This window comes from Bufo gargarizans, chromosome 2, assembly GCF_014858855.1.
Source record: "Bufo gargarizans isolate SCDJY-AF-19 chromosome 2, ASM1485885v1, whole genome shotgun sequence".
NCBI lineage: Eukaryota > Metazoa > Chordata > Amphibia > Anura > Bufonidae > Bufo > Bufo gargarizans.
The window spans coordinates 162,879,762-162,951,850 of NC_058081.1; the positions used below are offsets into that span (position 1 = coordinate 162,879,762).

The 72,089-nt window shown below is 46.3% G+C and overlaps 1 protein-coding gene across 1 annotated transcript; it reads left to right on the plus strand.

The window, feature by feature from the left end:
• Window positions 1–2,785: 2,785 nt before the first annotated feature.
• LEO1 (LEO1 homolog, Paf1/RNA polymerase II complex component) lies at window positions 2,786–20,205 on the plus strand. Its single transcript, XM_044283276.1, is given in 13 exon segments — window positions 2,786–2,864; window positions 5,523–5,560; window positions 5,563–6,535; window positions 6,674–6,787; window positions 8,060–8,157; window positions 9,265–9,410; window positions 11,146–11,230; window positions 14,482–14,576; window positions 16,248–16,382; window positions 18,040–18,175; window positions 19,018–19,201; window positions 19,493–19,596; window positions 20,027–20,205. Coding segments are annotated over 13 exon segments (2,280 nt in total). The 5' UTR covers window positions 2,786–2,800; the 3' UTR covers window positions 20,135–20,205.
• Window positions 20,206–72,089: the final 51,884 nt, after the last annotated feature.

The following is a 72,089-nucleotide window of genomic DNA, read 5'->3' on the forward strand; positions in this document are numbered from 1 at the left end:
CTTTCCTGCTTGTTCTAATGTTTCACACTGCCAGATCAGCTTCTCCCCCTGTCCCTGTGCCCTACCGATACTGCAATGTTCTCTGTCATGAGCACAGAATCGGTTGGACGCACTGGCGCAGCACTCAGTCAGCTCGCCTTTCTTCTAAACTTGTGTGCACTTACATCAGTAGGGTCAGCGTTCCTTCTTGCCGGGTGCACGTCCATTTTAGATCCCTCTCCACCTCAGGACCACTATTTTGTAGAGACACAATTTAGACGGCACTCCAGGATATGCAATGTTTACACAAATATCAGCCGAATGGCAAGGTGCACAGCGTACAGTAATGTTTCGGGCCCAACATGCAGTCATCAGATTGCAATCTGTATAGAAATCACTATATTACAATTTAGTGCTGCCACCTGCCAGCCTGAACTGTAATATACAAGTAACGAGCCTGGAAGCCTAGTACATGCTCAGGCTCATTACTAACATGGAACGCCTTCCCCAATCTTCCTGTAGTTATGTTTGACCATGGCATCTGAGGGGTTAAATGTCCTGTGGTCGGCATTACCACCGATTGCGGATATTATCTGTGGGTGTCTGCTGTATGAAATAGCAGGCACCCGGTAGATATGGTGCATGCTCTGCACTGGAGCTGGCGCCATCTTTATAGGCCCGACATCCACCATACATGTGCAGCAGATGTTGCGAAGGGGTTAAGGGGACTCTCTGGACCACATCAGTGTCAGTCGCTACCTAATTATTGCTTTCCTAGTAAAGACTGATACTAAAAGCAGCAAATAGTTATACACAAGGGGATGGGGTTATTATGAGGTTAGACTGTCTAGGCTCTTCCAAGGAGTGTCCCTGTGGTGCTCCTAAGAGGCACTGGCAAGACAGAGGAATAGTATATGGACTCCAACTCCAAGTCGTGTTGGTGGTTCCAGTGGCAAGAATGAATAGTCCCCCAGAGGGTTTAACTTGGGGAACACATGGGGGCACAGGCACCTTATATGTTTGTATATATATATATATGTGGTGTTTGCTTCTCCCCCCTTTTTCCCGCTCTTTTTAGTTTTCAGAATTACCTGAGATTGCGGCTGTCAATGCTGGGCTCTGGAGATCCAATTCTGATTGGTTGCTGGGAGAGAAATCCAGCCCTGGGATTTGTTGACATGTTTGTGGCGGGAAGCTTGTCCCCGTTATATTGCAGGTGCTTCAGAGGTTCTGGGCCAGTTTTAAGAAAAAGAGGAGCATCACCCCCCCCATCCCCCCTTTGCTTTATTAGTGGGGCAGAATCACTAAGTGTCAGTGGAGCTGGGTGGATTTGGTTCTCATTAATTACGGTAAATATGGTTATGGGTTTAGTTATTTAATTATTTGTGGTGGAATTTATCATATTTAATTACTTATTTATGAAAATTTAATTGTGGTGTCTAATTTATTTAAGGTAACCCATAATAAAGCATTGTGGCCATTTTTCATCCAATTTAGGTGGTAGTGTCTTTATTTATTCTAGTATAAGTTTAAAAAGTGATGGAAAGGTAAAATGTGCCTCCATGTGAACCTGACTGCAGTTCTATATAAAAGTAAGCCATCAAGGTGGTCCCGTAGATGCTCAATAGGGTTCAGGTCTGGGGAATTAGGGGCCAGAGTAGGACTTGGAAGTCTTCCAACCAATGTAGGACATTTCCAGCCGTGTGACATGTCACATTGTCCGATACTGCTGCAAAAATGAAAGCCTTTTTTTTTGGGCAACTCAACTTTATTAGCAGAGGAGCAGAGACCGTCTGATTCAGAGCCCCAGACATTGGATTAAATCATTTTCTTCTTAAACATGTTTATATTTCTCTTATTAAGGCAGTTTCACATTTTACATTGAATTTATGTGTACTTTGGGGATGGGGGGCACGAATTGCCCCTTCTTCTTAGGGCACCAAAATACCTTGTCCTGCCCTGGAAACATCCATCACACAACCAAAGATCACTGTATAGCGGTGCAGCCATTGAACTGACTAGGGTCAGAGATGCACGACTCGCAAGTTCCCACGTCACGACCGCCACCCCAGAATCTAAAGAAAATCAAACACTGCTGATTTTTTTTATTCTGGGCTCATGGCAACTTGCGAGTCGTGCTGTGACCCTATTCAGTTCAATGCCTGTACCACTGCAGTCCTCTCTGGTCCTTCCATGGGTCTTGGTAGCCAAGATGGCGGTGTTTTTGTGGTCCTACATCAGAACAAAATGGAAAATGTGCTGCAGATGTGAACCTAGCCATATTTCATTCTGTCCTTGTGACACTCCAGCTGCATTATAACTATATATATATATATATATAATTATGTCACACCTCAGCTGCATTATATATATATATATATATATATATATATATATATGTTTATGTATAATTATGTGACACTCTAGCTGTGATCACAGCAGACTTGAAACTACCGCTCCTAAAATAAAGGGGAAAAAAACAACAAAAACAGTATGCTGGGACATATAGTATACAACGTGCAGTACTGAAGACAATTTGGGGCATGAACTACATTTCCCAGCTTTCCTCGCACAGCTCTTGAACAAATGCGCATGCGCAGTTTCGGCAGTAAATTTCCCGGTATGCTTCACATATGTCGTTATGAAAATTAGTGTTAGAAGAGGAACCGCACACGGTTTACTGTCAATGTGGACTTCACAGTGACCGGCTGCGAATATTTCTGCACCGGGCAGGCCGGGGTTAATCCCTCCCTCCCTCCTCTTAGTAGTCTAGCCACTTCCGCTCCTGCGCACTTCCTGAGGTTCTCCAGCGAGGCCGGACATGGACATGTTGGAGGGTCTGTTCGGCAGCGATGCAGAGTCCGAAAATGAGCCGAAAGGAGACGGTGAGTATGGCTGACCGGGCTGTAGAGGATGGTGTACCTCGCCGGCACCCGTACAGGGGCTCAGTCTGCTGTGTAGATGGACTTTTATCAGGACAGGCTCTCCAGGATGAATGTGGCTGTAGAGCTGATCTGTTGTCAGGGGGCAGCACATCATTGGCAGGAACCAGTCCCCTGGCACATGTTGGGCAATGACAAGTCTATATGAAAGCCAGGTCTGGCCCTGAAGTTAGTTGGGTGGGCTCAGAAGCTGAGCTCTGCGGATACTTTATTACTAGAGGTGTCACCATGGGGACAATACTACTATTCAGCAGTAAGGACACCCCAGCGCGGTGCCGCTCTGTCACATGACTAGCGGTGCCCGGGGGACCCCCACTGACTTCTGATGGGGTCTGTCATAAGTGACAGAAGGATGGATACCTGTAGAACAGACCTCATTAGAAGTCAGTGAGGTCCATCAGGCAACGAATCCGACCACGCATCATTGGTTCCGTTAGCACCAGAGGCCACAATACAGTTATCAGACCAGCCTTAGGGTCGTGAGAATGGGGGTCTCATGACCCCATCATAGTCCTGCAACTGCCGCTTCATTCATCTCTTTGGGAGTTGGTACAAAATAATAGCTCTTGGCACCCCAGAGTTAGGTTAATATATACCGTGGTTTGCAGGGGCACGGTTGTACTGTAGCAGATCCTACATTGTGACCCATATGTTTGACAAAGACCCCTTTGAGGCTTAAAACGTCACTGTATGTGTTGGTGACCGCAATGAAGATGTCAGCTGCTCTTATATTAGGCTAAGGCCACACTGTACAATGCTGGATGTGGCCAAAACATGCCCCTGCTGCGGTGGTCCATGGCCCATGATGTGCTGCGGGTTAGTATCGCTCTGCCATGTGACTGTGTATGGCTGATGTTCCTCTCCTGGGACGTCTTCCAATCAGACATGGATGGCCTATCCTTTGTTGTATGCACTTGTCTTTCCATGTCCAGTATCAGAATTGATGAAATAAGAAAAGAGCACATACGCACCACCTAATGCCCCATCATTTTGAGCACTGCTGCGGTCCTCAGCCCCAGGCTGCGCTTTCAGTCCCCAGCGGTGACAGTCGTAAACAGTGCTAACCAGCTGTATACAGCTGTGCTATCACTAGAGCCCTGGACCCATCAGGCATCTATATGGTGAGTATCCGATCTTTTATTTTTATCATACTTAGGGCTCACGCACACGATGCGGTATGCAAAAAATACGGATGATGTCCGTGTGCATTATGTATTTTGCGGAACAGAACAGCTGGTCCCTTATAGGACAGTCCTATCCTTGTCCATAATGCGGACAATGTTCTATTCTTTTTGCAGAATGGACATACGAAAACGGAATGCACACGGAGTAACTTCCGTTTTTTTTTGTTTGTTTTTTTGCGGACCCATTGAAATGAATGGGACCGCAAAAAAATAATGAAACGGACACTGAAAGAATATACGTTTGTGTGCATGAGCCCGTAGGAGGTCTGGGGAGATTCTCTAATAAATTGTTCAACCCCCTTAAAGGGGTTCTACGAGCTCTCCTATATTGATGATCTATACTCAGGATAGGTCATCAATATCAGATCGGCAGGAGTCTGACAACCGGCACCCTCGCCGATCAGCTGTATGAGGAGACGGCGTGCACAGTGCCCATGTGACCTCTCCCTTCTTTATTCCTGCTCTCCGCTGTATGTCTATAGGAGAGCAGCAGCGACGAGCAGGAAAAGAGAAGGGTGCCTATCTGATATTGATGCTAACCAGAGGATAGGTCGTCAATATTAAAAGGCCAGAGAACCCTTTTAAGGGACAGTTAAACCTTTGCAACCATTTTTAATTGTTCCAATGAAAAATAGTAAAAACTTTAAGAATTTAAAGGGATATTCCCATCTGGGACATTTATGACCTATCGATAGGATATACTATATGAATGTCTGATAGGTGCAGGCTCTACCTTGTGGATCCACTCCAATCTCGAGAATTGAGCCTGAAGTGAATGGAGAGGACACTGCGCATGTGCAGCATGCTCTCCACTGTTAAGGGTTCTTCCAAAAATACCCAAAGAAGCACACACGACTATTTTTGGAAGTCTCATAGCAGTGAATGGAAAGCACATTGCTCCACATGTGGTCACCCCTTTATTCACCACTATGGTAATAGTAAAGTCAGCGCTTGCCTACTTCTGGAAGTCCCTTAGCGATGAATGGAGAGTGGGCATGTATGAGCAGCTTGACTTCTGTTCAGTTCGGGGACCCATTCTGGACTTAGGAGTGGGCCCACATCTATCAGACATTTATGGTATATCCTGTGTCAATATGCCATAAGTGTCCCAGATTGGGAAAAAAACCTTAAAAAATGAAGGAAATTAGCATATTTATACCGTATGTATTTAGAAAAATCAAGTTATAGTTTGGTCCAGTGTAGGTGGTACTGATCCTACTTTTGTAGGAGTTAAGGGGATAATCAGGTCTACTTGTGTGATACAAACTTCTGATTGTTGTGTCAGTACAAAATTTTGGAACCGGTATGTCTACAATATTGGAAAGGGCACCGGTACAATAACAGATATTTCCATGTATCATAATCCCGATGGTGAGCTAATCATATATGTTGTTGTTTCCAATTTTAGAAGACTCAGACTCTGGATCTGGCTCTGACTCCGAACCAAAAAACGCCTGCCTCATGTTAGTAATGCTTCTGCGAGTGACAGTGAACGGGATGATGATGACGAGGGACATTCTGCTTTAAAACCCAGCAACAGGGAACTTTTTGGAGATGACAGTGAGGATGAAGCTGGGTCCCAACACAGTGGTAGTTACAACCATTCAGAAAGGTCTGATAATCAGTCTGAAGGTAATGCCCACTCTGATCAAGAAGAACACGATCAATCAGATGCTGAACAGCACAGTGGGTCTGAAAACTTTCAGGATGAAGATGATGATAGAGGCCACCGATCTGACCGCAGCAGCCATCACTCTGATGCCGAAGGGTCAGAAAAAGATGTCCATTCTGAAGATGAAAAATGGGGCAGTAAGGGTAGAAGTGACCAGTCTGATGATGATGAGGAGAAGATTCAGAACTCAGATGATGAGGAGAAGATTCAGAACTCAGATGATGAAGCACAGCATTCAGATGATGACAGAAATATGAGATCAGATGAAGAGATGCACAAACAATCTGATGGAGAAGACCATGAAAACCAACAGTCTGATGAGGAGGATCGCAGACATCATTCTGATGACGATGACCAGAGACATTCCGATGATGAGAGACTGCATTCAGATGGTGAAGATCAGGATTACCATCAGCGGTCAGATGATGATGATGATGAACCAAAGATTCAGAATTCAGATGATGAACAGGAACAACAGCAGTCAGATGAAGAGCAGCAGCATTCTGACGATGAAGACCACAAGCAGAGGCGACATTCAGATGACGAGCAGAGGCGACATTCAGATGACGAGCAGAGGCGACATTCAGATGACGAGCAGAGGCGACATTCAGATGACGAGCAGAGGCGACATTCAGATGACGAGCAGAGGCGACATTCAGATGACGAGCAGAGGCGACATTCAGATGACGAACTTGACGGCCATCGCTCCGATGATGAGCAACAGCATTCAGATGGTGAAGAGCAGGAGCAAAAATCAGGTCAGTTTTATTTATAGATTTCCACTGCACCAACATATTGTGTGGAGAACTTTACAATCAACAATGTTTTTTGTTCTTTCAAAGTACATATTCTGCACAGTTGTTCTTGTTCAGCATGTTTTCTGGTGTCTTTTATAGTATCAGGAAAAGGAAGCGATAGTGAAGAAGAGATTGTGCGGCAGAGGCCTAAGAAGAAGAAGAAGAGGAGACAGTCAGACTCTGAGTTGGATAGTGATGGAGAAACGCCAAAAGGTATGGAGTCCTTCTATATGCTTCAGGTTTTCTGCATGTACATTTATATTGCTTTTAAGTCATGTCCTAGTGAGTGAAGAGTCTGAAGCTTTGATCAGTGGTAATCCAGGTGCTGAGACTTCTTCCAAACACTGAAACAAAGGGGCAGAAGCTCTCACTTGAGCGATATGCCCATTTGACCGTCATTTGCTGTGCTTTGGTAGATGGCAGTGTATGGCCACATAGACGTTTTTAAGTCTGTACACAGGGAGCCATAACTCTGAGGAGTGGTAGTCAGTCAAAGGGGCACAACGCTCAGCTTAGAGCTTCTGGCCCATCAGTGATCAGTGGGGGTCTGACATGTTGCTATGATGTGTAAAAACTGTAGGAGACATCAGTTCCACTTTAATATGTTGTGTCTTCTTAGCAGATTTTCAATTCCAAATATCTTTCTTGTCAAGTCATCACCAGACTATAGACTATTTCTTAATGGCTTGCAATTTTTTCAGCTCCTGCCATAAACCGCAGTCTGGATCTCGGGGCAGATGGCAAACTTACATTTCTCCATCTGCCCTATGTTGAGATCACTCCACTTCTGACCGCTAGTGAGACGTGAATGCACATATTAGCGCATGCGCACTGTGCTTAGGCAGTTCCCAGTGAAGAGGAAGGGGAAACTGGAGACTGTGTTTGAGATCCGTTTGGATTCCGTTACTATGGACCATAACGCAATTCTATGACGGAATGCCTAATGAGTCCTCTCCTGCATAACGGAAACGGGACGGATCAGTTTTGCAGCCCATAGACTTCTATTATGACAGAATGAATAACTGAATGCCTCTAAAGGCAAATTTGCCGCTTCAGAGCCCTCCCAGGTGCCTGAGACGGATCGCAAACACAGTTTTTTCCCTTCCTCTTCACTGGGAACTGCCTAAGCACAGTGCGCATGCACTAATATGTGCATTCAGGAAGTAGCTGTTACCTCAGGCTGAACAGTGTCTCGAGCTGCTGGTGCTGACGCAGCCCGTCCTGGTGAGTGCACTGGGCATTCTAGGACGGGTTTCTGACACAATGACTTGATGGCAGCCATTTTAGGGTCTTACAATGATAACTCCCTAGGGAAAACGAGCTTCTTTTGATAAATAAAGGTACTTATGAATGTTTTTTTACTATATTTAGTTTAGTTTCCCGGAGAACCCCTTTAAATTAACTTTGAGGCTTTACTAAAATGAATAGAAGGTCCCAATAATGTTAAATAATATCTAATTAATTCCATGTTTTATAACTTAACAGAGGGGAAAAAAGGTGCCTCTGATTTGTTTGGAGATGCAGATGATATTTCTTCAGATAGTGATGCTGAAATGAAGCCTCCAACTCCAGGCCAACCAATGGTATGTACCTATAGACACTGACTGTCAGGCCACCTTATCCATAGATCTTCTGTTTCTTGCTTACACACATTCTGGATTCTAAGCAAATTATGGGACATGTCTTTGGGATCCACCCATGTTTGACATGAATGCACATATTCTTCTAATGAGTACCTATTTCTATGTGTAGGTCGGCCCATAACTACTTCCCACTCTGTGTAGTAATAGTACATTGCTGCAGTTTTGGCGCAATAATGGTGCACGATCAGGAGTCGTGCTTGCACCGTCACTTATGGGTGCCAACTTCATATGCAGCCGGAACCCTGCTTCCATTGCCAGGATCGGAAATAACTTGATACTTGCAGTTGATCCCCCTCATCTGAACAGTTACAGAGTGAGGAGCAGGGTCAGACTGGCCACCAAATTACCAGAGAGTCCTCCAGTGGGCCAAGTCTCTGAAGCTATAGTGACCCCCAAAGATCCAGGAGATTTAGAGCTGCCTTTAGAGTTAATCACTTGCCACTAGGGTCTTGTTCTTTGATTCAAAGCCATATAGCCTTTGATTAATGATATAGCATTTGGCCTTGAAAATAATTTCCTCTGGTGGGACCCAAGTAACCATAGCCCTGACTCTTGAGACAGGGCTCCCTCTATCCTCCCAGGCCCCCCATAAAGTCATGTCATGGCAGCTGGAGACCTTTTGATGTTCTTTTGTGTTACTGCTACCGTTCCACCCTACCTCTAGCAAGATGTAAAAGTTCCTACAGAAGTATTTGTACAAGGCAAGTCCCTTAGGGGGCTAAAAATTTAAAGAACAGTTAAATAAAGTTTTTAAAAACAAAAATGAAATGATAAAAGACCTTTCCATTGCACCCGTTTTGATGCATCCAGTCCAGTGTGTTTTGCTCACTTCTGTTGCAGCTGATATATAGACATAAAAGAAGTATGTGAATTGTTGTCTACATGGAGATTTCATTCACATGTTAGTCACGGAACTAAACAAAAGGGCAAATAGCCAGGAGACAGACGCTGGGGGTGGACATAGTATTAAATATACCGTTATGCACGTACATATAATATCTAGCATCAGGCTGACTGATTTTCTGACCTTTTTTCATGATACTGCAGGATGACTATGGAATCGACCAAGATCATCCTGAAGAGGAGCCCGCACCGGAGACCAGGATAGAAGTAGAGATCCCCAAAGTGAACACAGACCTTGGAAATGACTTATATTTTGTGAAGCTTCCTAACTTTCTCAGTGTTGAGCCCAGGTAAAGTACATTCAGGGCAAACATGAAAGGTAACTCCTGTGATAATTCAGTAGTACTGTATTCATTGCACCCACCAATCCCTGTATAAGGTGAAGGTCCCAGTTTACTCTGTTCACATTTATGCTAAAAAAAATTGCAGTTTTTCTGCTCCTCTGATGGACAACACCAATGGACCCCATTGATATAATTAGTCCATCTGGTTGTCTGTCGCAGCAGCTGTGCTATTTGACAGGGGCTCCTAACAGAACCTCAGATGGAAATGTGGGCAGAGCAAAACATTTAGTTTGACACGTACATACACACATTCTGTGTAGAGCCAGTTGACTTTTAGTGCTTGTCTCAGAACAGCCGTACCTGTATATGATTTAGATAAGTGCTTTTCTCATAAAACATGTCCACAGTGTAGCTGTCAGATATGTGATCACTGGGAGCTCCACTGATGAGTAGATCACATGCAGCGCTCAGCAGTTTCCGTCAGTCCTATACAGTCCTTAAATGGAGCAGTTGCACACAAATGACCACTGCTCTATTCAAATTGCTCCTGTCCACAAACTTTAGTAATTATTTGGGGGTCAAAGCAGTTGGATGCCATCCATTTTATATTAAAGGGGTTGTCTCGCTTCAGCAAATGGCATTTATTATGTAGATAAAGTTAATACAAGGCACTTACTATTGTATTGTGATTGTCCATATTCGCTACTTTGCTGGCTGGATTCATTTTTCCATCACATTATACACTGCTCGTTTTCCTTGGTGATGACCACCCTGCAGTCCAGCAGCAGTGACCGTGCTGGCACACTATAGGAAAAAGAACTGGCTTACGCCCACTCCCATGGGCCCAACCACCAGAGAGACTGGTACTTTTTCCTATAGTGTGCAAGCACGACCACCACTGCTAGATTGAATGGTGGTCGTAACCTTGGAAACTAGCAGGTATATAATCTGATGGAAAAAGAAATCCAGCCAGCAAAAAGGATGCAATATTAATGGTAATATATTAGTAAGTGGTTTGTATTAAAGGGGTTCTGCAGTTTGTTTAAACTTATGATCTATCCTCTGGATAGATCATCAGCATCTGATCGGCGGGGGTCCGACACCCGAGACCCCCGCCGATCAGCTGTTTAAGAATGCAGCTGCGCTCCAGCAGCGCAGCGGCCTTCTCACTGTTTACCGCTGGCCCAGTGACGTCACGACTAGTATCAACTGGCCTGGGCGCGGCTAAGCTCCATTCAAGTGAACAGAGTATAGCCGCGCCCAGGCCAGTTTATACTAGTCGTGACGTCACTGGGCCTGCGGTAAACAATGAGAAGGCCGCGGTGCTGCTGGAGCGCCGCTGCCTTCTCAAACAGCTGATCAGGTGTCAGACCCCTGCCGATCAGATGGGTAGATCATCAGTTTAAACAAACTGCAGAACCCCTTTAACTTTCTCTACATGATAAATGCTATTTGCTGAAGTGAGACAACCCCTTTAATCACCTATCCTTTGGGTAAGTGCTATTGCCTCTCTGGTAATGCCTTGATGTGTTTACATCACAGGAACTATACATTTCCTGAAAATTAATGTAACGGTATGTAAGGAGCTGTGCCTGTGCTATTACGTTTAGGTGCCAGCTCTTGCATAGCTGTCACCGTGATCTGATGGCCGGGATTGGAGAAAACTCAGAACTCCTTATGATATTAATATGAGTACGTTTAGATCTATAATACTTTGCTTAATGTACTTGTTTGTCTTTAGACCCTTTGATCCTCAATATTACGAGGATGAGTTTGAAGATGAAGAAATGTTGGATGAAGAAGGAAGAACCAGGTTGAAACTAAAGGTATTTTTTCCATTCATTTGATTTTTCTATTCATTCTTTTTTATTTTTATTTAATCTCGGTTCCATCATTAACGACAGCCCATTGTCTTTTGGCGGCAGTTGGTGCACTGCCATTTTTTTTAAATGGCTGCCGGAGCACTCCAGCGCTAAAAACCTGCTGTTCCTCACAGCCTGTTATCTTAGCGCTGGCTCCTGCTTAACAGTCAAGGTCGGACAAAGCGCTGACCCTAACTGTTAACACCTTGATCTCGCTGCGATCCGTACGGCGTCACGTTTCCCATGATGACCCGATTGTAGCTGGGGCAGCAATACTCCAATCCCTGGGGACCTATGAAGGACCCCAGAGCTGTCTGCATTGTAAGCTTGCTGTTAGGTGCCACATTCTCTTGCAGGGGTACATTTGTGTTATGGAGAGTATTATAGTATTTCAAATTCATGAGACAAGAAATCCTTGAACACAACTCCTTGCATACAAGCAAACTCAAAACCCCAAAAATTCAGCTATGCTCCCAATTTGTGTCTGTCTTTACAGCTCACCTGTGTGTAGATGTAGTATACAAGCATTGTATATACTGTATATTTTCCTGTTTTGACATTACATGATTAAATTACTGATAATCCATGTTCCTCAGATCTGGTGCAGTTCAACATTCCAGACTATTGAATGTTTTTCTGCACATGACTGAGATACTCTGTGGTCATCAGAGCCCTACATCCATATACCTAGGCCCTATGCTCGCCCTATAAGACTCACCTAGGTTTTTGAGGAGGAAAATAAGAAAAAATATTTTGAACCAAAAGGTGTGCTTTTGGTGGGCTTTGACCTAATGGTAGCCTGTGAATGACACTATTATGGGGGATCTGTGGATGACGCACTGTTATGGGGGATCTGTGGATGACGCACTGTTATGGGGGATCTGTGGATGCACGCACTGTTATGGGGATCTGTGGATGACGCACTGTTATGGGGGATCTGTGGATGCCGCACTGTTATGGGGGATCTGTGGATGACGCACTGTTATGGGGATCTGTGGATGACGCACTGTTATGGGGGGGATCTGTGGATGACGCACTGTTATGGGGGGGGCATCTGTGGATGACGCACTGTTATGGGGGGGGGCATCTGTGGATGCCGCACTGTTATGGGGGGGGGGGATCTGTGGATGCCGCACTGTTATGGGGGGGGGGATCTGTGGATGCCGCACTGTTATGGGGGGGGGATCTGTGGATGACGCACTGTTATGGGGGGGGATCTGTGGATGACGCACTGTTATGGGGGGGGATCTGTGGATGACGCACTGTTATGGGGGGGGTCTGTGATGACTCACTGTTATGGGGGGGGGATCTGTGGATGACGCACTGTTATGGGGGGGGATCTGTGGATGACGCACTGTTATGGGGGGGGGGGATCTGTGGATGACGCACTGTTATGGGGGGGATCTGTGGATGACGCACTGTTATGGGGGGGTCTGTGGATGACGCACTGTTATGGGGGGGGTCTGTGGATGCGCACTGTTATGGGGGGGTCTGTGGCTTGCACTGTTATGGGGGGGTCTGTGGCTTGCACTGTTATGGGGGGGGGTCTGTGGCTTGCACTGTTTGGGGGGGTCTGTGGCTTGCACTGTTATGGGGGGGGGTCTGTGGCTTGCACTGTTATGGGGGGGGTCTGTGGCTTGCACTGTTATGGGGGGGGTCTGTGGCTTGCACTTTTATGGGGGGGGGGTCTGTGGCTTGCACTGTTATGGGGGGGGATCTGTGGCTTGCACTGTTATGGGGGGGATCTGTGGATGACGCACTGTTATGGGGGTCTGTGGATGACGCACTGTTATGGGGGGGTCTGTGGCTTGCACTGTTATGGGGGGGTCTGTGGCTTGCACTGTTATGGGGGGGTCTGTGGCTTGCACTGTTATGGGGGGGGTCTGTGGCTTGCACTGTTATGGGGGGGGGTCTGTGGCTGGCATAAATAGCATCTTATGCATATTCCCCCCCCCCCCCATAAGTGTCTCTGTGTATTGTGAATGACCCCCAATTACAGGGCGTGGGCGCTGGCATCTACAGTAGTTTTGTAATGTCAGCGGGGCCCAGTGCAGTCATTGTATTCTATTGCAGGCAATGTTTAACTATAGAATATCTTCAATCCAGCAGCCTGTAATTATGTCCATAGCAGGCAGGAGGCTGGGCGGGCTGGGGGGCACTGGCAGCGTAACTCACTACGTCACATGCCCATGCCGCCTGTTTCATTCATAAAGTGGGCGGAGCAGTAGCGTGACGTAGTGAGTTACACTGCCAGTGCCCGCCCAGCCTCCTGCCTGCTACGGACGTAAGTACAGGAAGATATTGAAGATATTCTATAGTTAAACATTGCCTGCAGTTATATACGATTAGTACAGTGAGCGGGGCCTGGTGCAATAGAATACAGTGACTGAACCGGGCCCCGCTGCCATTACAAAACAAGACGCTGGCTCCAGCCCCTCCTCGCTGATACACCTCCGACCGCGCTGTGCAGCACGCGGTCGGCGGTGTATCAGTGTAAACGGCAGCATTCGCCCCATAAGACGCATTGCCATTTTCCTCCCACTTTTGGCAGGGAAAAAGTGCGTCTTATAGGGCGAAAAATACGGTACTTCATTGGATTTTATTACTCTCTCCATTAGCAGGTCATTTGTTAGGCTACACTATCACTTTGCACGAGACACACCTCACAAACCAGAGACTGCAGTGTAGCGCCATCACGAGTAATCACAACTAATATAAGTAAACAAGGTTATAAGTTACTACGACACAACATTTGCATAAAATCCAACAGAACTACACAGCAATATTTGCTCAGGAGATGTGGCATGTAGACCGAGCCTTAAAGGAGTTGTCCAGGACATATCTATTGATGTCCTGTACTCATGATAGGCCATCAATATCTGGCAGGGGTCACTCATCCGCACCCCTGACGCAATTCAGGAGCAGGTCCGGAACTACACAAGTCTGTCTAATGTGTAGTGAATGGAAGCGGTGCCGAATTTACCAGCTGTGTCCACTCCATGATGGATGGAGCATTGTAACTCTGGCATCGACTTCTGGCACTGGAGCTACCCCGAAACAGCTGATCGGCAGAGGTGCGCGGTGTCAAACCCCCATCAGTCAGATATTGAGGTCCTATCCTTAGCATAGGCCATCAATTGTAAAATCCTGGACAACCCTTTTAAGGTAGCTTGCATGTTATAATAACTAGTGTGTTTTCTTTTTTCCACTAATAGGTTGAAAATACCATCAGGTGGAGAACACGCAAGGACGAGGAAGGAAATGATATTAGGGAGAGTAATGCACGGATTGTTAAATGGTCAGATGGCAGGTAAGTGTCGTCTGGCTGTGCTCAGCCCCTTGCTCTTTGTACAAACCGGATTCCCAAAAAGTGGGGACACTATACAAATCGTGAATAAAAACTGAATGCAATGATGTAGAGGTGCCAACTTCTAATATTTTATTCAGAATAGAACATAAATCGCAGAACAAAAGTTTAAACTGAGAAAATGTACCATTTTAAGGGAAAAATATGTTGAATCAGAATTTCATGGTGTCAACAAATCCCCCAAAAAATGGGACAAGGCCATTTTCACCACTGTGTGGCATCTCCCCTTCTTCTTACAGCACTCAACAGACGTCTGGGGACCGAGGAGACCAGTTTCTCAAGTTTAGAAATAGGAATGCTCTCCCATTCTTGTCTAATGCAGGCCTCTAACTGTTCAATCGTCTTGGGCCTTCTTTGTTGCACCTTCCTCTTTATGATGCGCCAAATATTCTCTATAGGTGAAAGATCTGGACTGCAGACTGACCATTTCAGTACCCGGATCCTTCTCCTACGCAGCCATGATGTTGTGATTGATGCAGAATGTGGTCTGGCATTATCTTGTTGAAAAATGCAGGGTCTTCCCTGAAAGAGATGACGTCTGGATGGGAGCATATGTTGTTCTAGAACCTGAATCTATTTTTCTGCATTGATGGTGCCTTTCCAGACATGCAAGCTGCCCATGCCACACGCACTCATGCAACCCCATACCATCAGAGATGCAGGCTTCTGAACTGAGCGTTGATAACAACTTGGGTTGTCCTTGTCCTCTTTGGTCCGGATGACATGGCGTCCCAGATTTCCAAAAAGAACTTCGAATCGTGAGTCTGACCACAGAACAGTCTTCCATTTTGCCACACTCCATTTTAAATAATCCCTGGCCCAGTGAAAACGCCTGAGCTTGTGGATCTTGCTTAGAAATGGCTTCTTCTTTGCACTGTAGAGTTTCCGCTGGCAACGGCGGATGGCACGGTGGATTGTGTTCACTGACAATGGTTTCTGGAAGTATTCCTGAGCCCATTCTGTGATTTCCTTTACAGTAGCATTCCTGTTTGTGGTGCAGTGTTGTTTAAGGGCCCGGAGATCACGGGCATCCAGTATGGTTTTACGGCCTTGACCCTTACGCACAGAGATTGTTCCAGATTCTCTGAATCTTCGGATGATGTTATGCACAGTTGATGATGATAGATGCAAAGTCTTTGCAATGTTTCGCTGGGTAACACCTTTCTGATATTGCTCCACTATCTTTCTGCGCAACATTGTGGGAATTGGTGATCCTCTACCCATCTTGGCTTCTGAGAGACACTGCCACTCTGAGAAGCTCTTTTTATACCCAATCATGTTGCCAATTGACCTAATTGGTGTTAATTGGTCTTCCAGCTCTTCGTTATGCTCAAATTTACATTTTCCAGCCTCTTATTGTTACTTGTCCCAACTTTTTAGGGATTTGTTGACACCGTGAAAATTTTAATCAACGTATTTTTCCTTTAAAATGATACATTTACTCAGATTAAACGTTTGATCTGTCATCTACGTTCTATTACAAATAAAATATTGACATTTGCCATCTCCACCTCCTTGCATTTAGTTTTTATTCACAATTTGTTTAGTTTCCCAACTTTTTTGAATCCGGTTTGTAACTTGTCTTTGACGTCATATTTGTCTTTTTTCTTGCAGTATGTCCTTGCACTTGGGTAATGAAGTATTTGATGTGTATAAAGCTCCATTACAAGGAGACCACAACCATCTTTTTATCAGACAAGGAACAGGTTTACAAGGTCAGGCTGTATTCAAGACCAAGCTGACGTTCAGGTAAGGTGCTGTTCTCCACATTTTCTGTCTTATTGGATTTTCTTTTTTTAACCTTCTTTAATTCAGTTTTGGCAGGTTTGACTGCACTGACAGCAGCATTACATGCTTCTTTTTGAGGCATGGCAGTATTAGTGCAGTTTTGACACCCTTTGTTCTGGCATTATATAAGTATATCATCGTGTAAATTCTAAGTTATAAAGAATACAAATAGCCATGCAAATAGGACATGACATGCGTCATGTCTGACCTAAATCTGGACTTTATATCCAGGGCCTCATGGATGCCGTCTGTGTTCTACAGATCCTTTCGCCGCCCCATTACGGCGCGGCGCGTTTGGATACGGATTGTCGTCTAATGGCAGTGCGGCGAAGTAGACTGCGGTATACCGCGCAGCCGTAACCGCGCTCCTGCCGCCCTTACTGCCATAGCTACTTACGCGTCCCTAATCGATTCGCTTCATCCAGGGCAGGGCGGAGAGGGCCATGTAAACCCTAGGCCGCTGCCACCAGGACTTCAACCGACTTGAAACACTGGGCATCACTGAATATAACATCGTTCTGACTGAGCATACTTCGCAAAACTAACAACAGTCACAGAAACGACTATACAGCACTATAAGTACTGTAAACACTTAATAGGCGATTTTTGGGTGACAGGTTCCCTTTAAGATGACACCCATAGTAGTGCAGAAGGCATTTGCTTTATCTCTGTTTCAGTATGGCGGTGTATATATATGTTTTCTTTGGTTTACATATCTGTCAGGCAGAAAAAATCATGACTTATTCCATTGCATGTTTTATATATATATACAGAGCTTTTCTCCCCTAGGAGCATTGCTCATAGATCATAATAGCTCCATTGTAAGGCTGTAGTATGAAGACTGTGATGCTGTACAGTCTCCATGCTTGTGTATGAGGCCCAAGGTAGGGCTGTGCAGATTTCAAAAGCCAGGTAGCCAGTGCACCTAGAAATTTGCTGCTGGTGAATAGGGCTGCAGCTATCGATTATTTTAGTAATCAAGTATTATATCGATTAATCCAATGATTAATCCTGTACTCTAATAAAATAAAACTAATTAAGAGAACGTTTTCTATAAAAACTCATCAGCCCCACTGCCATCAGTACCCCCACCCCCCAGTTTCCCCTCCAATGCCACCATGTCCTCCCCCAATGCCGTCAGCTCCTCCCAGTGCCACCAGCAGCCCCCACTGCCATCAGTTCCCCCACTCCCTCTCCTTACGTGCACTGTGTCCTGACGATGTGTGTGCAGCACTGTGCGGACAGGCGGGTGACCAAGGAGCGTGAGTAATAGCAAGCTCTTCACTCACACTCCGTGGTCACATGGCACAAATGAATCATCGATGCAAGAAAGTTGCATTGAGGATTTTTTTGTGTCGGGTTAATCGATTAATTTGAGAAATCGTTTCAGCCCTACTGGTGAAATACACGTTGTTTTCTATGGGTATGTATGGGAATTCCTATAATGTGTCTCCAGGTGTGCTCTAAATGCTACGGCAAATAGCCCACTCTTGATATAAGATGTATTTTTAGACTGCAAAGTCAAATAAGCCTCCCTTTATTATTGCTATATGTTTTTATTGGATATGACTAGCCTGTCACAAACTGCTCCTTTACATATATTTGTATTTGCCCTCAGGCCTCATTCCACCGACAGCGCCACTCACAGGAAGATGACCCTGTCCCTTGCAGACAGATGTTCTAAGACTCAAAAGATCAGGATTCTTCCGATGGCAGGACGTGATCCAGAGTCTCAAAGAACAGAAATGATTAAGGTAAAACATTTGACCTCCTATGCATTTTGGATGATAAGTAAATTTATTTTGCGAGATAACAAGTAAATAGAAGAACAGACAGGCTGGTTTGGAGTATTCCTTAAACCACATTGTTTGTATAGTAAACTACCAATGAGCCAGCTTAGTACATATTACTTTTCTAGAGTGACGACTATGATGCTGTCACTACAAGACTTTGAAAGCGGGCCATAGGGTTTTTTATTTGGGTTCAAGCATTCAGACAGTGCTTTGTCATAAAAAATACTGGGACCATTAATGGAAACCACATAGCAGAAATGTGAACAGAACCTCAATGCTGTCTATATAATTAAAGGGGTTGTTCGGGTTCAGAGCTGAACCCGGACATACCCTTATGTTCACCCAGGCAGCCCCCCTGAGGCTAGCATCTCATGCTCCGATGCCCTCCCTGTGCCCTGTGCTAAATCGCGCAGGCACAGGCTTTTTTGTTTTCAATAACACTGCTGGGTGGTAACTTCCACCCGGCAGTGTGTTTGGTGACGTCACCGGCTCTTTGGTGACGTCACTAGCCCTTTTACTGGCTAGGGCAGAGCTAAATCCCGCCCATGAGAGCCGGTGACGTCACCGGGGTTCCTGTCAGCCCCATGGAGAGCCCCAGTACGGCGCCGGAACTCCTAAAAATGCCTTTAGCTCAGGGCAAAGGAGAGCATGAACTGCTCCGATGCTCATGTCAGGGGGGCTGTCGGGGTGAAAATGGAGGGATGTCCGGGTTCAGCTCTGAACCAGGACAACCCCTTTAAATCGGTTTTTGTAAACTACAGCTCAAAATAGTGATATTTCATTATCTTCTTGTTTCCATGCAGAAAGAAGAAGAGAGACTGAAAGCATCAATCCGCAGAGAGTCACAGCAGCGCAGAATCAAAGAAAAGCAGCACCAGCGTGGTCTAAGCGCTAATTACCTGGAGCCTGACCGCTATGATGATGAAGACGAAGGAGAAGAGTCGATAAGCCTGGCGGCCATCAAGAACAGATATAAAGGAGGGAGAGGTAAAGAAACATTATGAAGTCCCATCAGTGTTCATGAAGTTTTAAATTGGTCTGTTTTTTACTCCACATGTCCACCAGGGGGCACACTGAAGAATGTCTTGCTTCTAAAAGACATTCTTTATTACGCTGTATGCTTGCACTCTAGCTTTCATTTAAAAAGTGTGGTGTGGTGTAGTGTTTCTCAGTGCAGTTTTACGTTCTCGATTTGCTTCTGTCACATTTGATCAATTACTTCTGTACGTTCTGCTTGAGAATGACATGAATTATATGGACCGTTGCCATGTTTTACAGAGGAAAGAGCCCGTATCTACTCATCCGACAGTGATGAAGGTTCAGAGGATGACAAAGCTCAGAGATTACTCAAAGCAAAGAAACTGAACAGTGATGACGAGGAGGTGAGTCTAGTACTGTTTTCACAGACAAGCTGGCTTATGTACCTTCTGATGGCCAGGCAAACTTACCTATTTATAACCTATGTGGTTTCTACACGTTTTATACATTTAATCTTATTTAGTCCTTCCAAATATTGCAGCACTATACAGAAAATATAACCACTTCCATGCACTCTAGCCTTATTCGAGCCTATAAATGAGTGTTCAACACTCACTTATACCCCTCGTAACTGCTGACTACTGAGTTGTATATGTATTATCAAGAGCAAGTTAATTGTGGATTTATTGTTGAGCTTCACGTTGCTCCTGTGCTCCAACCATGGCTTGCCTAAAATGAGCAGTACCAATCAAACCGCCCCGTGGACTCCAAGTCTGCTGAATATGTCCTATATTAATGAGCATTGGAATTTTTACTTCTCATTCCCCTGTCTAGGAGGGAGAGCCGTCAAAGAAGAGGAAGGCAGATGATGAAGACAAAGCCAACAAAAAGCACAAGAAATATGTCATTAGTGATGAGGAGGATGAAGAGGAGGATTTGTAACATGCGTATATATGTATTTTATGTTGTACATAGATGGGATTCTGTTAATTAAATACATTTTCAAAATTCAACGGTTCTTAAATGATTTTTGCTACATAAATAAAACTGAATCTATTTACACACCACTCTATTGAAGAGAATTATGAGCTGTTGGAACTAATTGTAGGGCTTTTGTGTGACTTCAGAATTGCATGTGACATCAAAATTTGATTACATACTGAAGCAGAGAGATAGAAATGAATATAATATGATGTCTAGCACTGCTGGTCACTGTAGTTCAGGCCTCAGAGGTCACATCTGTTTGAATGTCATAGACAGCATGTCATAGAAGCATTTCTAGACAAAAGCGTTTAAAGGTTTATAAGTGTTGAGCAAACTGTGTGTGACTTGCAAAAAAGATAACATGGTTATAAGGGAAAATAATAGCATTCTTTATACAGAATGTATAATGCTGGAGGGGTTAAAAAAATAAAAAATTATTTAACTCTCCTTAATCCACTTGTTCGCGCAGCCCGGCTTCTCTTCTGTCTTCATCATCATGACATTTGATACATTTGGTGCAAAGTCCTTCAAATTTCTCTGGCCTCAATTAAAACACACTTGTATCAGCATGACAACAAAGCACAGCCTATGAACACATGGGGGGAATTTATCAGGTTACATTGGCCATACTTTGCACCAAACATCGCATGTTGAACTTTTTGCATCTTGGGCTTCGTTCACATCACCTTTCTGTTCTCTTTTCAGCCTAACTGAGCCGAACGGCGCCTACGGACCCCATAGACTATAATGGGGTCCGTTATGTTTCCGCTCAGAAGATGATTTTGAAGTGGAGACAAAAGTCCTGCATGCACAACTTTTGTCCGCTCCAAAATCATCTGAGCGGAAACATAATGGACCCCATTATAGTCTATGGCAGGGCTGGCCAACCTGAGGCTCTCCAGCTGTTGTAAAACTACAACTCCCACCATGCTTTGCTGTAGGCTGATAACTGTAGGTAGTCTGGGCATGCTGGGAGTTGTAGTTTTGCAACAGCTGGAGAGCCTCAGGTTGGCCAGCCCTGGTCTATGGGGTCCGTAGGCGCTGTTTGGCTCAGTTATGTGCCTTCCCAGTTCCTTCCATTCTCCTGCTCCTAAACGGAGCTGTGATGTGAACGAAGCCTTAGAGTGTATTCATATCACCATTTAGCTTTCTGTTCTTCTGATCCGTCTAAAAAAGAAAAAAAGGCTCCTGTTGCATCAGTTATGCATAGGATTTTTTTTTTATTTTTTTTACAGGATTCAGTAAAAAAAAATGTTTTTAAAAATGATCTGGTTATGTCAGTTGTCATCCGTTTGAGCCATTTCCATCTCAGATCCGTCTTTTTTTAGATGGGGAAAAAAAAAAGTCATGCATGCTGGATTTTTTTTTTCCCATCTGAAAAAAGATCTTAGATGGAAATGGCTCAAATTGATGACTACTGATGCAACAGGATCCATTTGTTGTTTTACCTTTTTTCCTCTTTAGGTAAGGGAAACAGAGATGGAAGGCCGGTGTTGGTTCCCCTAACCACCCCCCCATCCTGCCAGCCATGGGGGTCACCTGCAGTTCCCCTACCTCCACTCCAGCCTCACTACTACCTCTGTGCTAGTGGCTGAAGAGGTGACCCTGCTGGTACCCTGAGGGGGAATGAACAGAAGAGGATAAAGATGGGGTAAGTATTGTGAACACAGCGTGAGTATAACCCCCTCCATCCACCACCTCCCCCAATCTCTCACCACCACAGCCAGTCGCATTACCATCTTCCGTAGTATATCCTGCATTACCTACTACAACAAGTTCAGTATTCACATGAACAGGTGAAGTAATTGTTCCGCCATTGGATACTATGTTTACTACGCCACAGCACCAGATACTATATTTCCTATCCTATTCTTCCTTTTCTACGGGGGTATATGCCAACAGACATTACCTACTATTACCCGCTCATCCCCCACAAGCGGAATACGGGCCCAACCACTGGATACTGCAGCTACTACTGCATTATCCCCTTAATTTTCTGGTTGTTGGTTTTGAGTGCCGGCATGGAAGTCTCTGTCCTCCCAGGGTGTATCCCCAGATTCCCCACAAAACCGCTTTAAGTCCCGGTGGGACGCCACACTAAATGGTTGGTCATGATACTCGACACCTTCAATAGGTGGTGTGTCTGCCCTAGAAGAGAATTCAGTGATTACTACCAAGCAAATTCAGTATTACACTGCCTCTGAATTCTGTTTCCACATCTAGCTCTCCTCCTTTTCAAGTGGCGTATTTAGTCTAGCACTTCATTCCATGGCTACTACTGTATGTCCTCTTTCGCTGGTGGAGTATTTACGCTAGCACTAGAGATCGTAGCTACTACTGTAGGGCCTCCTTCCCAGGTGGCGTGTCTACCCTGACTTTGGCTTTTGTGGCTACTATGGTATAACCTCCTTCTCAGGTGGAGTCTTTACGCTAGCGCTAGATATCATGGCTACTGTGTGGTTCCCTTCTCACTCCTTCCATTTGCACAGGATATGGTTCTGTGGTTTCTACCACATTGCCTTCTGTTCTGTTCCATGTTTCGGCACTGGCTCTGTATGCTGTAGCTTCTACCGCTTCTCTCCTTCTATAGGTGGAACCCTCACACTGGTCCTAGGTGTGGCGATTGTGTCTAAACTCCCTCTCAGATGGATCTCCGGCTCATTTTACGCAACCTATGTATGCCGTTGCACCAGTAGGTAAGGTCTTTATGCTGGTGCTTGCAGTTTGAGCTGATTCGTCCACTCGTTCCTGATGACATGGTCATCTGCAGTACTTCCATTCTCTGACCAGGTATGTGCATTAGTATGCCTGCTATAGCTGATGAGCCATTCACTTCTGGTGCGCACTATTGCGGCGTTATCCCTGGTTGGCATAACCTCCTTGTTTCTATGACATTGGTCTACCACAAGGTTCTCATTTCAAGTTTGAGATTAGCGCTAACTGTTGACACTGTGACACCATCAACACTGCCTCTTTTAAGAGATGAGTAATAGCTTTGACATGTACTTATGTAGGGGACACACCTATTCATCAACTGCTTTGCCCCCCCTCACCGGACAGAGCTATGGTGCTGCCGCATGTTGTCAATGCTAATAAATGTTTCATTGCTGGAACGCATCACCCTTTCAACGTTATGCCCCTCCGCAAGAGGAGTAATTGCCCTCCCCCTCAGATACTGTTTGTCTCCCTGGCCAGTATCAATACTCCTGAGGTTGGATTCTTGCTGTTCTGGAACGCCTGCACTATTTTTTCTTATGTCCAGATTTTCTCTGGTGTTTTTGTGACGTCGGACATAGTCATCACATTCTCTCCTGCAGAAGTATTTCTCCTATCTCGTACCAATCTGTGCATTCCGCTGATGACCGCACTCTCCCCTTCAGTAATTAGTACATACAGGTTACACAAAATTAGATAAAAATAACAGCCCAAAAATAGTATTGCAATATCACAAACCCTCAACAAGCCCACTCAACATGGAACAGATATACCAACACACAAAAAAGGCTGAGTTTGAAAAGGCTCCAAATATATAATACATTTTATTCATAAACATGTACAAAGCATTGTTAAAATAGAGACAAAAGACATCAAGAATGAAGTGCGGTATACCCCCAAGATGAAGGTGTTGCTGAAACGCGTGTCAGGATGTGCGGTTCTCCTGAGGTGATTCCCCCATTTTCATGGGTATGTTATACGTGTTACAATTCGTATGAGGGGTGTCTTCTGTTGTCTGGTATGAGTACTATGATATGCTCATGTCTACTTGGCACACTATGACCATATGCTGACCTTTGGTGTGGGGAAGTTAATTATTGATTATTTTATGATGTATTAGCATCCTTCCACATTGCCATGTACTAGTCTCAACTTGATATATTGTGACCATAAGTCCACGTTGGGTTGAGATTGTGCGCAAGCACTGTATACATTACACGGTATTAGCATTTACCCGACACATCTGACTACATGTCAATTTGTGGGTAAGGGATGTAAATATACTATATCCAATTTCCTCATATGATATCTATACTCCTGTTCAGTCACCTCAGATGTATAGCGGACTTCATTCTTGATGTCTTTTGTCTCTATTTTAACAACGCTTTGTACATGTTTTTGAATAAATCTTATACAGCGTATATTTGGAGCCTTTTCAAACTCTGCCTTTTTTTTGTGTTGGTATCCCTGACGCCTTCAGACAGAGTAGCTACACGGTGACAGTAGATGGTCTCAGTAGATGGTCACCACCGATATTTTTTGCGTCTGCTTTGCTTCTACCTATGACTACAGTATTTTTGTTCTTCAGCCTACAGTTGGGTCTGCCTGATCCAGGCAGTTTGTGGAGTATCAAGCAGCTCGTTTTGTTAGAAGTCTCACGACAAGCCTCTACATCTCTGGGGGCATCTGTCTACCACAGTACCTTCTCCTTAGGGAGCGTTTCCTTTTTAAGCAGAGATGTATGCTGCGATCCTTACCTTTTGGATCAGCTTCCATGAGTGTATTCCAGCGAGTGTTTGTGCTCTCTCTCATATATTGTAGCCTGCTCTCTTTTTAAGAGTGCGGTTGCTCAGTTTCCTCAGGCTGTCTAATGCCAGTCATGATATGGTCCTGGACCCAGCATCACTCGCATTCTTCCTTTTGTCTAGTGGGGGAGGTTGCTTTGGCTGCACTCTTCTGCCGCATTGCTCTCAGCTGCATGGCTGGGATGCTATTGATCCCCGAGGAGACAGTCTTTACTCTCAGACTACTCCCCATTTGCCTATAGATTTTCATTTGTGGCTTTTTCTCCTCCTTGGCCATCCTTTATCTCTGTCTTGATAAATGATCATATTCCATACTTTTTAGTCTCTTCTCATGCTGGATTCTTTACAAGGGAGTGGCTACTCGCTGTTTTCTTTTACTAATTGGCCCACAGGGGTCTCTTCACGTACCTGGGAGATCCTTACAGGACTAGTCCTCTGCCAGTTGCCCAGTAATTCCTTCCAGTTTTTCCTGGGTTGAAACATCCCATCCCGATACTTACACATTTGGTAAGGTCGTGTCTGGGTCTTCCTGTTCGCCAGGTCTCGTGCATACCCAGATTCTACAGGCTCATTTCTGTTGAGTAAACACCCCTCAGTTTTCCATGGGGCCTATTGTCATGCAGGACATCCTGGGTTTCCAGTCCAGGTCCCTATATAAATTTTGTGGACCTCGTTATCCGGAAGTACATTCCGCACATCATCTTCAGTCGTCAGACATAATTATCCTTTTTGTGGATATTATGTGCTGCTATCCACATCTTCTGAAGACCCTCGAGCCTTTGGGCTTTATTCAACTGGCTTATCCTCTTTTATGCCCAGCCTAAGACGCGGTGCGTTCTACGATCTCTGGCTGGCCTTCCTGGTTCATGCTCTTCCTGTGCTATTCAGGGTTCCTGTGCATCCTTTCCCTATATTTCTGTGCGGGATCCCATGGCCAGCCTTAGATTTGTTCTAGTCTTTTGTTCCTTCCCCATGGTACTGCTTTGGAACGTCCTGTTGTCTCCTGTGTCTCCCAATGATACGACCGAGAAAATTGGATTTTTTGTGCTTACCTGTAAAATCCTTTTCTCGCTCATATCATTGGGGGACACAGGACCATGGGTATAGCTTGCTGCTGCCACTAGGAGGCGACACTAGGCTGAAAGCTGTTTGCTCCTCCCCTGCAGGCTATACCCCCTCCAGCCTGGAGAGAGCATATCAGTTTTTAGCTTAGTGTCGTAGGAGGCAGACCTCCCTGCTTTGCAGGGTGGCGCTTTGATTATTTTTTTTTTTTTTTTTTTATTTCATTTTTTTTTTTTTCCAGTATCCGGATGGGGGGTCCAGGGTCGCTTGCGTCCCTGCATCCCCGGGAGGCGGGCCGGTGTACCTTGGTCACCGCCTTGCCGCCCCAAGAAGAAAAAGCGGACCAGGGCAGCCTCGCTCCCCTGCTTCCCCCCAGCTACAGGACTACCCTCTCTTCAGCCCTCCTCTGCCCGGACCCCTGTTGCCTGGTGCCAGCGGTCGTTGGGTGGTCCTGCTGGTGTTACAACTGAGGGTGAAGTCTACAGATGAAGATGGGTAAGTGACTCGCCTCCCAGGCCCCCACTCTCGGATAACAGCGTGCCGTACTGCACGGCACCAGTGCCCCTGAGCGCCCCCCTCCACCCGCGCCCCCGCACCCGTGTGCGTTCCGCCGGCACCTGTCTCGGACCTATCCGCCGTCCGCTCCGTCTCCCTCCGTTCTTCGCCGCTGCATCGCATACAGCAGTATCTTTCTGTGCGATCGCAGCCGGCACTGCGGAGGGCAGATGCGCTACCTGCTGAAGAACTTCGCGGCGCGCCGGGACCTTCGTTACCGCACGGCGGTGTCGGGCTCTCCCCCTCTTCTGACCTCGGGGCCAGTCACAGCGCGGTCGCCCTTTCTGGGCAGCCATATTATCGGGGTCTTTAGGCACGCCGGCCGCGGCTGCGGTCACGTGCACAGGGGTGGGCGGCGCTTGCGGCCTTCTTCATTATCCTGCCGCTCCCGGGCTGTCAGGGGGCGTGGCTTATTCTCCCGCCCTGCTGAAACTTCCTCTTCCTCCCGGCGCAGCGTGGTGGACACAGGACCTGGGCTCTCGCTCCACTCTGGTAGGAGATAGATACCCCGTTCAGCAGGATATCAAACCATGTCTGACCCGGCCACTGACCCCCCTCAGGCAACCTGTGTGACCACTCACTATGCCTGTTCAGTGTGTTCAGCCAAATTCCCTCGGGGCCAGTCACTCTCACTGTGCTCGGCTTGTCAGAAGCCTGCGCAGAGCAATCCCCCTAGAACACTGCAGCCCACAGAAGCCTTAGATCGCCCTGTTCAGGGGGAACCAGACTGGGCAAGGTCCCTGTCTCGGGCAGTGGAGGACCTCTCTAAGGTCTCCCATTCCACCCTTTCTCTGTTGGGTCGTTTGGTAGAAAAGTCGCCACCGGTGCAATCCGCGCAACCGCATTGCACACAACCCAGAGGCAGGCCTCCTAGTAAGCGCCCCAGAGCAGGTAACCGTTCCTCCTCTGACGCCTCAGCATCCCCCCCTGCTCCTGGATCCCAGTCACAGGCGTCCTCCCTGTTAGGCGACGCACTGTCAGAGGGTGAGCTTGGGGATTCGGATGCGGATATGGATCTGGAGCACTCTTCTCAGATTGCTTCCATGGTGGATAGCCTGATTTCGGCAATAAAGGACACCTTCCGGGTTCAGGAGGATCTTCCCTCCACTAGCCAACAAGGGGTGTCGTTTCTGCGTGCGAAACAGACTCCTAAGGCATTCCCGTTGCACGAAGATTTTTCTATTGTGGTGAACAAGGCTTGGGACCAGCCAGGTTTGCGTTTTGTTATCCCAAAACGTCTGGACCTTCTCTACCCCTTTCCACGCGAGACAGTGGAACTGTGGTCCTCCCCGCCGAAGGTGGATCCGCCGGTGGCTCGACTGGCAAAATCTACGACTATTCCGGTAGCGGATGGTTCTTCACTCCAGGATCCGGTGGACCGTCGCGTAGAGTCGCTCGCCAAGTCAATCTTTACGGCGAGCGGTTCGGCACTGCGTCCGATTTTCGCGTCCGCCTGGGTAGCCAAGGCGGTTTCGGAGTGGTCCATCCGGTTAAGCCAGGACATTTTGTCCAACCTCCCGCCTGCTGAGCTCGAGTTGTCTGCGCTCCAAATTTCACATGCGGGAAAATATATCTGTGAAGCGGCTCTGGATGCTGGGTCGATGGTTGCCCGTGCCTCAGCTCTCACCACTTCGGTCCGCAGGGAGTTATGGCTCAAGGCCTGGAAGGCTGATTCTTCCTCTAAACGCTCTCTCCTAAAGCTTCCGTTTTCTGGGGCTCGGCTTTTCGGGCCAAAACTGGATGTCATAATCTCAGAAGCAACGGGAGGCAAAAGCACCCATCTGCCCCAACCCAAAGCGTCTTCACGCTTCCAGTCCTTTCGCCGTTTCTCGGGCACCCGTTCAGTTCCCACCTCCGCGGCGGGACCACCCAACCAGGATCGGCGGAGGGGCCCTTCCTTTAAGCCCCAGCAGGCTTGGCGTCCGAGTGCCCAGCAACCTCGCACAGCGCCAAGTAAGCAGCCTTCCGCATGAAGGTTTGTCCCCACCCTCTCAGGTGGGGGGGCGTCTTCTCCTGTTCCAGGACATTTGGCACGCCCACATTCCGGACGCATGGACGCTCGAGGTAGTTTCCTCGGGCTACAAAATAGAATTCAGGTCCCTTCCCCCCAACCGTTTCTTCCCTTCCCAGCCTCCCAGGGATCCCGTCCGGGCCGCGGCTTTCTTGAACGCCGTCCAGTCCCTACTTCTGCGGGGGGTGATTTCTCCGGTACCTCCAGAAGAGCGTTTCACAGGTTTTTATTCCAACCTGTTTGTGGTCCCCAAGAAGGAGGGCGATGTGAGACCGGTGCTGGACCTCAAACTTCTGAATCACTATCTACGGGTTCAGAGGTTCAGAATGGAATCTCTTCGCTCCGTGGTAGCCTCATTGGTGCAGGGGGAGCACATGGCGTCTTTGGACGTACAAGATGCGTATCTCCACATACCTATCGCTGCCATGCACCAACGTTTCCTCCGATTTGCCATCCAGTCGGATCACTTCCAATTCGTCGCGCTGCCATTCGGTCTGGCGACGGCCCCGCGGGTGTTCACGAAGGTTCTGGCGCCCCTTCTGGGGATTCTGCGGTCCAGAGGCATTACCCTTCTCCCATACCTGGACGACATTTTAGTCAAAGCCCCGTCAGCGTCGCAATGCGCAGACAGCCTTCGGATTACGATGAGCACGCTCACTCGCTTCGGTTGGATTCTCAACCGAAGGAAGTCATGCCTGTCTCCGACCACTCGGATCAGGTTCCTGGGTATGACGTTGGACTCAGAGGCCGCCGTGGTCCGTCTCCCTCTGGACAAGAGATTGGGCATTCAGAAGGCAGTGGTTCTGCTCACCCGGCATCGCAAGGTATCGATTCGCAACTGCATGCGAGTTCTGGGGCTGATGGTGGCCTCATTCGAGGCGGTACCGTTCGCCCAGTTCCACACCAGGGAGTTTCAGCGGCTCATCCTGTCCTCCTGGGACAAGTCCCGGGATTCACTGGACCTCAGGATCTCGCTGCCTCAGCCCGTTCGCGAGGCTCTCGCCTGGTGGATGAATCCGGACCACCTGTCGTCAGGGAAGTCGTTCCTGCCGGTGTCATGGACGGTGATTACGACCGACGCCAGCCTCCGCGGTTGGGGAGGGGTCTTCGGTACTCGGACAGCCCAAGGTGTCTGGTCTCTGTCGGAGTCCAGACTACCCATCAATATCCTGGAGCTCCGGGCCATTTACCTCTCCCTTTGCCATTGGACCACCGATTTGCGGGGCCGTCCGGTCAGGATACAGTCGGACAACGCCACAGCGGTCGCCTACATCAATCACCAGGGGGGGACGCGCAGCGGACCGGTGATGGACGAGGCCGCGAGGATTCTGCAGTGGGCGGAAGCCCATGTCCCGGTGATCTCGGCGATCTTCATCCCGGGCGTGGACAATTGGACGGCGGATTTCCTCAGCCGAACGACGGTGGACTCGGGGGAGTGGGCTCTCCACCCGGAGGTGTTCGAGGACCTTTGTCTCCGGTGGGGTCGCCCGGAAGTGGACCTAATGGCATCTCGGTTGAACCACAAACTCCCGTGCTTCCTGTCTCGCGCAAGGGATCCGATGGCCTACGACGTAGACGCACTCGTGGCACCGTGGGACGACTTCAGTTTCCTGTACGTATTCCCGCCGCTGCCGCTCCTGCCGCGGATTCTTCGCAGAATCAGGATGGAGGGTGTTCAGACGCTCCTAATTGCTCCAGACTGGCCGCGCCGAGCTTGGTACTCGGAGCTCGTTCTGCTCCTGGGGGACGCGCCGTGGCCTCTTCCACTCAGGCCCGACCTGCTCTCACAGGGCCCGGTCTTCCACCAGGGTTTACATACGCTGCGTTTGACGGCGTGGCTATTGAAACCTTCCTGCTGAAGAACAGGGGTTTCTCGGATGCGGTCGTTCGCACGATGATTAGGGCTCGGAAGCCCTCCTCCGCGAGAATCTACTATCGTACGTGGAGGTCGTTCTTGAAATTCTGTGAGGACAGGGGCCTCCCCTCTAGGAGGTTCTCCCTCCCTACGGTGTTGGCCTTTCTCCAAGCGGGTTTGGAGCTGGGTCTGGCCCTAAGTTCGCTGAAAGGGCAGGTTTCGGCCCTTTCCATATTTTTCCAGCGTACGCTGGCGGTGCTGGGGCCCGTCAAGACCTTCATGCAGGGTGTTGCGCACACCGCGGTTCCGTATCGGCCGCCGTTGCATCCCTGGGACCTGAATTTGGTGCTGGTGGCACTTCAGTCCGGGCCGTTTGAACCCCTGCGAGAAGTCTCCCTCCGCATGTTGTCATGGAAGGTCGCATTCCTGGTTGCCATTACGTCAATACGTCGGGTGTCGGAACTGGCGGCACTGTCGTGCAAGGAGCCCTTCTTGGTGTTCCATCAGGATAAGGTGGTGCTCCGGACGGTGCCGTCGTTTCTGCCGAAGGTGGTGTCGGCGTTCCATGTCAATGAGGACATTGTCCTCCCCTCGCTTTGCCCTAAACCTTCCCATCCTAGGGAAGTGGCGCTTCATCGTCTGGATGTAGTGCGGGCCTTACGGATCTACCTGGCCGCGGTAGCCTCCTTTAGGCGAGCGGATTCTCTGTTCCTAGTTCCGGAGGGTCCTCGGAAGGGTTTGGCGGCATCCAAGGTGGCGATTGCTCGGTGGATTAGATTGGCCATTCACGAGGCCTACCGCTCCAAAGGCAGGGTTCCTCCGCCTGGCGTCACGGCTCACTCTGCCAGGGCGGTCGGGGCTTCTTGGGCACACTTTCACCACGCTTCGGCGTCTCAATTGTGTAAGGCAGCGACTTGGTCTTCGTTGCACACCTTCACCAAGTTTTACAAGGTGCATTCGTTCGCATCGGCGGATGCTGCTCTTGGCCGTAGGATCTTACAGGCCGCAGTGTAGTGGCTCGACTGGAGGTGGAGTCAGCGGTTTTCCCACCCTGGGGACTGCTTTAGGACGTCCCATGGTCCTGTGTCCCCCAATGATATGAGCGAGAAAACGAGATTTTTGTGAACTCACCTTGTAAAATCTCTTTCTCGCTTTATTCATTGGGGGACACAGCACCCACCCATTGTTGTTGGTTTCTACTGAGACCAGTGGTCCAAGTTACCGGTTGGGACTGAGGTCAGGTTCGGTTGTTTGGTTGGACTGTGGTCTTCCTGTTTTGTTCTGTTTCGGTATGTTTCTCCTACTGCTGAAGCACAAACTGATATGCTCTCTCCAGGCTGGAGGGGGTATAGCCTGCAGGGGAGGAGCAAACAGCTTTCAGCCTAGTGTCGCCTCCTAGTGGCAGCAGCAAGCTATACCCATGGTCCTGTGTCCCCCAATGAATAAAGCGAGAAAGAGATTTTACAAGGTGAGTTCACAAAAATCTCGTTTTCTCACTGAGTTCATTGGGGGACACAGAACCCACTCAGCAAGTACATTGCTGGTTCTTTTTGGTGGGTCTCATCTGTTCTTGGTTCTGACCCATCTCCAGCTCTCTTTCTTAGGCCTCATGCACATGACCGTTTTTGTGGTCCGCATCCGAGCAGCATTTTTTGCGGCTCGGGTGCGGACCCATTACCCTTCAATGGGGCCGCAAAAGATGCAGACAGCACTCTGTGTGCTGTCCGCATCCGTTGCACCGTTCTGTGGCCCAGCAAAAAAAATATAGCATGTCCGTTTTGCGGACAAGTATAATCATTTCTACAATGGGCCGCCCGTTCCGTTCTGCAAATTGCGGAAGGCACACGGGCGGCTTCCGTTTTTTGGAGATCCGCGATTTGCGGACTGCAAAAAAACGGCACGGTCGTGTGCATGAGGCCTAACAATTGGTTTATGTTGGCTTCTTCTGGCTGCTTTTGTACAAACTGATTAGCTTAGTGTATGCAGGAGGGGTATAGCTGAGAGGAGGATCTAACACCTTTTTTTGGCCTAGTGTCTCCTCCCAGTGGCAGCAGCATCTATACCATGGGCTCCTGTGTCCCCAATGAACTCAGCGAGAAAAGGATTTTACAGGTAAGCACAAAAAATCATAATTTTTTTTTCTCTGACAGATCAGAAGAACAGAAAGCGATGATGTGAATGCACCCTAACACTGTTCTAGAAATGGTACTGCAATTTTTTAAACCAACCTTGGGTGAGTTTGTGCCTTTTTTTTTTTTTTTTTTTTTGCAATGCTAAATCCTGAGTGAAACGAATTAACATATCTAACATGACCACTCTCCACCTACTTTTCAAAACTGGAGTGAGTGATATAAAAATGCAAAGAGCTGCAATTTATTTCTGTAGTGAAGCACAGAATGTCACACAGCCCTATTTTGTGACTTTTTGAAGCCAGAATTCTGGAGTACAGGGTGTGATAAATTCTCCCAATTGACATCATCAAATTAAGATAAAGCTTATAAACATGCACATTGTGAGAACATGTCAAAAATGAAAGCATGCTGTACTGTAATATCATCACAATGGTGAATAGCCTATAAATGAATACATCCAAAAAATGGAAACAACAGAATAGTAATAAAGGCAAACACTATAGTGGCGTCACCACAAAAAAAAAAACATTCTGGAAATAAATACAATTCTACCGTTTTCTACCTAGGACACAGATAGTTGTACATCTCCACTGCAGAATACAGCCTATGAATAAATAGAAACAATATATTAAAGGATTTTTCCAGTGTAATGGTTATTTTTTAATTTGATCACATTGCTTGCTGATAGGCTAGTTTTGCATGAGAGCTACTTAGATATGCGGTTTCACTAATTCAGAAACATCATAGCTTGTTTTGCCATGCTCTTTCAGTAGCTCTCGTGCATGTTTCCTGGCCAGGAGGTGGCTGGAACTCTGTCTCATCTCACCTTAATAACGGCTAGATGAAACGACCGCTTTAAGAATAGATTTCTCCTTTGCTCTGTTCAGCTTTCCCTCGGCCCTGACCAGTCTCCCATACCAGCCGCTGGAAAACATCCCTACAGCATGATGGTATTGAGCAGGCGATGAGAAATTCCTGGGTTCCTCCAGATATGATGCTTAGAATTGAGGCCACAAGTTTAGTCTTGGTTTCATCAGACCAGAGAATCTTTTACTTGCAGTGCGAGCGTTCTTTAGATACTTTTTTTGCAAACTCCAGGTGGGCTTTCATGTGTCTTTTACTGAGGAGATTTATATCAAAAAACCACGGCACTCTATAGAGAATTTATAAGTTGCTTATTTTATTATTATATTTCATATCTTTTTGTAAATCCATCCATAATAGTAGCCACTGGCCAACGTTTCGGTCTAATCTTAGACCTTGATCACGGCCTTAGTCTGTATAGTAGGGAGAATGGTGGATGGACCATCCACCATTCTCCCTACTATACAGACTAAGGCCGTGATCAAGGTCTAAGATTAGACCGAAACGTTGGCCAGTGGCTACTATTATGGATGGATTTACAAAAAGATATGAAATATAATAATAAAATAAGCAACTTATAAATTCTCTATAGAGTGCCGTGGTTTTTTTATATAAATTTGGACATACCCTTACCACAGAGCACCGTCTACTCTCCAATAGGAGTGCCGCTCAACCCCAACCTTTTACTGAGGAGAGGCTCAGGAGAGTGATGGTTGGCCTTCTTGAAGTTTCTCCACACAGGATCTTTGGAGCTCAGCCAGAATGACCATCAGGTTCCTGGTCACCTCTCTTACCAAGGCCATTCTCCCCCAATTCCATAGTTCCTTAGCCAGCTCCATAAAGAGTCCAGTTTGTTCCAAACTTCTTCCATTTAAGCATTATGGAGACCACTCTCTGTTCTTGGGAACTTTAAGTGCAGCAGGAATGTTTTGCACCATTCTGATCTGCATCCACACAATTCTGTCTCTGACCTTTACAGACAGTTCTTTCTTCCACTCGACTTTTTTGCTCTATGCATTGTCAGCTTTGAGTTCTTATATAGGTGTGTGTCTTTTCAAATTATGTCCAATCAACTGAATTTACCACAGGTGGACTCCAATCCAGGCGTAGAAACTTCTCAAAGCTGATCAGAAGAAATAAGTGGACCCGAAAGCTAGATTTCAAGTGTCATAGCAAATGGTCTGAATACTTACAGTAGGTACATGCCAAATTAAAAATTTTCCTTTTCAATGAATTAGCAGATATCTCGACCATTATTTTCACTTCATCATTATGGGGTATAAAGTGCAGATTGACAGGGAAAACTAGATTTTTTTAAATTTTATCACAAGGCCACAACATAATAAAATGTGAAACTATAGCTCGGAATACTGATAGGATATCCTTAGTGGCATCAACTGTGAACTGTACAATGATAATTACCATTACTGCAACCTGCACAAGCTCCTCTGGCTTTACTAACATACTCCACATTCCACAGTAAGCTGACATTATAGAGACCAAGGATGAATCTGCTCCTTCCATGTGACACGTAGTAGCGATTCACATCCACAGTAGGGCAGTGCTACACCTAGCTTCTTCAAATTAAATGTGTCCATCACTTTCTTTGTGTTGAGGAGATTGTTACTAATGCTGTATGGTATTCCCATAGGATATGACATGAATGCCTGACAGGAGGGGACACCCAGACCTCTCAGGACAAAAATGACCCCTGTTTCATAATGCAAAGTAGCCAGCAAAGGGAGCTTTTACTACAAAATTGCACAGCTCTCTCCATTGAAGTCTATGGAAACCCAGCATCAATCTGTATTAGCAAGCAGGAGTAACAGGTTCTCCCACTAGGTTTCAGAGGTGGGACCCCACATTAGTCATCCTAGCTTGATGTGTGTGTTTTGAGGGTGGGGTAATATTATTGGCAGCATGGTATTCTATAATTATCGCCCCGCATTATATTCTGCCACATACTTCTTTAAGTAGTTCTCTGGGCTTTTAATATTGATCACCTTTCCTTAGGATTGGTCATCAATATCATATCGGCGGCGGTCTGACACCCGGCACCCCTGACGATCAGCTGTATGAAGTGAGGCGTGTACAGTATTCATGTGCCGCCTCCCTTCTCGCTTCCTGCTTGCTGCTACTTTGCCATAGACATAACAGAGGCGAGCAGGAAGAGAAAAGGGAGACAGCACGTGCACACGGCGCGCGCCTTCCATTCAAACAGCTGATCGGCGGGGGTGCCAAGTGTCGGTCCCCTGCCGATCTGATATTGATAATCAATTCCTGAGGATAGGTCTGCAGTATAAAAAGCCTGGAGAACCTCTTTGATTTCAAATCTTTAAATGGGTTGTTCGGTTTCCTAAATTGATGACCTATCCTCAGGATAGCTCATCAATATCAGATTGGTGGGGGTTTGACTCCTGGTACCCCTGTTTGAAGAGAACACAGAGCTCCTATGACACTGCATTCACTTCACTGTTTGCATCTCAACGGCGAGCAGATGTAATTACAGCTCTTCCGTCCCATTCACTTCAATGGGACACATCAGTTGTAGTTACTCTCCGTCCTATTCAAGTGAATGGGACGGCGTTGCTATAATTACACCTGCTCGTAATCAGTGAAGAGATTGCAGTGCTCACAGAAGGAAGGGTCATCAATATAGGAAACAGTGAGGGTTATACAAGTCAAGACTATTGAAAATATTCATAATCCACTGCTGGACTATCACCGCATTTCTCACAGCCCAGAACTAAGAACGAACCACAACTCTATTTTAAGAGTGACCTACCTGCCCTGAAACTAAGGACAAATCACTAACTGCCTTTGTGAGTGATGTACTGCCCCCGCCTTTGTCACGTGGGACGCCACGTGAAGTCGCGATTGACCACGTGGGATGCCACGTAGGTCCTTACAGGGTAAAGAAACAACAGACGATCCGGACGAGTGAAGCAGAGCGGAGTGGTGAAGTACTAAACCCCCAATGCGAAACAATATAGTGTTTTAAATATCAATGATCGCAACAATGTCTGTATACTCCTATAAAACTTGAAAAGAAACCGAGTTTGACACATACAGTAATTAAAGAGGACCTTTCATCGGCCCAAACATTGTGAACTAAGTATGATGTTATGCCCTCCGGTATGTTCGGGGACTTGGTTATAGTAGGAGGAGACTTAGGGGACTTGGTTATAGTAGGAGGAGACTGCCCTTGTTCTCCTGGGCGTCTCCTTCTCCCTGCGCTGCGATTGGCCAGCGCTACAGCCTAGGAGAAGGAGACGCCCAGGAGAACAAGGGCAGTCTCCTCCTACTATAACCAAGTCCCCTAAGTCTCCTCCTACTATATCCAAGTCCCTGAACATACCGGAGGGCATAACGGGAGAACGGAGCGGCGCCCAGGGATAATAGTAAGTGCAGTGAGATCCCTGGGCGCCGCTGTATATATCATGAAACTTAGTTCACAATGTTTCGACCGATGAAGGTCCTCTTTAAGTACTAAACGTTATATTCAGAGATCAAGCAAGATAATACCAACTTGAACTAACACTTACTTTAACGAGTCCTGTGTACATTTTATTCTGGTACCGAACTATTTACTTATTGACCAAACATTATAAGACTAACCCTGGCGGGTCCTGCATGCATTCTTACTTTGGAACATCCAGCGTTAATTGAATTTTAATAACCAAATATTGCAGCAACAATTTTTTGTGGACTTAATGTGCACTCAACTTTTGTGCAATTAACTAATATCCAGCTGGCACTCCGCACCCTTTTTGTATTCAGCCAGTACTTGGCACCTATGCACTCAGCACATATCAAGCGTTTGATGTACTGGTATATGCAAGCATTACCTCCTGTGGACCTAGCATGCAATATATATATTTTTATGTACTCAGCATCTTTATTCAGCAAGCACCCGGCACTTTATGCATTCTGACCATATTCACTATTTGATGTATTTACCGTAATGTATTGATATATGCAATATCGAACCATCACCTCCTGTGTATCCAGCGTGCAATATATACTCAGCTTGCATATAGCACTTTTGTGTATTCAGCCAAGCACTAGGCACTTTTGAACCATCAGCTCCTGTGTATCCAGAGTACAATATATATATTCTTGTGTACCCAGCTTGCATATAGCAAGTGTATTCAGCCGGCTCTAGGCACCTTGTAACATCCAAGGTTCAGCATTAGTGCAGAATCACTGCATACAAGGAGGACCCTCCATATTTTAATTTTAACTGTATATTTTAATTGTATATTTATAATTGTATTTTATAGCAATTAGACCACAAGATTTTTAGTATTGTTAAATAAAAACATATCCTTTTGCACTCAAAACAGATATCTGTCCACACGTCTTTTGAGAAGATGTGTAAGCTCTCGGAGTCTACTAAGGGTCTTATATATGAAATATATGTGCTCCTCTCCTCCCCGGCCTCTCCTGCATCTATCCGTCATTCGTACATGTCTAAGTGGGAATCGCTCCTGCACCGTTCTATTTCAGTAGATGATTGGAAGATAATCTGGCAGAGAGCTGCGATGACATAAACTTGTGCTATTCATAGAGAAAACACCTACAAAATAATGATGTTCTGGTACCACACTCCACAGTTGTTACATAAGTTTAATCCTGATATTTCGGATCGATGTTGGAGATGCAACACAGAGGAGGGTTCACATATTCATATCTTCTGAGAATGCTAGATTCTAACCCCATTCTGGACTATGGTACAGGAAGTCCTATACAGCCTGTTTGAGGTGAGGTTCCCCTTAGATCCTTACATATATTTGCTGAATATCCCACACATACCTTTGAAGAAACACCTATTAAAGTTAATGTTATACATCTTGACTGCGGCTAGGCGTTTGTTAGCAAGATTTTGGAAAAGGACAGATTGCCCATCACGAGCTGAACTCATAAATAGTGTATTAGAAGTCCGACGCTTCGAACATATGTCGGCTACACTGCTTGCCTCGGTGGATAAATTTGACCTGAATTTGGAAGCAATGGGACATGGTGTTTGATGTCTCAAACTGACTGAGCCTACATCCTTACCCCCTCTGTCCTAACCCTAATGTGTCTAGTCTTGTCATTCCCCTTTGTATGTCCGAATCTTTCTTACAGTAAATTTTGTATAACTCTGCATAGTTAGTGTGAATATAGTTGCTTTGTTACTTTAGTAGCCTATAGGCTCTTATTACAGTAATACTCATCCATGACTATTGTGTATGTACTTTCTCAGACTTATTCAATGTAAGGATATATATGCATAAAAATATGATGTATGCTATTTTTCTGCTCAAATGCCCTAGGTTCTATTTTTGTATCATGAGTAATGTACTCCAAAGTCATGTTTTTTCTTATGTACATGTTTATTCTTGGAAAAATCGTCAATAAAAAGACAATTGATAAAAAAAAAAACATATCCTTTTGCAATACATTGCCCTTATATATTTATTCTGCACAACAATTGAGAGTGTGCCATCATACGCTTATATATTCACTATCCCGAGGATAGATCATCAGTAGTAAAAAGAGAACAACCCCTTTAACAATAGGACTGGAGGGAATGGGTTAGGTTGAGAATTTGGCATGGAGGGGCCTTTCAATTTTTGCCTCAGGCAGCAGAAAGGCTATGTGCTTCCCTGCTCCTGGCCACAACACACTGAGGGAAGGGGGCCCAAGCTGAACTCTTGCACCAGGGTCCATGAGCCTTTACCTATGCCCCTGATGATAAACTTTGAAGGTGAAAAATCAGCCTACATTTTGTCAGAAAAGCACATAGCTGTTGGGGAAGAATGGGAGGGGGATTTAATTGTGCAATTGTAGGACAGATTGAATCTTTAATTCAGTCAAATTAATCACTAATTTTATGTCACGACCTGGAGGCTCCTATTGCATTCTCAATCTTTACTGAAAACCATAGCAGCAAAGAGAAAAAATACATCAAATCCAGCAAACCATCCCACAAGGATAACCCCTCCCATAGTCCAGTCCATAAATAGAACCTCCCACCGGAAGTCTTCCTCTTTCTTTGCTGCTTCCATAGCAAGATAAGTGTGGTGTTTTGTGACTGATAATATTAGTTTTAATTTCTTAGATTTTTGGGTTTTTTCCCCTTATATTTTAGTACCTAGTTTTCATATGTCTTGTTGGGTGATTTATATTTGTATTTATATGTGTATTTATAGATATATTCGCCTACTGCCGTTGGGGTAGTTGTTTATCATCCTGCTCGTTTTTTCCCTAGGTATATCGTTTTTTGAGGGGTAGCTCTGGTGTTGCCTGGGCTTGCGCCGCTACGCCCGTGCGGCCTGCTGCGCCCTTCTCTTTCCCTGTACATTCCCCCCCCCCCCCTTGTTCTCCTGTACCTCGTTCGCGCCGGCGCCATTGTCTTCCTGTGCGCTTCTTCTCTTCTTCTCCCGAGATCTCGCGATACGAGATCTCGGCGTCTGCGGCTTATCCCGGCATCCCCGAGATTCTCGGCCGCCATCTTGCGCCTCCCTCCGGCCGGCTTCATTGGCCGGATCGGAGGTGTGTCACTTCTGTCGCGCGCGCGATTCGGGGGCGGAGTTTCTTCGGCCGTTCGCCGCCATCAGCCAGCGTTCTTTCTGCTCCACAGGTCTGTGTCTACCGGAGTTACTAACTCCCACCATGTCCCTGCCTCAACAGAACCCTGCCCCTATTCAGCTAGCTTCTGATGCCCCCAGCCCATCTATATTGCCTACTCCTGCCCCTACTGCTACACCACCATGCCCTTCACCGGCCTTACCTCAGGCCAGTTTACAACAATCCATTGCAGAGGCCATTAATAACGCCATGGGCTCCATGTCCTCAGTTATCTCGCAGTCTATTGCTCAGGCGCTAAGGGCTCAGAACCCTGCCCCTAATCCCTCTGCTGCTACTGCCTCCAGAATTATTGATTCAGATAGCATAGTTCTATCACAAGAACGCGTGCCTAGTTCACGCAAACGAGCCTGCACGCGCCAGGCAGAAAAAGCGCGCCCTTGGAAGTCAGCACGGGCTCAGCCCGTCCCTAGTTCAGACTCAGAGTTGGAGTCCGAGGAGGAGGCTTATAGTGATAGCCATTGTGCTTCTGATCCAGACCTACAAGAGGTACTGGTAGAGGATGAGGATTTTGATCCGGAAATTCCTTTGTCACGCCCATCTACTAGTTCGGCCCCAGAGGCCCAAGGGTCAGCTGCACTCCTTACGGACCCTCTGGGCGAACCTTTGTTCGACCCGGATTCTCTACACCATCCGCGGTCAGCTGAGTGGTTACCCTCACCACATGTGGCCCAGTATTTGGAGGACAGGGTTAGAAAACCCCTCTCTAAGGAGACGCGCAGTAAACTTAAAGCCGAGTGCCCGCGCCCCTTAGTCCCTAACAAGTTTGCGAAACCCCCAATGTGGATCCGAAAATGATCCAATTCTTATCCAAGACAGGCTTTAATCCTCGCAGGGGACTTGACTCGGCACTGCGTGCCTGCCAAGATAAATTGCTGGATAGCTTAGGCCCATTAACGAAAATTTTCGAACTGGCGGAGTCTGCCAGGTCCGACGGCACCCCCATTGACCCAGATGAACTGCGCGGCTGGGCTCAGCGCGCCATCTGCATGGTAGGAAACGTGAATGCTTCACTTTCCATGGAACGGAGGAAAGCTATCCTCATAAAAATTGAGCCGAAGTTGTCCAACATGGCTCTTACGGAATCGGGCAAGGAGGCACAGGGCCTCTTATTTGGTGATACTTTCATCAAAGATCTGGGCAAGTTTGTCGGGGCCTTCACCGCATTGGATAAGGCCCAAAGCTCCATGCGGAAGGTTTTTCACGGTCGAGTCTCTTCCAGGGCCGGCAGCTTCAGGGGCCGTCTGTCCGGCCGTGCCCATTTCCAGACCCGTGGTGGCTGGTCGAGGCTCCTTCAACCAGCGGCAGATCGTTCCAGGACCAGAGGCCGCAATCCTCCTTTTTCCCTTCCAGAGGCTCATCCGCTAGATCCCGGTCCTTCAGAGGATTCTCAGGAGCTAGACGTCCCCTCGGTAAGTTACCAGAACCTAACGTGTTTTTCCAACCATTGCATAGGGGGCAGACTCCAGCATTTTTTGGATGCTTGGTCGCGCATCACGTCCGACCCCTGGATCCTGTCCACGGTCCGGGGGTTTCACATAGAACTGACCGTGTCTCCTCTGTTCCTCCCCTATCCGCGGCCGAGGGTACTTTCAAGTCAATCTCTAAGGTATCTGAACGCAGAGTTGTTCTCTCTCCATATGAAGGGGGCGATAGAGCGTGCTCCTCACCCAGATGGAGGAATCGTCAGCGACGTTTTCTTGGTGGAGAAAAAAGGAGGACTGTTTCGGCCAGTCATAAACCTGAGTCGTCTCAACCACTTCAGTGCGATACCGCCATTTCAAAATGGAGGGTATCCATCTACTCAGGGACCTTCTGGTTCCGGACGATTGGATGGTGAAGCTGGACTTGAAGGACGTGTACCTGACGGTTCCCCATTGCTCCGGCCTCCAGGGACCTCCTTCGATTCCTGTGGGACGGTCAGGTTTGGCGTTTCACCTGCCTTCCCTTTGGTCTGTCATCGGCCCCTTGGTGCTTCACCAAGCTGATGAAACCGGTGGTGGCTTGGCTCCGCCTCCAGGGGGTTCGTCTGATAATTTACTTGGACGACATCCTGATTCTGGCCCAATCCCCCGACACCCTCCGGTCTCACTTGCGGATGTCAATATCCTTACTCACGGACCTGGGGTTTATCATCAACACCGAGAAGTCATCCCTTCAGCCTGCCAAGTCCTTGGAATTTTGGGGTTTGTGGTGGATTCGTCCACTCAGAGTCTCTGTCTTCCGGGTTCCAAGGTCAGGTCTATCCGCAAGGAGTTACGTCATACTCTGCGACTTCCCCAGGTCTCACTCCGTCATTTAGCCCGAGTTATAGGCCTTTTGTCTTCCTCCATCCAGGCGATTTTCCCGGCTCCGTTGCACTATCGAGCCCTTCAACGGCTGAAGATCGCTCACCTTCAGTCGGGAGCAGCGTATGCAGGACTTGGTGACCCTGGATCAGGAGACGAGAGACGAGCTGGTGTGGTGGATCTCCAACCTCGATGCCTGGAACAGCAGAGCCATCGTGGGCCCTCAGCCGGATCTCATCATAGAAGCGGATGCCAGCCTTTTTGGCTGGGGCGCCCATTGCGAGGGAGTCTCCACGGGGGGTCCGTGGGCGGCGGACGAGTCATTGCTACACATAAATGCTCTGGAACTCTTGGCAGGATCGTTTGCCATTCGCAGCTTTGCCAGCAACAAGATCTCGGCTTGCATCAAGCTCAGGATGGACAACGTGTCGGCGGTCCGTTACGTCAACGCCATGGGAGGTACTCACTCGGCGGTTTTGACTCATTTGGCGAAAGAGTTCTGGACATATTGCCTGGACAATGGATTCAAGGTGGTCGCGGAATATATCCCGGGTCTTCACAATACCATTCGCGGATTGGAGTTCGCGGTACACCTCGGATTTCAGCGATTGGAGGTTGGATCCGGCGGTGTTTGCCTCTATCGCTTCTCTTTGGGGCCCATTTACCCTAGACCTCTTCGCGTCTCGTTGGAATTCCCACCTCCCCAGGTTCTACAGCTGGAGACCAGACCCACTGTCGGAGGCTGTGGACGCCCTACTGCAGGACTGGTCAGGGAGCCTTTCGTACGCCTTTCCTCCTTTCATGCTGATCCCTCGGGTTCTGTCTCAAATTCGTCGCCAAATGGCAGAGGTGGTCCTGGTAGTTCCCTTCTGGCGGGCTCAGGTATGGTTTCCTCAACTCCTGGAACTCCTCACGGAGGATCCTCGCCTCCTCCCGTTTTCTCTGAGTCTTCTCCTCGGCCCGACTGGCCAGCATCATCCTCTCGTATTGGACGGCTCACTCCGTCTCCTGGGTTGCAGGATATCGGGCCGCAATGGGAGGTCGCTGGAATATCGGGAACGGCTAAGTTCCTCTTGGAGAGTGCTTGGGCGCCCGGTACCAGGAGAGCATATCGATCAGCCTGGGGCATCTGGTCTCGTTGGTGCGCTGGACGGAGTTTGGATCCCGTTTCGGCCCCTGTGACCGAGGTTCTTCTGTTCTTATCCTCTCTCTTTGACGAGGGTAAAGCTTACAGGACTATGAATGTTTTCCGGTCGGCGATCTCTTCTCGTCACCAGGGTGTTGCTGGTTGTCCGATTGGCCAGCATCCCCTAGTTTGTCGGCTCCTCAAAGGCTCTCGCCTTTCTCGGCACCCGCAGCCCCGTTTCTCCTCTTCTTGGGATGTCTGTTTGGTTCTTGATTTCTTTGCACAGTGGCCTTCCAATTCGGATCTTTCACTCAGACAGCTGTCTGCCAAACTAGTGTCGTTGCTCTGTCTCGTTTCTTGCAAGAGAGTTTCGGACGTCAGGGCGCTAGACTTTAATGCTCTCTCTTTTACCCCGCATGGAGTGTCCTTCAACATTTCCCGCCGTACTAAAACTAACATAAAGTCGGTCTCTTATCCGGAGTTCCCCAATTCTCCGGCCCTTTGCCCGGTGGGTTGCCTGAAGGAATACTTATCTCGCACTTCGGTCCTCCGTTCGTCTTCTTCTCCACAATTGTTCCTTTCTTTTCGTAAGCCGTTCCGCCCGGTGACTAGTGTCACCCTGTCCCGTTGGGTGAAATGGATCCTTACCTTATCCGGGGTGGACACTGCTGTGTTTTCGGCCCATTCGGTTCGAGGTGCTTCTGCTACTTCTATGGCGATAGCGGGGGCTCGCTTGGAGGATATCATGAGATTGGCGGACTGGTCTAGATCGTCCACATTCCGGGAGTTTTATTTTCGGCCAACTCCTCACGCTTTTGAGTCTGTTATCTCTGCACTTTGAACTTGCAATAGGAGCCTCCGGGTCGTGACATAAAATTACATGATTTTCCTAGTTTATGACGTAAAGTCATGATTTTATGAACGACACGGAGGCGAGTATTGCCCCTCCCGACTTGGCTTATCTTTATTGCTACTTCCATTAATAAAGTTTTGTTCCCTCCCTGCTGGTGTATGGTGGTTATTTTATTGTTATTATTGTTATTATTATTATTATTATTATTATTTATTTATCGGTTGTCTATTGCTTACGGTCATTCTATGTTACCGATATCCTTTTGATTTCTGGCTGATTACCATGTGCCTTTTGATTTCTCCCTCTTAGGTTGAGGTCCTGCCTTGCGGTTAGCCTAGTGTTTTTCCTGTGGCGGTTTTTTCTACAGCCTCCAAGGGTTGTCGATTTACGGCGTTGTTCCGGATGGATCCTGTTTCGTTCCTGCCCGGCTCGGTTGAGTTTTCCTGTTGGACCAGAGTTGAAGGTGGTTCCGGTCCGGTTTTTCTGTTTGGGAGTTCTTCATGACAAAGAAAGAGGAAGACTTCCGGTGGGAGGTTCTATTTATGGACTGGACTATGGGAGGGGTTATCCTTGTGGGATGGTTTGCTGGATTTGATGTATTTTTTCTCTTTGCTGCTATGGTTTTCAGTAAAGATTGAGAATGCAATACTCGCCTCCGTGTCGTTCATAAAATCATGACTTTACGTCATAAACTAGGAAAATCATGTAATTAATTGCACACCCTAGAGACTATAGAAGGATACCTAGCCCCTCCTAACCTTTGCTCATTGTGAAGAAGTAATATACATAGTATAGGAAGCTTGTGCTGCTGTTAGGACTAAGGAAAAACAGATTAACATTAGAAATCAACACTTCCCTTACGTCCTAACCACAGCACAATAATGTAATCATGTGTCTTTTACTGAGGAGAGGCTCAGGAGAGTGATGGTTGGCCTTCATGAAGTTTCTCCACACAGGATCTTTGGAGCTCAGCCAGAATGACCATCAGGTTCCTGGTCACTTCTCTTACCAAGGCCATTCTCCCCCAATTCCATAGTTCCTTAGCCAGCTCCATAAAGAGTCCAGTTTGTTAATGCAATCCCTTATACATCTCCCAGAACAAGTTATGAAGTCCAACATAATGAATAAAAAAAAAAAGAAACATAACAAGAAAGAAACATGCAAAGCAAATCGTCTGTCTAAGGCCTGTTTCCCACTTGCGTTGTTGCCTTCCGGTATTGAATGAAAAGAGATCCATTCAGGATGCTTTCCGTATCCTAAAAAAACAGATCCGTTAGTCCTTGACTTTCAACGTATTTACAGAGCACCGCATATAATGAATCAAAGGGATTCTTTATTCAATACATATAAAACAATACATTAATAAAAAATAACTGTGGCGGCCATGACAAGAACCACAATCAATGAGTTACACATCACACATACAGACTCCTTGGTGACCATTAATCATGGCAGTCCTGTATAGCCACTGAAATATGGAATCCACATGATATGGTATACATCATAAACTCCCAGTGGAGAACAGTGGATACACAGGAAAGCATGAACATCCAATAAATTAGAGTCTTCATTTTAAAGTGCAAAGTGCCATAAATATCAAATTGACCTCAAGAAGTACTGATAACAATAAACATACTGACCGCTGTGGTTCAAAACCCCGACGCGCGTTTTGCGTATAGCTTCCTCAGGGGATGAATGCACATTGTGTTTTCAAGTTCGGCGTACAGGTTCGGGTTATCTAAGAATCCCGTAATGGATTCCGTTACTGAGGACTAGAGTTGAGCGAACACCTGGATGTTCGGGTTCGAGAAGTTCGGCCGAACATCCCGGAAATGTTCGGGTTCGGGATCCGAACCCGATCCGAACTTCGTCCCGAACCCGAACCCCATTGAAGTCAATGGGGACCCGAACTTTTCGGCACTAAAAAGGCTGTAAAACAGCCCAGGAAAGAGCTAGAGGGCTGCAAAAGGCAGCAACATGTAGGTAAATCCCCTGCAAACAAATGTGGATAGGGAAATGAATTAAAATAAAAATTAAATAAATAAAAATTAACCAAAATCAATTGGAGAGAGGTTCCATAGCAGAGAATCTGGCTTCCCGTCACCCACCACTGGAACAGTCCATTCTCAGATATTTAGGCCCCGGCACCCAGGCAGAGGAGAGAGGTCCCGTAACAGAGAATCTGTCTTCATGTCAGCAGAGAATTAGTCTGCATGTCATAGCAGAGAATGAGGCTTCACGTCAGCCACCACTGCAACAGTCCATTGGCATATATTTAGGCCCAGCACCCAGGCAGAGGAGGGAGGTCCCGTAACAGAGAATCTGTCTTCATGTCAGCAGAGAATTAGTCTGCATGTCATAGCAGAGAATGAGGCTTCACGTCAGCCACCACTGCAACAGTCCATTGGCATATATTTAGGCCCAGCACACACACAGGCAGAGGAGAGAGGTCCCGTAACAGAGAATCTGTCTTCATGTCAGCAGAGAATTAGTCTGCATGTCATAGCAGAGAATCAGGCTTCACGTCACCCACCACTGCAACAGTCCATTGGCATATATTTAGGCCCAGCACCCAGGCAGAGGAGGGAGGTCCCGTAACAGAGAATCTGTCTTCATGTCAGCAGAGAATTAGTCTGCATGTCATAGCAGAGAATGAGGCTTCACGTCACCCACCACTGCAACAGTCCATTGGCATATATTTAGGCCTAGCACACAGGCAGAGGAGAGGTTCATTCAACTTTGGGTAGCCTCGCAATATAATGGTAAAATGAAAATAAAAATAGGATTGAATGAGGAAGTGCCCTGGAGTCCAATAATATATGGTTATGGGGAGGTAGTTAATGTCTAATCTGGACAAGGGACGGACAGGTCCTGTGGGATCCATGCCTGGTTCATTTTTATGAACGTCAGCTTGTCCACATTGGCTGTAGACAGGCGGCTGCGTTTGTCTGTAATGACGCCCCCTGCCGTGCTGAATACACGTTCAGACAAAATGCTGGCTGCCGGGCAGGCCAGCACCTCCAAGGCATAAAAGGCTAGCTCTGGCCACGTGGACAATTTAGAGACCCAGAAGTTGAATGGGGCCGAACCATCAGTCAGTACGTGGAGGGGTGTGCACACGTACTGTTCCACCATGTTAGTGAAATGTTGCCTCCTGCTAACACGTTGCGTATCAGGTGGTGGTGCAGTTAGCTGTGGCGTGTTGACAAAAGTTTTCCACATCTCTGCCATGCTAACCCTGCCCTCAGAGGAGCTGGCCGTGACACAGCTGCCTTGGCGACCTCTTGCTCCTCCTCTGCCTTGGCCTTGGGCTTCCACTTGTTCCCCTGTGACATTTGGGAATGCTCTCAGTAGCGCGTCTACCAACGTGCGCTTGTACTCGCGCATCTTCCTATCACGCTCCAGTGCAGGAAGTAAGGTGGGCACATTGTCTTTGTAGCGTGGATCCAGCAGGGTGGCAACCCAGTAGTCCGCACAGGTTAAAATGTGGGCAACTCTGCTGTCGTTGCGCAGGCACTGCAGCATGTAGTCGCTCATGTGTGCCAGGCTGCCCAGGGGTAAGGACAAGCTGTCCTCTGTGGGAGGCGTATCGTCATCGTCCTGCCTTTCCCCCCAGCCACGCACCAGTGATGGACCCGAGCTGCGTTGGGTGCCACCCCGCTGTGACCATGCTTCATCCTCATCCTCCTCCACCTCCTCCTCATCCTCGTCCTCCTCGTCCTCCAGTAGTGGGCCCTGGCTGGCCACATTTGTACCTGGCCTCTGCTGTTGCCAAAAACCTCCCTCTGAGTCACTTCGAAGAGACTGGCCTGAAAGTGCTAAAAATGACCCCTCTTCCTCCTCCTCCTCCTCCTCCTCCTGGGCCACCTCCTCTTCCATCATCGCCCTAAGTGTTTTCTCAAGGAGACATAGAAGTGGTATTGTAACGCTGATAACGGTGTCATCGCCACTGGCCATGTTGGTGGAGTACTCGAAACAGCGCAACAGGGCACACAGGTCTCGCATGGAGGCCCAGTCATTGGTGGTGAAGTGGTGCTGTTCTGTAGTGCGACTGACCCGTGCGTGCTGCAGCTGAAACTCCACTATGGCCTGCTGCTGCTCGCACAGTCTGTCCAGCATGTGCAAGGTGGAGTTCCACCTGGTGGGCACGTCGCATATGAGGCGGTGAGCGGGAAGGCCGAAGTTACGCTGTAGCGCAGACAGGCGAGCAGCAGCAGGATGTGAACGCCGGAAGCGCGAACAGACGGCCCGCACTTTATGCAGCAGCTCTGACATGTCGGGGTAGTTGTGAATGAACTTCTGCACCACCAAATTCAGCACATGCGCCAAGCAAGGGATGTGCGTCAAATTGGCTAGTCCCAGAGCTGCAACGAGATTTCGCCCATTATCACACACCACCAGGCCGGGCTTGAGGCTCACCGGCAGCAACCACTCGTCGGTCTGTTGTTCTATACCCCGCCACAACTCCTGTGCGGTGTGGGGCCTGTCCCCCAAACATATGAGTTTCAGAATGGCCTGCTGACGTTTACCCCGGGCTGTGCTGAAGTTGGTGGTGAAGGTGTGTGGCTGACTGGATGAGCAGGTGGAAGAAGAGGAGGAGGAAGCCGAGAAGGAGGAGGTGGCAACAGGAGGCAAAGAATGTTGCCCTGCGATCCTTGGCGGCGGAAGGACGTGCGCCAAACAGCTCTCCGCCTGGGGCCCAGCTGCCACTACATTTACCCAGTGTGCAGTTAGGGAGATATAGCGTCCCTGGCCGTGCTTACTGGTCCACGTATCTGTGGTTAGGTGGACCTTGCCACAGATGGCGTTGCGCAGTGCACACTTGATTTTATCGGATACTTGGTTGTGCAGGGAAGGCACGGCTCTCTTGGAGAAGTAGTGCCGGCTGGGAACAACATACTGTGGGACAGCAAGCGACATGAGCTGTTTGAAGCTGTCTGTGTCCACCAGCCTAAATGACAGCATTTCATAGGCCAGTAGTTTAGAAATGCTGGCATTCAGGGCCAGGGATCGAGGGTGGCTAGGTGGGAATTTACGCTTTCTATCAAATGTTTGTGAGATGGAGAGCTGAACGCTGGCGTGTGACATGGTTGAGACGCTTGGTGACGGAGGTGGTGGTGGTGGTGTTGGTGGTACATCCCCTGTTTGCTGGGCGGCAGGTGCCAACGTTCCTCCAGAGGCGGAGGAAGAGGCCGAGGCGGCAGCAGCAGAATAGGCCGAGGCGGCAGCAGCAGAAGAGGTAGCAGGGGGAGCCTGAGTGACTTCCTTGGTTTTAAGGTGTTTACTCCACTGCAGTTCATGCTTTGCATGCAGGTGCCTGGTCATGCAGGTTGTGCTCAGGTTCAGAACGTTAATGCCTCGCTTCAGGCTCTGATGGCACAGCGTGCAAACCACTCGGGTCTTGTCGTCAGCACATTGTTTGAAGAAGTGCCATGCCAGGGAACTCCTTGAAGCTGCCTTTGGGGTGCTCGGTCCCAGATGGCGGCGGTCAGTAGCAGGCGGAGTCTCTTGGCGGCGGGTGTTCTGCTTTTGCCCACTGCTCCCTCTTTTGCTACGCTGTTGGCTCGGTCTCACCACTGCCTCTTCCTCCGAACTGTGAAAGTCAGTGGCACGACCTTCATTCCATGTGGGGTCTAGGACCTCATCGTCCCCTGCATCGTCTTCCACCCAGTCTTGATCCCTGACCTCCTGTTCAGTCTGCACACTGCAGAAAGACGCAGCAGTTGGCACCTGTGTTTCGTCATCATCAGAGACATGCTGAGGTGGTATTCCCATGTCCTCATCATCAGGAAACATAAGTGGTTGTGCGTCAGTGCATTCTATGTCTTTCACCGCTGGGGAAGGGCTAGGTGGATGCCCTTGGGAAACCCTGCCAGCGGAGTCTTCAAACAGCATAAGAGACTGCTGCATAACTTGAGGCTGAGACAGTTTCCCTGGTATGCATGGGGGTGATGTGACAGACTGATGGGGTTGGTTTTCAGGCGCCATCTGTGCGCTTTCTGCAGAAGACTGGGTGGGAGATAATGTGAACGTGCTGGATCCACTGTCGGCCACCCAATTGACTAATGCCTGTACCTGCTCAGGCCTTACCATCCTTAGAACGGCATTGGGCCCCACCATATATCGCTGTAAATTCTGGCGGCTACTGGGACCTGAGGTAGTTGGTACACTAGGACGTGTGGATGTGGCAGAACGGCCACGTCCTCTCCCAGCACCAGAGGGTCCACTAACACCACCACGACCATGTCCACGTCCGCGTCCCTTACTAGATGTTTTTCTCATTGTTATGGTTCACCACAACAACAAATATATTATTTGGCCCAATGTATTGTATTCAAATTCAGCGGGATATAAATTTGAGGCCTAGTATTTAGGCGCTGGGTGACCGGTATGGATTTAGTGACAGAATTAGACTTGGAAATGCACAGAAGCGTGTGTGTGAAGTTATTCTGAATGACCCTATGTGCACCTTCAATATGATCTACCCTTTTAGGGATAGATTTCAAATAGCTCTGATATAGCAGAAACGACTAAATTATGAAATTGCTAAATTGGGAATTGTATTTCAACCCAGAACAAAAAATGTGCTTTGACGGACACTAAATAACTTTCCCAGCCACAACAGGACAGCGGTAACGAGAGATTTAGCGGGATATAAATTTGAGGCCTAGTATTTAGGCGCTGGGTGACAGGTATGGGTTTAGTGACAGAATTAGATTTGGAAATGCACAGTAGCGGGTGTGTGAAGTTATTCTGAATGACCCTATGTGCACCTTGAATATTATATACCCTTTTAGGGATAGATTTCAAATAGCTCTGATATAGCAGAAACCACTAAATTATGAAATTGCTAAATTGGGAATTGTATTTCAACCCAGAACAAGAAATGTGCTTGAACGGACACTAAATAACTCGCCCAGCTACAGCACTAGGGACAGATTTAGCGGGATATAAATTTGAGGCCTAGTATTTAGGCGCTGGGTGACAGGTATGGGTTTAGTGCCAGAATTAGACTTGGAAATACACAGTAGCGGGTGTGTGTGAAGTTATTCTGAATGACCCAATGTGCACCTTGAATATTATATACCCTTTTAGGGATAGATTTCAAATAGCTCTGATATAGCAGAAACCACTAAATTATGAAATTGCTAAATTGGGAATTGTATTTCAACCCAGAACAAGAAATGTGCTTGAACGGACACTAAATAACTCGCCCAGCTACAGCACTAAGGACAGATTTAGCGGGATATAAATTTGAGGCCTAGTATTTAGGCGCTGGGTGACAGGTATGGGTTTAGTGCCAGAATTAGACTTGGAAATACACAGTAGCGGGTGTGTGTGAAGTTATTCTGAATGACCCAATGTGCACCTTGAATATTATATACCCTTTTAGGGATAGATTTCAAATAGCTCTGATATAGCAGAAACCACTAAATTATGAAATTGCTAAATTGGGAATTGTATTTCAACCCAGAACAAGAAATGTGCTTGAACGGACACTAAATAACTCGCCCAGCTACAGCACTAAGGACAGATTTAGCGGGATATAAATTTGAGGCCTAGTATTTAGGCGCTGGGTGACAGGTATGGGTTTAGTGCCAGAATTAGACTTGGAAATACACAGTAGCGGGTGTGTGTGAAGTTATTCTGAATGACCCAATGTGCACCTTGAATATTATATACCCTTTTAGGGATAGATTTCAAATAGCTCTGATATAGCAGAAACCACTAAATTATGAAATTGCTAAATTGGGAATTGTATTTCAACCCAGAACAAGAAATGTGCTTGAACGGACACTAAATAACTCGCCCAGCTACAGCACTAAGGACAGATTTAGCGGGATATAAATTTGAGGCCTAGTATTTAGGCGCTGGGTGACAGGTATGGGTTTAGTGCCAGAATTAGACTTGGAAATACACAGTAGCGGGTGTGTGTGAAGTTATTCTGAATGACCCAATGTGCACCTTGAATATTATATACCCTTTTAGGGATAGATTTCAAATAGCTCTGATATAGCAGAAACCACTAAATTATGAAATTGCTAAATTGGGAATTGTATTTCAACCCAGAACAAGAAATGTGCTTGAACGGACACTAAATAACTCGCCCAGCTACAGCACTAGGGACAGATTTAGCGGGATATAAATTTGAGGCCTAGTATTTAGGCGCTGGGTGACAGGTATGGGTTTAGTGCCAGAATTAGACTTGGAAATACACAGTAGCGGGTGTGTGTGAAGTTATTCTGAATGACCCAATGTGCACCTTGAATATTATATACCCTTTTAGGGATAGATTTCAAATAGCTCTGATATAGCAGAAACCACTAAATTATGAAATTGCTAAATTGGGAATTGTATTTCAACCCAGAACAAGAAATGTGCTTGAACGGACACTAAATAACTCGCCCAGCTACAGCACTAAGGACAGATTTAGCGGGATATAAATTTGAGGCCTAGTATTTAGGCGCTGGGTGACAGGTATGGGTTTAGTGCCAGAATTAGACTTGGAAATACACAGTAGCGGGTGTGTGTGAAGTTATTCTGAATGACCCAATGTGCACCTTGAATATTATATACCCTTTTAGGGATAGATTTCAAATAGCTCTGATATAGCAGAAACCACTAAATTATGAAATTGCTAAATTGGGAATTGTATTTCAACCCAGAACAAGAAATGTGCTTGAACGGACACTAAATAACTCGCCCAGCTACAGCACTAAGGACAGATTTAGCGGGATATAAATTTGAGGCCTAGTATTTAGGCGCTGGGTGACAGGTATGGGTTTAGTGCCAGAATTAGACTTGGAAATACACAGTAGCGGGTGTGTGTGAAGTTATTCTGAATGACCCAATGTGCACCTTGAATATTATATACCCTTTTAGGGATAGATTTCAAATAGCTCTGATATAGCAGAAACCACTAAATTATGAAATTGCTAAATTGGGAATTGTATTTCAACCCAGAACAAGAAATGTGCTTGAACGGACACTAAATAACTCGCCCAGCTACAGCACTAAGGACAGATTTAGCGGGATATAAATTTGAGGCCTAGTATTTAGGCGCTGGGTGACAGGTATGGGTTTAGTGCCAGAATTAGACTTGGAAATACACAGTAGCGGGTGTGTGTGAAGTTATTCTGAATGACCCAATGTGCACCTTGAATATTATATACCCTTTTAGGGATAGATTTCAAATAGCTCTGATATAGCAGAAACCACTAAATTATGAAATTGCTAAATTGGGAATTGTATTTCAACCCAGAACAAGAAATGTGCTTGAACGGACACTAAATAACTCGCCCAGCTACAGCACTAGGGACAGATTTAGCTGGATATAAATTTGAGGCCTAGTATTTAGGCGCTGGGTGACAGGTATGGGTTTAGTGCCAGAATTAGACTTGGAAATACACAGTAGCGGGTGTGTGTGAAGTTATTCTGAATGACCCAATGTGCACCTTGAATATTATATACCCTTTTAGGGATAGATTTCAAATAGCTCTGATATAGCAGAAACCACTAAATTATGAAATTGCTAAATTGGGAATTGTATTTCAACCCAGAACAAGAAATGTGCTTGAACGGACACTAAATAACTCGCCCAGCTACAGCACTAAGGACAGATTTAGCGGGATATAAATTTGAGGCCTAGTATTTAGGCGCTGGGTGACCGGTATGGATTTAGTGACAGAATTAGACTGGGATATGGCCAAAAAATAAACAGACTATTGCTGGTTAAATGCACTTGGTGTGACAGCTTCACCCTGATGTAGGCTTTAGCCAAAAAACAACCACACCATTGAGGGTTAAATGCACTTGGTGACAGGCGCAGCTTGCCCCTGATTTAGTATATGGCCAAAAAATGAACAGACTATTGCTGGTTAAATGCACTTGGTGTGACAGCTTCACCCTGATGTAGGCTTTAGCCAAAAAACAACCACACCATTGAGGGTTAAATGCACTTGGTGACAGGCGCAGCTTGCCCCTGATTTTGTATATGGCCAAAAAATGAACAGACTATTGCTGGTTAAATGCACTTGGTGTGACAGCTTCACCCTGATGTAGGCTTTAGCCAAAAAACAACCACACCATTGAGGGTTAAATGCACTTGGTCGCAGCTTGTGCTGGCGCACCACAAGACACAAAATGGCCGCCGATCACCCCAGAAAAATGTGACTGACAAACGGTCTGGGCAGCCTAAAAACAGTGAGCAATTGAGGATCAGCAGCTCAATGATCCACAGCTGCAGATCGATCAGTTAATCAAGTCCTTTGGAGGAGTTAATCTGCCTAATCTCGCCCTACTGTCGCAGCCGCAACCTCTCCCTACGCTAATCAGAGCAGAGTGACGGGCGGCGCTATGTGACTCCAGCTTAAATAGAGGCTGGGTCACATGGTGCTCTGGCCAATCACAGCCATGCCAATAGTAGGCATGGCTGTGATGGCCTCTTGGGGCAAGTAGTATGACGCTTGTTGATTGGCTGCTTTGCAGCCTTTCAAAAAGCGCCAAGAAAGCGTCACAAAAGCGCGAAGAAAGCGACGAACACCGAACCCGAACCCGAACCCGGACTTTTACGAAAATGTCCGGGTTCGGGTCCGTGTCACGGACACCCCAAAATTCGGTACGAACCCGAACTATACAGTTCGAGTTCGCTCATCCCTACTGAGGACCATAGTGGAATTCTATGACGGCATGCACCACGGAAGCCTATAAGAGACATTCCCTGATAATAGAGGTCTATGCTGGCCATAGACTTCTATTATGACGGAATGCAATACGGAATGCCTCTTATAGGCTAGCGTGGTGCATGCCGTCATAGAATTATGGTCCGTGGTAAGGGAATCCATTACGGGATTCCTAGATAGCCCGAACCTGTACGCCGAACTTGAAAACTCAGTAAATAAGTGTAAACTTAGACTCTGCCTTATGATGGCAATAGCATGAATCCGTACTTTACATCAATACAGTATTTCATGGGATAGTGAGTGATATGAAATGCTTTCTGGAAAGAGCTTATTTTCTGGGTGATTTATAAGTTGAGTTTGTTCTGTACTTCAACAGCAGCTGAATGTTAACTTGAAGCATGAAGGATTTAGTACATAATGATCCTCTTCATGTGCGGAGTTATGACCTGATAATCCTCTTAGCTGTATGACCCCCAGAACTGATAGCAGGAGGGTAATGCTGCACTCCCTGGACCCTTCTTTCACTAAAAACAGCTGAAGGAAGAAACTAGAGACGTGGATCCAGCCGATCTGAATAGATCGTTGACCTTGGGATTTTATATGGCTTTATTCAGACTTGTATATAGTTATATAGTTCATTGTACAGCCAGATTCAACATCTGCCTGCTTTTATTAGGTTACTGACACATGTTCATAATTATGGGTTTGGCTGTTAAATATTTTAAGTGTGTATTAAAAATAATCATGACCTGAGCTTGTCCCTGGGACTATAGCAGCGTGGCTAGGAATAAATTACTCACACAAACCCCTAGCTGTGCTGAGAATTCGTCTTGTTCAATAATTGTTTGCTGTGTTTTTCATCCTGTGTTAGGCGGGCTTTATACAGGATTTTTAGTCCACCGCTGGGCTTTTTGTTGGGGGGGGGGGGGGGGGGTGCTAATATGTAGTGTAAGGTAATGAAGAAAAGCGAAATTCGTTCTATACTGTCTCCTCAAACAGTTTTATACAGGCCTGACTTGACAATATGTACACATTAGATGTCAGTTCCTCCAGTTTTAGTGGGAAGAGCTGATTACCTAAGGCTGCTATCACATCTGCGCTTGTTCTGGCAGAGGAACAGCCTGCCGAAGTTCTCCATATTCGGCATAGGCGGATAGAGCCGTGTGCTGCCGGATTCCCATTGACTACAATGGGATCCGATGAGGATCTGGCCAGTTTCCTGCATGAGTGCTGGGTTTCAGCCAGACAAAAACCAGTGCAGATCCCATTATAGTCAGAGGTGAACGGCGGTATCTGGCTATGCCGGATACAATGAATTCTGGGAAACTGTTCCTCTGCTGGAACAGACTGCAGTTTTTAAAAATACAGATGTGAAACTAGCCTAACCCTGTATGAGGGAGTCCTAAATTTCATTCAGGCGCAGATCTGCAAGTAAAGAAGAATCAAGCATGTTGAATTTCACACATGCCCAATTGTTTGTTCTTGCCAGAAATAGGTTGGTGCCAGAAGTGTCTGGCAGGTGCTTATTCCACTCTCCCCATTGAAATCTTATGTACTCATAACCAAATGTGTATGTCTATGGGTGATGGCTTTAAGGCCTTTTTACGAGGCAGATAATTGGCCTAATGAATATTCCAACAAACATTTGTCCCCCATCATTGTCCTGTTTAAACATGTCCACCTATCAACCAATAAATGAGCAAACACTCTTTTGTCATTGATTAGATCTTTAAGGCTGGGGCTACATGGCGACGTGCATGAATGTCATGCGACATTGGATCTAATGGTTGTCAATGGTTTCGCAACAGTCTACAACACAACGACACAACAAAAGCAAAACATTTCCAGACCTGATACATTTGGATTTTGTGTCACAGGTTGCAAGTTGCATGTGATCTTTACTCAGGGACATAGCCAGGGCCGGTGCAAGGACTTTTGCCAACACAAGCGAAGCTACATTTTGGTGCCCCCCCCCCCTCCCCCTCGCAGCTCACCTGGTTCTGGTCCCGTCTGCAGCAGCTGGCTTCATCTCTGTGTGGTCCTGGTATCTTCTCTCTGCTTCAGACAATCGCTGGTTTGAGGACCGTATTTCTCGCGCTCTAAGACGCACCTAGGTTTAAATGGAGGATAATAAGAAAAAAATATTTTCCATTACACCTCAGGTCAGACCAGCATTCAGACCCCCAATGCCTCAGATCAGACCCCCATGTCAGACATCAGCCCCCATTTAAGCCATCATGCCCCCATGTCAGCCATTAGCCCCCCATGTCAGCCATCAACACCCCCATGTCACATTTCTCCCCCTCCATGTCACATCAGCACTCCATGTCACATCAGCCCTCCATGTCCCATTTCTCCCCCTCCTTTTTATATAATCCCCTCTGTCACATCACCCCCATGTCACATTTCTCTGTCTCCACAACTCACAAGTAAGTGATAAAAAAAAAAAGAAGGTTAATTTTTCCGCCCGCTCCCAGGGTGCACCCTTAGGCCCCTTTCACACGGGCGAGTTTTCCGTGCGGGTGCGGGTGCGATGCGTGCGTTGAACGTATTGCACCCACACTGAATCCGGACCCATTCATTTCTATGGGGCTGTGCACATGAGCGGTGATTTTCACGCATCACTTGTGCGTTGAGTGAAAATCGCAGCATGCTCTATATTGTGCGATTTTCACGCGAGGCAGGCCCCATAGAAGTGAATGGAGTGCGTGAAAATCGCATAGCATCCGCAAGCAAGTGCGGATGTGGTGCGATTTTCACGCATGGTTGCTAGGTGACAGTCTATTCACTGTATTATTTTCCCTTATAACATGGTTATAAGGGAAAATAATTGCATTCTGAATACAGAATGCATAGTATAATAGGGCTGGAGGGGTTAAAAAAAAAAAAAAAAAAAGTTAACTCACCTTCTCCTCTTGATCACGTAGTTCCCGGTCTCTTTACTTCTTGAATGAGCTGTGGGCTAAAGGACCTGTGGTGATGTCAGATCACATGCTCCATCACCACGGTGATGGACCATGTGATTGGAGCATGTGATCTGACGTCAACACAGGTCATTTAGCCCACAGCTCATTCAAGAAGTAAAGAGACCGGGAACTACGCGATCAAGAGGAGAAGGTGAGTTAACTTTTTTTTTTTTTTTTTTTTTTTTTAACCCCTCCAGCCCTATTTGACTATGCATTCTGTATTCAGAATGCTATTATTTCCCCTTATAACCATGTTATAAGGGAAAATAATACAATCTTCAGAACATCAATCCCAAGCCCAAACTTCTGTGAAGAAGTTCGGGTTTGGGTACCAAACATGCGCGATTTTTCTCACGCGAGTGCAAAACGCATGACAATGTTTTGCACTCGCGCGGAAAAATCGCGCATATTCCCACAACGCACCCGCCTCTTATCCGGGCAAAAAAACTGACGCCCGTGTGAAAGAGGCCTAAGGCAGCCGCTTGGTCTGCCTTATGGTAGCACCGGCCCTGGGCGTAGCTAAAGGCTCATGGGCCCTGGTGCAAGAGTTCAGCTTGGGCCCCTTCCCTTCACTCAGCGCTGGTGCACCTAGCTTTTCTGCTGGCCAAGGCAAAAATTGAAGCACCAGGGCAGCGCTCATATGAGAGCTGCTTTTTCTGCTCTGTTCACATGCTCGTCATAGCATTTGTAGTGATGAGCAGGTAAACAGAGCAGAGAAGGCAGCGCTCATACAAAAAAAAAAGCGGACAACCCCTTTAACCCCTTAGGGACTCAGCCCTATTTCACCTTAAGGACTTGGCCATTTTTTGCAAATCTGACCAGTGTCACTTTAAGTGCTCATACCTTTAAAACGCTTTGACTTATCCAGGCCATTCTGAGACAGTTTTTTCGTCACATATTGTACTTCATGACACTGGTAAAATGAAGTTAAAAAAAATTATTTGTTTTGCGTAAAAAAATACCTAATTTACCAAAAATGTTGAAAAATTTGCAAATTTCAAAGTTTCAGTTTCTCTACTTCTGTAATACATAGTAATACCCCCAAAAATTGTGATGACTTTGCATTCCCCATATGTCTACTTCATGTTTGAATTATTTTGGGAATGATATTTTATTTTTTGGGGATGTTACAAGGTTTAGAACTTTAGAAGCAAATATTGAAATTTTTCTGAAATTTACAAAAACCCAATTTTTAGGGACCACTACAGCTCTGAAGTCACTTTGCGAGGCTTACATAATAGAAACCACCCAAAAATGACCCCATAAACTACACCCCTCAAGGTATTCAAAACTGATTTTAGAAACTTCGTTAACTCTTTAGGTGTTGCACAAGAGTTATTGGCAAATAGGGATGAAATTTGAGAATTTCATTTTTTTGCCTAATTTTCCATTTTAACCCATTTTTTCCACTAAAAAAGCAAGGGTTAACAGCCAAACAAGACTGTATCTTTATTGCCCTGACTCTTCCGTTTACAGAAACACCCCATATGTGGCCGTAAACTACTGTACGGCCACACAGCGGGGCGTAGAGTGAAAGGTGCGCCGTTTGGTTTTTGGAAGGCAGATTTTGCTGGACTGGTTTATTTACACCATGTCCCATTTGAAGCCCCCCTGATGCACCCCTAGAGTAGAAACTCCAAAAAAGTGACCCCATTTTAGAAACTACAGGATAAGGTGGCAGTTTTGTTGGTACTAGTTTAGGGTACATATGATTTTTGGTTGCTCTATATTACACTTTTTGTGCGGCAAGGTAACAAGAAATAGCTTTTTTGGCACGTTTTTTTTTGTTATTTACAACATTCATCTGAAAGGTTAGATCATGTGTTAATTTTATAGAGCAGGTTGTCACGGACGCGGCGATACATCATGTTTTAGTGTTTCCATAGTCTAAGAGCCATAGTTTTTTCAGTTTTTGGGCGATTATCTTGGGTAGGGTCTCATTTTTTGCGGGATGAGATGACGGTTTGATTGGCACTATTTTGGCGTACATGAGAATTTTTTGATCACTTTTATTACCTTTTTTGGGAAGTAAGGTGGGCAAAATAGTTTTTATTTTTTTATTTTTATGGCGTTCACCGTGCGGGGAAAGTAACATGACCGTTTTATAGATCAGGTCGTTACGGATGCGGCGATACCAAACATGTGTAGGGAATTTTTTTTTTTTCATTTTTAATTAGTGATAAATGTGTTTTTTGATTTTCACATTTTTTTTCACTTTTTCTTACTTTTTTTTTTACCCAGACCCACTTGGTTCTTGAAGATCCAGTGGGTCTGATGTCTGTATAATACAGTACAGTACAATATATATTGTACTGTACTGTATTTTACTTACACTTTGTCTGAACAGATCTATGCCTTCAGAACAGATCTGTTCAGCACCATGGACAGCAGGACATGGGAACCTTCCCCCGCTGCGAAGTTGTGGCCACAACTTCGCAGACGGGGAAGGTTAAGGACAGGGGCTCCCTCCCTCTGTCACCCCATCCTGTCGGGGGGCTGCAAAGGCACAGCAGCCCCCCGATGGGAGAGGGAGGACCGCTGTATGGAAAGGGTTCCACGGCTGACATCCATTCACAGATGTCAGCCGTTTATACCAGGGTGTCAGCAATGTGCTGACACCCTGGTATACCCACTAGAAGTCAACGATTATTCGGTGGGAGGCGGGCGGGGGATCGCAATCCCGCCTGCCGCACCGCCTGCACCGCCTGCAACACCCCCCCTGCACCTCCCACCAGGCTAAAATCATGCAGGGGTGCAGGGGGGGTGATACATATATATTTGTGCCACACTAAAGTTTCTGATCTGCCGCCTTCAGAAACAGCAGAAATCGCAGGTCTGAATTGACCTGCGGTTTGCTGCGATCGCCGATACGGGGGGGGGGTCATATGACCCCACCAAGCGTTCTGACAGGATGCCGGCTGAATGATTTCAGCCGGCATCCTCTGTGGATTAACCCCTGGGGTGCCACAATCTCACTTTAAACTCATGACGTACTGGTACGTCATGGGTCCTTAAGGACTCGGGATCCATGCCGTACCGGTATGTCATGGGTCCCTAAGGGGTTAAAGACATACTTGGAAAACATTATATACAGAGCTACAGAACATACAGGCCCACATATGTACCTCTTCCATCCAGTGACTTCTCTTCTCTGATGTAGATATTCTCTTTTCTCTTCTTCTCCTCTCAGACCAGACCTCCATAGTGACTTCTTTCAGCCGCGCCTCGTCTCTGCAGAGTTTAACAAACAGACATCTTACTTTCCTACTTTTCCATCATCACTTTCTCAACACCCCATCCTGCCACCTCCAATACTGTGTCCGCTGTGCCCCCAATGTTATCCGGCATAAACAGTCCCCCTGAAAATGCTGTACAAAAACACCCTTTTATATTATGCGCCAGTACAAAAAATACCCCAATATCAGATCTCAGATAAGACCACTCCAGAACCCCCCAGTGAGACCACTTCAGACCCCCAGTAAGACCTCCAGACTCCCCATTAAACCTCTCCAGACCCCCAATAAGACTTTCCTATCAGACTGTAAAATAATAAAATAACTTACCTCTCCTGTCTCCTTCCACCACTCTCCCTGTCCTGGCCTGCGCTGCACAGTCACCTGGCCTTCTGCAGCGTCAGGTCAGAGTGTGCTCTGTACGTCCTGACGCTGCAGGCAGCCAGGACACAGCAGTGTAGGACCTGAGAAGAGTAAGCAGGAGGAGAGGTAAGTACAGCACTTCACCCCCGCCTTCTCTTCCTGCATACTAGTGAGCGCTTCCATTATGGAAGCGCTCACTAGTATTCCCTTTATAAGATGCACTGCATCTTATAAAGGGAAAAGTACGGTACCACTGGCAAGGGGCTTAGGGGCTCACTGGCAACTGTGACCACTGCGACCCCTATGGCTACGCCACTGTCTTTACTCCTTTGACTTTAATGCAGAGTACTTTTCACACTGGATTATAACACACGCCTAGGTTTTAAAGGATAAAAATTTAAATAAAAAAATCGATTTTTCATCAGAACTCAGAACAGAATTCACTAGACCTCCCAATTAGACCACAGATCAAACTCCCAATCTTCATTAGGCTACTTTCACACTTGCGCTTGATCGGATCCGTTCTGAACGGATCCGATCATATTAATGCAGACGGAGGCTCCGTTCAGTACGGATCCGTCTGCATTAATAACTTAGAAAAATTTCTAAGTGCGAAAGTAGCCTGAGCGGATCCGTTCAGACTTTCAATGTAAAGTCAATGGGGGACGGATCCGCTTGAAGATTGAGCCATATGGTGTCATCTTCAAGCGGATCCGTTCCCATTGACTTACATTGTAAGTCTGGACGGATCCGCACGCCTCCGAACGGCCAGGCGGACAGCTGTCCGCCTGGCCGTGCGGAGGCGAGCGGAGCAGAGGCTGAACGCCGCCAGACTGATGCAGTCTGAGCGGATCCGCATCCATTCAGACTGCATCAGGGCTGGACGGAAGCGTTCTGCTCCGCTCGTGAGCTCCTTCAAACGGAGCTCACGAGCGGACAGCAGAACGCTAGTGTGAAAGTAGCCTAAGACCTCCAAATTACGCCCCCAATCTCAGACCTCATATAAGACAAAAAATAACTAAATGAACTTACCTCTAATGCTCTGGACAGTGCTGCCACTCTGCACATCCAGCCGCTCTTGTAGCACTCACCACTTCCAGTTCTTCTCTGGGCCTATGCTGCACTGTGACCTGACGTTACACAGCATCAGATCATAGTAAACGCAATACGTCCTGATGCTGTATGCAGCCTCCGGAGAAGACCAGGGAGCAGTGAGCACAGCCAGCACTAGCAGTGCAACACTCACCGCTCCACGTGCCTCCTGCTGTGGCTTGCTGTCGTGCAACACAGATCGCCGTGCAACTCCAGCCTTATGCAGCATAAAACGAATCTTTTGTCAGCAGCACATCCTCCTGGGTAAATTGTGGCAACAATATGCAACAAGCAATCATCCCCATAGAGAAGAAATTAAACGTAAGTGGAAATGGTCAGAGGTCATGTAAAGAATGTGTACAGTTTTTGTGTTACATGACTAATAACATAGTGATACACACCAATCACAGACCCCAGTATAGGGGTGCATTAAAGGGGTTATCCCATGATTAATGTAAAAAAATGAAAATCAGACTTCATATAGTACATGACAGTCTCTTTCTAGCAAAGCTAGAACCAGCCCCGTACCTCACATGGATCCAAAGATCTCCACATTCATTCATTGCTCTGCTAGATTTATATCAAGCTGCTACAGCTAAAGCAGTGTGTACATTCTGCTGCAGCTCTCTCCCTATCACAACTTAGGAGGCAGTTAAAGGAGGAAACTGAGCATGTGCGGCCATCTCAGTGAGCCGGACAAAGACATAAGGAAAAAAAAAAAAGAGAGCAGATGGCACTATTTATTAAATAATTCAGTGGCTATGCTCATTTTTTAATTACATGTAATTACAAAAGTATTCAGATCCAGGTGCTGGTTTGAAAACTGTAGAATATTTTTCATGGGACTACCCCTTTAACTCTTATGGACCGGCAAATGTGCATAGAATCGGCCAGACAGAAACTGCTGAAGCACGCAGTGGTTTTTGTCCAGCCGATTGCTGGCATTCTATGTCGGAACAGCTTGCTGGAAGGCTGTACCACATATGTGAAACTAGCCTAACAGCATGGAGATTCTTCCTTCTGAATTGACCGAATGTGACGGTATTGTTGGTACAATATTTAACATCTGGCTCTCTACACATCTACTGTCATGGATATGAAATAAAAGGTGACAGCATTTGCAATCAAATAAGAAAGGTTTACGAATTCAGTTAGTCGGTGCTGAGCGTGTGGATCTTTGGTTAATTATCAATGAGAACGTGCAAAACAACAAATGTCCCCATAGCGCATTCATTGTAATTGTCACACATCCTAAACATAACAAACTGCTGTAGCACTGACGTTAATAAAACTGTTACAAAACCATATGGAGTCCCCAAAGATGTAGTTCATGTTTCCCTCAGGTCAGTCTGTAACAGGTACCGAGAGGCAAGGGAGTAAGACAGTATAACAAAGAGGCTCAACAGGGGCACAAATGGTACATAGGAGAAAAGAAAGAAAGCCGGCCAGGTATAAACATCAGCTATGAGGTCTCCACAGTACACACAAACACACTGAGGCCATCTCTTTAATAACTTTTTAGGTTCTTGTGAGCTTACTTTAGTATATATTTATTTCATCTTCCCAAGTAGAAATACGCATCAGCAGTTTTGTGTCTTTACAAGTTGCTTCTAATACCTTCCATGTGGCCTTGTGTCTACCATCTTCTGGTATCACCACAAGACATGTTCATTGGGTCATAAGGACAGGACTATTGACCGCTGGGTCACCAGTTGACAGGAGCCTTGCCACTCGATCCTGCTTTCTGGTTTCCATTATTCTTGCCCAAAGTCACAACAGAATACTTTCCCACTGGGTTACATGGAAGAACAAAACCTTAGTGGCCGAGATTTACAAATGTGTCTGCACATAGACTGTCTAAAAAGTGGCACAAATGTACACAAATTTGGCGCACTCTGGGTTTTTTCTGACTATTTTGAAAGGAGACGGAACTTAGCGGGAAGGGGCTCCAAGATAAGCTGTTCCGTGACAAAATTGAGCCACAATTCTGGCATGAAATTCCATCTCAAAGTAAGCCAACCAGTAGTTGGGATAGGATTAGACAAAAGTGTATATCCCTGCATCCAGTCTGATCCATGGTGATAAATCTGGTGCAGGTCTACACAGCCTGTCTGAGGTTTAGTAAACCTAGGCCACTACCTGAGTTACTAGGGACTGCAATTATTAGTCACAGAATGACCCATCTATGTTAAATGTTTGGTTAAGCAAGGTTATGGCAATATCCTCATGAGACTTAAGAGTCTGGACATGTTCCCGGAAGTCCCGGAAGAGATTGGGTTATATTTTTGTGTCACTATCCCATTCCATTACAGTACATTCAACTGGATAGCGTGGGCCAACTATTTAACGAGTTCCTATGTTTAATATATATTTAGATTTACTGCATTTTCTAAGCATTATAGGTCACCGCTGGCCTACTTTCTAAAGGTTCCCATACACATTCGTAGAGAACAGTGGCTGTAGCTGACAGACTCTAATGTATATGAGGAGCTCCCCACGAACCTTCCCTCAACATCATCAATGAATGGTTATTCTCCCAGGAAATAGGCAACTACCAGAAGTTTTTAGGAGTGGTGTTTTCCTCTGTTCCCAATGACAACACATACATGCTAGGTGGACCTGAACGTGTATGTGTATGGGGGAGTTTGACTGACAGCTATTAAATATGTATGGCCACCTTAAGGTCAATTGACCTGCTGGCCAGTCATTTCCTCTTTTCAGAAATGCTTGTTGTGGGCGATTGCCTTCTCTGTTATACTAGAAGTGACTGAAACTTCACATCCAGGGTATTCCTCCTCTCCCCCAAGTCCACAGTTTTCTGAAAGGAATCAATTGCAATGTAGAGCACGCTAGTGGTGAGCATGGCCTTGCTTTTCTGCATGCCTCACATCATGATCTGCGATCCCTCCGGCACAGAAGAGCATCCAGCCATAAAAGAAATGCTGATACTGATAATAATATAGATGACATGGTTAGAGAGCTGACTGCACATATGGATTGTGTTTTCTAGACTTCTTGATGACACATTTTGAATCAACAATAATTTATACATGAACGAGCATCAACATAATCTGTGACAATGCGGCTGACAGTCACCAAAAGGTTCCAGTTCAAATGAAAACCATGGACGATGAGAGAATGTAAAGGAAAATAGAGTTTAATCTATCTATCTATCAAGGGTCATTTATCAAATTGGTGTAAAGTAGAACTGGCTTAGTTGCCCATAGCAACCAATCAGATTCCACCTTTCATTTTACAAAGGAGCTCTCAAAAATGAAAGGTGAAATCTGATTGGTTGCTATGGGCAACTAAGCCAGTTCTACTTTATGCCAGTTTGATGAATGACCCCAATAGTGTTCAAAGGTAGACATTGGGCCTCATTTATCAAAACTGGCTAATAGGAAAACTGTCTTAGTTGCCCATAGCAACCAATCATAATTTCTTTTAGAACACTTTAAAACGAAAGGTGAGCTCTGGTTGGTTGCTATGGGCAACTAAAACAGTTTTCTTGTAAGACAGTTTTGATAAATAAGGTTGATTAACTTTAAGGCCTCTTTCACACAGGCGTTCCGGATTTGCTCCGGATGCGCCGCATGTGCATTGCGGGAAACCCTCGCAGGTAGGCATGCAATTGCAGTCAGTTTTGACTGCGATTGCGTTCCAATGTCCAGTTTTTTCCGCACGAGTGCAATGCGTTTTGCACGGGCAGGAGAAAAAACTGAATGTAGTACCCAGACCCGAACCCGGACTTCTTCACTAAAGTTCAGGTTTGGGTTAGGTGTTCTATTCATTTTATTATTTTCCCTTATAACATGGTTACATAGTAACATAGTAACATAAGGTCAAAAAAAGAGATTTGTCCATCCAGACTCTAGTATATTAGGTGGTTTATAGTAAACTCCTATTAGTAATTTATTGTTGTTTTTAGCTCCATGTATCTCTACCCACAGTGACTCCACATGTTCATGTCCCTCACTTATATCTTCCCGGACTGTGGGCTTTAGACAGGACTTTTAGACAGGTTTTGATGATCCTTTCTAAACAGACTGTAACCTTGTGCGTTAACTGCCCAGTCATAGCTATCATCCAGCCATGTCTCAGTTATTCCCACTATGTCATAGTCCTCCTCACACATCACTAATTCCAGTTCACCAGTTTTATTAGTCAGGCTTCTGGCATTAGTATACATACATTTGAGAGGTTTTTGTATATTTTTTACCCTACACCTTTCCTTCTGAACTCTTCCCGTCCTATAATGTAATTTCCCTGCCCCCCAGTTCCTAGGTTATAAGGGAAAATAATAGCATTCTTAATACAGAATGCTTAGTAAAATGAAGATTGAGGGGTTAAAAAATAAATAAAGAAAATTCACTCACCTCATGTAATGCGAATATACAAGTATTTTCCTCCTTCTGTTATCCCCAGTTTTATTTCATTTCGGCTTCATGCACACGACTGTTTCCTCATTGCAAAATAGAGACATCTTCTGTGCGCAATCCACATTTTACTCACTTCCATCACCAAAAATGATAGATAGGCGGATCAGACATGGATGCAAAATACGGTTGTGTTATGAGGCTTACTATGAGAATTAAATTACCGAGGCCCAGATACATAACTTTACATTTATGAACATTAAAATGAATCTGCGTTGTTCTTGTCCATGCTGCCATCTTATCTGGATCTTTCTGTAATATTTGACAATGAAGCTGGGTTTTAAGTATCCTACATGGTCACAAGAGAACTGGGCCCACACAGATCCCTCTGGGACCCCGCCGCGGACCTTTTAGGCATTTTGAGTGTGTACTATTTACAATGACTCTTTGTTTTCTGTCCCGTAATCAATTCTTTACTCATATGCAAGTATTGTCCCCTCGTCCCTGCATTAATAAAATGGTTTAAAAAAAAACCTGGTAAATGCCAAAGTGTTCATTTATAGCCTACACTATTCAGTATGGTACAAAAATGTAAGAAGTAAAAAAAATAAAACAATAAAGGTATACTGTGCGGTAAACACATTATGTCACATTATTTCTTTATAATGGCATATGCTGAAACCTTCCATCAAGCTGTGCATCAGGAAACACTCCTTAGTCCCAACAGAAGGCAAATATAAAACGTGAAAAGAGCCTTCATACATAGTAAACTCTACTGTTATTGCACACACAACGCATGTCAGAAATAGCAACTAAACTTCCTTTAGTCCAGCATAATACCTGATAGATACTAAATAATTAAATACTCAGGATTTTCAATGGGGCAAAGGAAAGCATATAATACTTGCAGTCATCGGGCGCACGGCAAGGGGTCCCTTAAAGTACATGTTTTTCGTGACGCCAGTTGCAGTGAAGCAGCAAGGGCACAGGTCCACTTTTTAGTGATATAGTAGATGGTACCCTGGTGTAGGAATGCCAAAGTTGGTGTAGGGTGGCCTAAATGGCCCCTAATGTTGGTGCACGTGTCACGGTGCTCCTACCTAGATACGCTCGACCCCAGGCGTTGCCTTCCGAAAGCAGAAAAAAGGGGTAGTAGTAGTAGGGGATAAAGAAATAACTTGAGTCCAGACCTTGTATATAGTTGAACAGCAGCTGTACTTGAATAAACATTCATCAGAAACAGTCTTCAAACTTTGTCTTGGTCCCAGCTGGCATTAGCATTATCTGTGGCAGTCAAATTCCTCTCTACTACATTTGTTGCATTCTGGCTCTGTTGTGCTGACAGGATAGCTGTATAACTTAGCTTTCTCTAGGTGCTGCAACTTCTCTCTATAGTCTGACTCTAACCTGTCCAGGGAACTTTACTCCTGGCTTCAGAGGCTTCTAGCTTCTGCCTCCATGTCGAACTGAGCTGAAGGTGCTCCAGCTGGTCCAGATAGGGCTCATCCAACAGGGATGTACTCCTGCTTCCTTCCCCTAGCAGGAGGTACTCTTTACTTTGACCTCGAACGCCACCCTCCCTGCAGCAAGTGGGACAGGCCCACCACACCACAGAGGGGGGTGTTAGAACGGAAGAAAAAGCTCCATTCTCTGTGAGATAGCTCTGCCGTGTTTGCTGCCACCTGCTGGTGAACAAGGCTGCGACGAATACCACGCCTCATACCCGCTTGACGTCACCTAAATCGAGCTCACAAGACGAGGTATGGTCACTTGTTACCCAAAGCTCAATGTTACGCCTTCCAGAGGAACAGGTAAGTTCAGCTTGGTACAGTTTACACAGATACCTCCTGTCCACACGGGCACAGAGAGGCAACAAGCTGAGAGAGCCTTTTCACTGCCGCAGTGAAAACAGCGCTGTCTCAGCCCGGGTATCTGCCACCAGCTTCTCGTTTGATAAAATCCCAGTCCGCTAACGGGATTATATAGGGTGAGAAACCAACCCGCCGTAGCTTATAACTAGGCCAAAACTAGTTATAAGCCGTAGCTTATAACTAGGCCAAAACACGGACGTGGGGATTCGTGATCGAGATACAAGATAGCACAAGATTAAATTATATATTTAATCGCCTTAAGGGCACACTAGATATAACACAATATACACAGAGAATATATACAGTGGTCTGAGGTTACAGATACAGGTGATATAGGGACAACAGGGTTAAGCAGGGCAAAAGTCAGTTACCGGGTAGTTGAAAGTTCTATGATAGTGGAATAGTCCTTGGCTGCAGTCAGGTGGGGGCGGTGATGTCAGCGGTTTACAGGTCTCTCCAAACACATTTGCACGATGTGACCCCCTTTCAGATAAAGACACCGCCCGCTGGCTTGCATGGGCTTATGACCTGTAGCTGGCTGCTCCCCTCCCCGCCTAGGGGTAGGGTCCCCTCATCCTTCTCTGGTGCTGGCAGCAAATGACCCATAAAACCCCTTAGGGCTCATAGCCCAAGACAAGAATGTCGCAGAAAAGTGGTTCTGGGCCCAATTGATCCGCCTGGGTTCCGGCTACAACTAGAGTCCAAACATGGTGTCGCTATGTTGTTTCTGTGGGGAGTTATGTATATGTGGTTTCTGTGGGGAGTTATGTATATCTCCCCTCCCGGGCATCCTAGCCTCAAGCCAGGACTACCAGGATACTGGGCAAGAGCTGAGACCTCCTGCTGGGGGTTTTCCTGCAGGATTAGCTTACCTCCAGCTGGTTGAGGTGTGATTTTATCCACTTGGGGCCTCCTTGAAGCCTGGACCCCTGGGGCTTTCCCCCTTGCTAGCTGACAGCAAATGGCTGGGGGTGTGAACATATTTTGCATGCACAAAAGGTGAATCAAATGACAATCAGGGCTGCCAATAAATGATAATTCATTTTCCTCACACAGGCATATTACAATTGAACAGTTACATAACAAGATTATAAATGCACATTGTACAGAACCTGGAAATAAATACATAGGATGACATTTAGCCAACCATAGGAGATACAAAGAGTGCAAAGGTGGTAATGCACCTCTGGGGCATTACATACTCACCTGTAAAGGTAAAGAACATAAGACACACTTAATATACAACAGGGAATATTTTCCTCTGTTCTCAGTCTGATTTTGGTCCTGGTTCTGGCGAGTTTTCACACTATACTGCATGTCTGTGCTTGAAAGAGGTGCGGGATTATTATTTTTGGTATTATCAAATGTCTGGTTAAATGGATTTCACTGCTAGGAAGCTGTTTTACATATAAAAGTGCCGGCGCCTCTACATAACTGCGGCGGATCCACCGCCAGTGCAGGGCTTTATTAAGACTGGCGTCTTAAACTCCGGTATTAATAAATGACCCCCACAGTTGTGCTTCCTGAATGTAATAGTGCTATACTATATGCCCCATGATTATGATAGTGTCACACACTGTGCCTCCTGAATATAATAATGTCACTGAATATACCAGTGCTACATATAAGGCCCCCATAAATCAATGAAACAAATAGTGACCGACCTAAAAGGACAGTGACACATAGGGTGCCGCCATGAAGTCAGCTACAAAAATACTGTCTATAAATATATATATGTATATACCAAAAGCAAATGATGAGGCAACACTACAATGTAGAGAAAAGGTGTCAGACCTTTTTTTTATTACCCCTTTAGCGACGTTTCAGCCCACCTCAATGAAGCCAGGAAAGTCTCTCCCTATTATTAGTTAGTTCATAAGGTAAAATGGTGGCAACGGCCACCTCGTGGGTCCACTTGCCAAGGCTTCACAAAGGCCTCATTGAGCTGGGTTGAAACGTTGCTAAAGGGGTAATACAAAGGGTCTGACACATTTTCTCTACTTTGGAGTGCTGCCTCATCATTTGCTTTTGGAATCTATCTGTGGACTCGGCTGCCTGTTGTCCATGAGGGATTGCACCCACTGCTACACGTCTGCTGTGCTGCTGTTTTTCTTTGTTGTATATATACAAACCGGATTCCAAAAAAGTTGGGACACTATGCAAATCGTGAATAAATACTGAATGCAATGATGTGGAGGTGCCAACTTCTAATATTTTATTCAGAATAGAACATAAATCACGGAACAAAAGTTTAAACTGAGAAAATTTACCATTTTAAGGGAAAAATATGTTGAATCAGAATTTCATGGTGTCAACAAGTCCCCAAAAAGTTGGGACAAGGCCATTTTCACCACTGTGTGGCATCTGCCCTTCTTCTTACAACACTCAACAGACGTCTGGGGACCGAGGAGACCAGTTTCTCAAGTTTAGAAATAGGAATGCTCTCCCATTCTTGTCTAATACAGGCCCCTAACTGTTCAATCGTCTTGGGCCTTCTTTGTTGCACCTTCCTCTTTCTGATGCGCCAAATGTTCTCTATAGGTGAAAGATCTGGACTGCAGACTGGCCATTTCAGTACCCGGATCCTTCTCCTACGCAGCCATGATGTTGTGATTGATGCAGAATGTGGTCTGGCATTATCTTGTTGAAAAATGCAGGGTCTTCCCTGAAAGAGATGACGTCTGGATGGGAGCAGATGTTGTTCTAGAACCTGAATATATTTTTCTGCATTGATGGTGCCTTTCCAGACATGCAAGCTGCCCATGCCACACGCACTCATGCAACCCCATACCATCAGAGATGCAGGCTTCTGAACTGAGCGTTGATAACAACTTGGGTTGTCCTTGTCCTCTTTGGTCTGGATGACATGGCGTCCCAGATTTCCAAAAATAACTTAGAATCGTGACTCGTCTGACCACAGAACAGTCTTCCATTTTGCCACACTCCATTTTAAATGATCCCTGGCCCAGTGAAAACGCCTGAGCTTGTGGATATTGCTTAGAAATGGCTTCTTCTTTGCACTGTAGAGTTTCAGCTGGCAACGGCGGATGGCACGGTGGATTGTGTTCACTGACCATGGTTTCTGGAAGTATTCCTGAGCCCATTCTGTGATTTCCTTTACAGTAGCATTCCTGTTTGTGGTGCAGTGTCGTTTAAGGGCCCGGAGATCCCGGGCATCCAGTATGGTTTTACGGCCTTGACCCTTACGCACAGAGATTGTTCCAGATTCTCTGAATCTTCGGAGGATGTTATGCACAGTTGATGATGATAGATGCAAAGTCTTTGCAATTTTTCGCTGGGTAACACCTTTCTGATATTGCTCCACTATCTTTCTGCGCAACATTGTGGGAATTGGTGATCCTCTACCCATCTTGGCTTCTGAGAGACACTGCCACTCTGAGAAGCTCTTGTTATACCCATTCATGTTGCTA